The sequence below is a fragment of the Pelodiscus sinensis genome, chromosome Z (assembly GCF_052426305.1).
Source record: "Pelodiscus sinensis isolate ZL-2025 chromosome Z, ASM5242630v1, whole genome shotgun sequence".
Lineage (NCBI taxonomy): Eukaryota > Metazoa > Chordata > Testudines > Trionychidae > Pelodiscus > Pelodiscus sinensis.
Genome location: NC_143085.1, coordinates 11,578,685 through 11,639,632, shown reverse-complemented (window position 1 = coordinate 11,639,632; position 60,948 = coordinate 11,578,685). Strand labels below are relative to the sequence as shown.

Below are 60,948 nucleotides of genomic sequence, written 5' to 3'. Positions count from 1 at the left end.
ATGTCAACCAGATGTTAGGGGTCTAGACAGGAGTGGGTGAGTGAGGTTCTTGAGATCCCACAATGGCAGGTGAGACTAGATGAGCATGATGGACCCGTCTGACCTTACAGTCTACAAGCCTCTCTGTTTGTCTCCCTCTTCCTTTATCAGGATGAAGCCTCTTCCATTTGCATGCCCATGCCTGCAGCACCTCCCTAGAGGCTTAGAGACTGCCTCTCTCCTTATTCCTGTTCCACTCAACTGGCCAACAAAAACCTAATATTTTGTGTGGAATAAATGTTATGTACACCAAGGCATGTGTGAATGTGCACCACCATAGAAACAAATGCTGCCAGTTGTGGGCGCTCTGCTAATTAACTGAGTGACATTTGAATTTCTCCTGGGTGGCCTCCCAAGCACTCAGTTTACAAGGAACACTGAATAACACTCCAAGCAATACTTAAGCAAGATTTTAAAAAGTACATTGGCTATGGTATTGGTCCAAAGTCCTTTGCCACTAATGGTGACTTCTATTAGTCCCACTGGATGTCGGCTGAGCTCTTTATGCTTGTGTATGTGCAGGGGTGAATTTCAATCACTGATAAGAGACTAAGGCCCTCTGGATCTCAATTGGCTCTAAAAAGGGTGTCACAAGGAGGAGGGAGAAAAATTGTTCTCCTTGGCCTCTGATGATGGGACAAGAAGCAATTGGCTTATACTGCAGCAAGGGAGGTTTAGGTTGGACGTTAGGAAAAACTCCTTGTCAGGGTGGTTAAACACTGGAATAAATTGCCTAGGGAGGTTGCAGAATCTCCATCTCTGGAGATATTTAACAGCAGTTAGATAGACATTTCCAGGGATGGTCTAGAACAGGGTTTCCCAAGCTATGGGTCAGGACCCAAATATGGGTCTCCATTACATTTCAAAAGGGTCGCCAAGTATCTCCCCAGGTGGCTCTACCCGCCCTCCTCCCCCCTGTTTTTTAATTGCTTTGGGTCACCAAGTCTTCCTGAATTGTCAAAATGGGTCCCCATCTGGAAAGGGTTGGGAACCGCTGGTCTAGACGGTGCTAGGTCCTGCCGTGACAGCAGGGGACTGGACTCGATGACCTCTTAAGGTCCCTTCCAGTCCTAGTGCTCTGTGATTCTATAACCCCTCGTAGGGCCTGACCCTCGGTTTGGGTATTCATGGCCATGGGTCCAGGAGCAACCGCTTGGGCTGGAAAGTCACAAAAGCATCCCTGCTCAGGAGAACACTAAAGCACTGTGCTTCAGTCAAAGGCAATGGAGCTTTAGCACGTGCTTTAGGCTAAGTACGCCCATATGTGTTTTCATGAACTGGAATCCTTCTGACTCTCCAGCCCAGAGTGTGAGGTAGGGGAAGGAAAGGAGTGAGACTGGAGGTGAGGACTCTAGGGGTACGTCTACACAGCAGCACTATTTCAGGATAAAGTCCATTATCCCAAAATAGCCTTCTGCGCCTCTGAACAGCATACCTGTTATTTTGAAATACATTCGAAATAACGGGCTTCTTATTCTGGCTTCCTGTAAATCTTATTGCACGAGGATTGAGGAAGATGCCGGAATAGTGATTTATTTTGAAATTAGTGCTGTGTAGACAGCGCCAAATTTTGAAATAAGCTATTTTGAAATAAGCTACGCAAGCTGCGTAGCTCAAATTACATAGCTTATTTCGAGGTTTGTGCTACTGTGTAGACTAACCCTAGGGATATGTCTACACAGCAGGGCTAAAGCCAAAATAAGCTATGCAACTACAACTACGTCAATTGCATAGCTGAAGTCGAAATAGCTTGACTTGGCTTTAGGCACTGTATACACAACAGGAAGTCGAAGGAAGAACACTCTTCTTTAGACTTCCCCTACTCCTCATGAAATGAGGGTTACAGGAGTTGGAGTAAGAAGTTCTCCAGCTAGACACTATTTTGAAATAAAAGCTTGTAGTGTAGAGTCACTCTTTGTTATTTTGGAATAACATCAGTTATTCTGAAATAATGCTGCTGTGTTGACACACCCTAGGTGGAACCAGAAAGAGATATAGGGGCCTATATAGGGCATCTCCAGTCATTGCAGTTAAGCTGGTGTCAACTTCCCATTTTGCTTAAAAACCACTTGAAATTGGCTTACTCGTCTTGGTTCCTTTGAATAAAAACAAATACCATTTTAAAATGACAAAAAGCCTGAGGTTCTGCCACTAGCTAATAGCCATGGGAATGACCTTGCCTCCTCTGCTAAATTATAATCCTCACAAGTGTTCTAAAAAAAGTAACTTAACGATGTCTTACACTTGCCTTGGTTCCCTTGTAAAAACGACTGTTACCTGAGTAATACAAAGAATGTTCAAAAAAGGGATCCAAGATCAGCGCAGTGCAGTGCCCCAGAACCTCATCTGGGGTGTAAACAGATGTTGCTCCAAGGATGTCAACAGACTGATGTATAAGCACATAACAGCAGCCAGATCAAAAGCCCATGTAGTCCAGTATCCTGGCTTCTGAATAGCTCAAATTACATAGCTTATTTCGAGGTTTGTGCTACTGTGTAGACTAACCCTAGGGATGTGTCTACACAGCAGGGCTAAAGCCAAAATAAGCTATGCAACTACAACTACTTCTGAATAGAAGCCAGTACCAGATGCTCCAGAGAGAATGAACAGAACAAGCAGTGATCAAGTGATCCATCCCATGTTTCTATGGGCCACAGGTATGCAAGGCAGGGAAAGGCATTGCCTTCCCAAACTGCCATCCCCCGCCCCCGTACTCCACCCTCAGAACACCTACTGGGGGTGGAGAGGCTGGGGTCATGCACCGCACATTCTCCTCATGCTCCAGGGCTGGGCAGACTGAAGCCAAAGACGTGTGTTGCTCACCTTTCTCTGCTCTGGGGTTGGGGAGGCTCAGACCATGCCACCCTCCCTCCCTGTGCTCCACGGCCAAGGAAGCTACTTGCCCTCTCCTTGCTCTGGGACAAGTAGGCTGAGGCATCCTGCCCTCCTCTCTCTCTGTACTCTGGGGCTTGGGGAGGCTGCGGCCATGCAGCACCCCACCTCCCTTTAATTCTAGAGGTGGGGCCTGGGCAGAAGGGGTGGAAGTGGAGGTATGATTGGGGGCTTGCCTCCCCCAGCCCTACCTTCACCTACAACCCAGACCTGGCACCCATTCCCGGCTTCTGACTAACAGAGACTGGGACACTGTTCCTGCCCATGCAGGCTCATGCCAGCTGAGGTTCTGGTCCTTCTATGTGTATCCTGCTAGTAAGTGAGGATTGCCCTCCTGGCATGGGCTTCTAGTGATTGGGTACCCAGTCGCTATGCCACAATATAGGAGTCAGGAGAATCTGGTTCAGGTAGAAGGCTACAGTCACACCAGCATAAAACTGAGTAACACAACAGGAAATTTGGCTACTGAGTTCTACTCACAGTTCTCCTCCTGACCCACTCACCGTGCCCCTAGGCCTTGTGCCTCAGTATACTCTCTTGTAAAAAGGGGAAAATGTCATTCACCCACCTAAGGCTCTGGAAGAGACAGGTGCTATCTAAAAGCACAGCATTAGCCAAATTAGAAGTAAGAACACAATTCATTTCGCAGGAATCCTGTAGGTTTCAGTTCATCATTAGAATGGCTCATTTACAATGATAGGTAACTCAGTTGTTAAAATCTTTAATGGTATAGGAAGGATAAATTCCATCACTTGGCTGAACAGAGAAAATATGCAGAGAAGTGACTGGGTTTTCATAAATCACTAGTGCATGGTGGTACAATCGAGTTAGGACTTAAAATTCAGGTCAGGAGACAGGTACTCTCATAATCCACCAACGGAAGGTAATTTATTCTGTTTATATCTTTTTACTGCAAGCCCAAGGAGAAAAAACTCCACAATGATTTTGCATTTTAAATATTAGTTCAGAGCTGCAGCCTGCCTAGGACTTTATTTATTTATATCTCTGGGAGGGGGGGAAGAAAAGAGGCGAGAATCTTTAGCTGTTTGGCAGCCAAGCTTCATGAGTGATCAATATAGTTTAACTGCCACATCTTACTAAGAATTACAGCTTTGTGCAAGGAAGGATAAATAAAATGAGCAGATCCTGGGCTTTAAAGGATTGCACCTAGGCCAGCTGTCTTAGAAATGGCCTTGTTTTGGTAAAGAAGTGGCCACCTGCTTTGTAGGCCTCTCAAGTTAAGAGGGGAAAGAGTGAAGATGAATGTAAAGAGGTAAGTGGGGAGGTGTAAAGGTGGGATGGAGGGAGCAATAAATAGATAATAATGAAAAAGAATGAAAAAATAGAAGAAAAGAAGGCAATTAGGCTATGTCTACACTGCAGAGAAAAGTCGGAAAAAGATATGCAGATTGCAATTCGCAATTTGCATATCTTTTTCTGCTTTTTTTTTTTCCAAAAGAGGCTTTTCAAAAATGTACACGGGTTCAAATTTCAGAAAAAACTCCTCTTTTGGAACATCCCTTATTCCTCTCACTGAGAGAAATATAGGGATGCCGAAAGAACATGTCCGCTTTTTTGGAAACTGTTCTGGAAAAGCTCAGCAATCTAGACTTAGAGAAAGAAAGAAAGAAAGAAAGAAAGAAAGAAAGAAAGAAAGAAAGAAAGAAAGAAAGAAAGAAAGAAAGAAAGAAAGAAAGAAAGAAAGAAAGAAAGCAAGCATGGGTGAGGTAAGAATGGAGGGGCAGAGTGAGGGACAAAGACCATAGAACTAATTGCTATAAACCTTTTCTTTTCTCTTTTCTAACATTGGTTTCCCAGGCGTGGAACCCATTTCTAGTCCAATTTGTGTTTTCACCCAAAATAGATTAAACGGATTGAACACCAAAGCAAAACTCGGTGATGCCGGCTACAGTCAGAAGACTGGTCCGAGCCCCAACTCTCCAGCCCCAGAATAGAGTGGATGAGAAATGGTGATCCTGGCTCTGTGTTGCAGCAAGGAATGCTTCGGTTCCCTCTCCTTGATGGGAGAGCCTCTTTTTTGGTCAAGATAGAGGATCATGGAGAGTGGTTTGGGCCCCTCTAAGCCGGGGAGACTTTCCAGTGATTCCAATGGGCACAGGGGAAGTTGCTATTCTGGGGTTCCAGTGAGAAAGACAGCCCATCACATAGCAGGGGAAGGCCCCAGTGGAGGCACTGAAGGACCAGAGAGGCCTGATGTGAAAGGGCAGCATTGATGGCAAACCCAGCATGGCCTAGCTGGGGCAGGTCACATTGCTCCCTGACATCCTCTCACCATGAGCTGCAATATTGTAGACGTATTGTGCCACAGCTAGGAGAGCAACATGAGGGTGAGGCTGGATTAAACCAACTATGGTTGGTGAGAGATGCTGCTGGTCCAAGAAAAGATGTTACCCCCACCAGCCGGTCTCTGGATTCACAGGGGTTGGAGCTATAGAAGAACCCTTTAGCAGCATGACTGTAAGAACCATACACCCTCAAAGGGTGGGCATGGGCGGAGCAGGGACAGTTCCATCAACACAAGGCCTGCTGCCTCAACTGTCTCCTTATAACCTTTCCTGCCTGGCCCCTCTGCAAAGAGCACAGTGCAACGGCGGCACCATTCACTTGCTGAGGCTGCTTCCACTCATCCCGGCATGGAGCAGGAGCCACACTTCCTTTTGGCGCTTGCCAGATGCCCCACAGCAGGATGGTCCATCACCAGCCTTGGATGTATTTTCCTCCCAGCTGAAAGGAGGCTCTGAGTCTTTGCTCCTGTTCCTTCCCCTTCCTCTTCTCCTTGACGGAATGAGCCCAGCTTGCGGGGATTAACAAGTGCTTCTTAACAAGGGCTTCTATGATGTGGTAACTGGCTCTGTGGGCATGGGGAAGGCGGTGGATGTGATATACCTTGACTTTAGCAAAGTTTTTGATACGGTCTCCCACAGTGTTCTTGCCAGCAAGTTAAGGAAGCATGGATTGGTTAAATGGACTGTAAGATGGCTGGAAAGCTGGCTAGACTGTTGGGCCCAACAGGTAGTGATCAATGGCTCAATGTCTCATTGGCAATTGACTTCAAGCAGAATGCCCCAAGAATCGGTTCTAGGTCTGGTTTTGTTCAACATCTTTATTACTGACCTGAATGAGGGGATGGGTTGCACCCTCAGCAAGTTTGTAGATGACACTAAGCTAGGGGGAGAGGTAGATATGCTGCAGGATAGGAACAGGGTCCAGAGTGACCTAGACAAATTGGAGGATTGGGCCAAAAGAAATCTGATGAGGTTCAATAAAAATGGAAGAATCGCAAGCACTGCTATGGGCTGGGGATCAACTGGCTAAATAGAAGTTCAGTACAAAAGGATCTGGGGGTTACAGTGGATGAGAAGCTGGATATGAGTGCACAGTGCGCCCTTGTAGCTAAGAAGGCTAATGGCATATTAGGGTGCAGTAGGAGGAGCATTTCCAGCAGATATAGGGTATGTCTACACTACCCCGCTAGTTCGAACTAGCGGGGGTAATGTAGTCATCCGCAATTGCAAATGAAGCCCGGGATTTGAATTTCTTGGGCTTCATTTGCACGAAGCCGGCCGGCGCCATTTTTAAATGCCGGCTACTTCGAACCCCGTGCAGCGCGGCTACACGCGGCACGGAGTAGCTAGTTCAGATTAGGCTTCTAATCCGAACTAGCTGTACTCCTCGTGGAATGAGAAGTACAGCTAGTTCGGATTAGGAAGCCTAATCCGAACTAGCTAGTCCATGTCGTGTGTAGCTGCGCGGCACGGGGTTCGAACTAGCCGGCATTTAAAAATGGCGCCGGCCGGCTTCGTGCAAATGAAGCCCAAGAAATTCAAATCCCGGGCTTCATTTGCAAGTGCGGATGACTACATTGCCCCCGCTAGTTCGAACTAGCGGGGTAGTGTAGACATACCCATAGAGAAGTGATTATTCCCCTTTTTTTGGCACTGGTGAGGCCACATAAGGAGTATTGCATCCTGTTCTGGGCCCCCCACTACAGAAAAAATGTGGACGCATTAGAGAGGGTCCAGTGGAGGGCAACCAAAATGATTAGGGGGTGGGAGCACATGACCTCTGAGGAGAGGCTGAGTGATTTGTGCTTAGTTAGTCTTCAGAAGAGAAAAATGAGGGGTGATTTGATAGCAGTCTTCAACTTCCTGAAGGGAGGTTCCAAAGAGGATGGAGAGAGGCTGTTCCCAGTAGTGACAGATGGCAGAACAAGAAGAAATGGTCTAAAGTTACAGAGGGGGAGGTCTAGGTTGGATATCAGGAAAAATTATTTCCCTAAGGGTACGTCTAAACTGCAAGCTTCTTTCGAAAGAAGCTTTTTTGGAAGAGATCTTCTAAAAACACTTCTTCCAGAAGAGAGCATCCAAATTTCAAAAGCACATCAAAAAAGCCATCTGCTTTTTCGAAAAAGATAGTATCCACGCTCATTGGACACTGTCTCACATGTAAGCTGTGATTACTATGGATGGAGTGGCCACCAGGGCACCTGTGCTTTTTCCTGGAGGCCTCTTCTTTTGAAAAAACCCCTTCTTCTGCATCCACACACACCTTTTCCCGAAAGAGCTCTTCTGGAAAAGGCATTCTTCTTCACAGAATGAGGTTTATCAATGTTGGAAACCCCTCTGTGTTCTTTCAATTTTTTCCCTGAAAGACCGCAATAGCAGTATGGACGTAAGTGAAGTTTTTTTCAGAAAAATGGTAATTTTTCTGAAAAAACCCTGCAGTCTAGATGCACCCTAAGAGGATGTTGAATCACCGGAATGGGTTACCTATGGAGGTGATGGAATCTCTATCCCTAGAGGTTTTTAAGTCCCGGTTTGACAAAGCCCTGGCTGTGATGATTTAGTTGGGGTGATACAGCTTTGAGTTGGGGGTTTGGGGCTTTTACCTGTTGTTTCCAGATAATACCCCAACATCTTGGGTTTCAGAGGCTCACACTGCCAGCTTTTGGAAAGAGCACCAGCCTTTCTGATACCTCTGCACTGCTCTGTTGCACACACCTAGGACACACAGGGACCATTAGTTTGAAATCAACATGTGTCCAACAGTCCTCATTCTCCCCCTGTAAGCATTGCCCAGTGCCCATGAAAAGCACTTTCTTCTTAGCAGAGAGAGGCCTTGTTTGCATTAGGGTGATTAAAAAAAAAACCAGGGCAATTATTTCCATCATTGTAAAATACTGTTGAAAAATAAAACAGGAGTGTGTCTCTGGTTGTGTGTCTACTTGTGCATCTGGGTCAGGCTTGTTTGTACATGTGTGTGAAGAAATTATGTGTATAAAACAGAAATAAATTACATCCTTCAGCTATTCATGCTGAGAAACTGAGCTCTCTTTTGCACACACACAGACACACAGACACAAGGAAACCATTCACAGTAGACATTTTTATTTTAACAAAAATGATCTAGCTAGTTAGAGTGATAGAGCTAATCTGTTAGCTCCCGTGCTAAGCAGTTACAGAATCTCATAGCTATTATTCCACCAATTCTGCCATTGATGGGTATGTGGTAATGTGTAAAATTCAGCCCTCCCTGAACTGGATTTCTTCTCTGGGGCTGCTACTACATGAGCAGGGAGAAATGTGGCTGCCTAATTAAAATTGTGTCACTCCATCTCTTCTCTTGGGCTATTGTGACAAGTGCTGAGTTCACTTGGTAAACCATTCCTATAGAACTCCAATTTCTGGGTAGGGTTGGAGATTTGTTGGGGGGGGGGGGGGGGAAAGGAGTTCTTCAGAGAAGATGAAAAGCTAATCAAAACAGCTATTATCACTCTTTGCCTGTGTTGTGTCTGTATGAACCTCAGAAGGCAAAAACAAACTGAAAGCAGCTCCTCCCTTGTATCTCACAGAGCATGATCAAAAGTCCATGAATGTCTTTCTTTCCTTTGACTTGGATGAGCTTTGGATCAGGCCTACAACCATGGCAGTTTGAAGGACACATGGCAAATTCTCTGAGGGAAGTTGATTCGGCATTCCAGCCTGCAGCTGGCCATACTCACTGACTCCCAAAGCTTTTAATGGGCCTCCAGAAAGTGGGTGCTCCCATGAGTAAGGGCTACTCAGGAGTCAGGATTGCAGGGTGAACCCCTTGACATTATATACAGCTCTTCTAGAACGCTGGAGGTGGAATATAATAACACTAATTAATAATTAAAATCTCTGACCCTAGGCAGTGCATCTAAACTCTAAAATATATTATAAAGATTAATGATCTCAGCACTATATTATAGTTGCACTGTCTACTGCCAGAGTTTCTTCAACAATATAAAGAAGGTCTTATTAAAAGAAGATAAAGCCATCATGGTAGCATTTTTTAAAACACAGTTGCTCTTTTCCTTTTCTATAAAAAAAGGGACCAGGTAAATGAGGGTTAGTTAACTAACAATTTTTTATTCACATCCAACAACACCAGCTAGTCAGCTGCAAGAGGCAGTGGGGGAAAGGAAATCCACAATGCTTTTGAAAAACAATTTTTCTTCTTAAAAACTATTCTTCCTTTCTTTCCTATTCACTCCTCTCCCACCCCCACCTAAAAATATAAAAATGGTGGAGCATTAGTTGACTAAAGTACAATAAATAACTGATAAACACAAAAACATACTTTATTTGTTTCTTCTTTATACAAAATAAAGAAACTAGAAGCAAAAACTATAATACATCCTTCAAACTGTGTAGCCTCCCTCCAACAAACTTTTGGGTTTGACTTGATGTTTGCCAGAGACATTCAGACTTGAATCGCTTTTACATTGGTAGTTTTAGTTGTATTTCTGCCCGGTGAAAAAAACAAAACAAACCCCAATAAAGTCTCCCCAAACATTAAAGTCCTGGAGCCCTGAAAAGCTGAGCCAGACTTTACCACTGGGGGGCGCCCTATCATCAGTGGAAGTTTTCTTTCCCAAGACACACCAATTCCCTTTCCACGGCCACCATCACAAAACAAATCTATTTAAAAAAAAGTGGATTATGCGGACTTTTCCACTTTCTCCGATTAAGATTAAAAAGATGCAATTCTGGATGGAGCAAAGGAAAAAAGAAAGAAAACGCCCTCCCCCAGAGAAATATGAAGTTTAGTCATTCTAGGCAGATCTGTGATCCAGTCCAGTTCAGCTTTGGTCCAAGAGATGCTGCTTCAGATACTTGTAGAGGTTCTTCAGCACCCGCCCAGGGCAGTCATGCCTGCTTACACGTGGCTAGGGAGAAAGACACTGAGGCTGGGAGCCCCAGCGGTCTAGGGGCGGGGGCGCTGGTAGAAACTCCGGAGAATTTTGGCGTCAGTGTCAGAAAGCCGGTCGTGGTTCCTGGTGTCTTAGCCGGTGCTGGGAGGAAGCCGGATCTGCCCGGGGCAGAGGTAGCCAGGTATCCCCAGGGCTTGCACCTCCGCTGGCTGGGTCAGCCCTACCACACCGCTGCCTCGTTCAGCTCCTGGTTTGGATGCGAGAGGGGCCCGCTGTAGCCGCTGTTGCTGGACAAGGAGAAAGGCGGGCTGGGGCCGCCGCTAAAGACCTCGCCCGGGATGGGGTGTAGCGAGCCGGGCAGCCCCGGCTCAGGGCTCGGGGTGTCGGGGTGAGAGATCATATCCGTGTACCTTTGGTTTTCGGAGGCGTGGTGTCCCGGGAGCGGGGGCTCCAGGGGCCCCAAGGGCGTGGAGCCGGGCCCTGAGGTCGGAAGGTAGCTGGAGTCTGCGGGGGACTGGGCTTGCGAGGGTGGCCCGTGGGGGAAAAAATCGTAGTTCCCGCCTGGCCCATAGTAGTCTCCCTGGTAATCTGGAGTGTGGGAGAGAGAAGAAGGTGAGGCAGGGACCGGACGCCAGCAGCGCAGGGTGCACGGGGACTGCCCTGAACCGGAGAACTTGGGGCGAGCGGGACTCCGGCCAGGCCGGCCTCCTACGCCCAAGAACACACAACTCCCGAGGGACAGGGGGGCGCCTCTGTACCCGGTGTCGTGCGCCCCTGCTGTCCAACGCCCCCACTAACCCGTAACGCAGCCCCTCGGGAGGCAGTGTGCGCACAGCACTGCGCACCCAGCACTGCGCGCACAGCATTGCATCTGCTCAGGGACCTTGGCCTGTCGCTTTTGCTCCGCCACAGAAGCGGGTCCCGTAACAGCGACTCCCGCATAGAGCTGCGTGGCCCACATTTATTTTCCGGCTGCTTCTTTTACCGCCCCCTTCCTCCAGGTGTCAAAATGAAGCCGCCCGAATGACCCCGATAAAACCAGGAGAGGATCAGGCGCGTTACTCCACAATTAGACACATCTCTTGCCCAACGTTCCAGCAATCAGGGTAAGAACCCGGCTGGTTGTCAGCGTTAGCAGAGACTTTTCGCTGACACCTGCGCGTTGCTTCGGGAGCCCTCTAGCTGCAGAGAACCCCCTCCTGCCCCGTCCATCGGGTGCAAAATAACAGAATCAAGAGATTCATAACTGGGCACTCATGACTTTAACCGTGAATAACACCAGCTCGTGCACTAAACAGGTAACTACCCTCAGCGGGGATTCGTTCTAAGGAGAGAAAACTATAAAAACCCCTCTCACAAATAGCTTCCCAGGAGGAAGCAGACAGAGGCTAATGGTAAAAGGTTTTGTTTAGAATATGCAGGAGCGGATGGAAAATCGGGAGTTTAATTCGATGCCCCCCCTTCCCTATGAATAATCAATAACTACGCGGTAATCTTGACACGCAAACAACCCTCAACACCTCGCCACCCACCCAACTGCATTGCGGTGCGGAATCTCCAAAATAGTAGAAGTATCTGGAAAGCAGCGAAATAATTAGAAACCGCGGAGTGGGGAGGGGGAACGGGGGTGGGCGCTCTCGCTTTCCTTCCAAACTTAGGGAAAAAACCCACAACAGGCAACATAATTTTAATTGACCAAACATTTGAAAAAGAACTAGACAAGGTCCCTATAAAAATTCGCACGCGCAGCCCGAGGGAGCGCGCATTCTCTCCTTCCAGGATGATTTGGAGGGGGGGACAGATGTATGGAAAATGTCTTATGGAGCTGGCACGGAAGGAAAGAAAACGAGGATTTTCCCCCTTCAGCAATGGTAGGTTTGCAAGTGAGGGGTCATTTTGCTAAGCCCCAGGCTGGCCGGCTCACGCAGCAACCAAGCAGTCTGGCGACACCCAGCCAGGACTAGCGCCAACTTTCACGCCCGCCCCCCATCCCACACTGCCTTCAGTGGCAGGCCATGGCCGCCCCCAAGCCCCACCAAGCGCAGCTAGGGAATGATTGGCCCCTGCGTCCCTTACGCCTGTCGTGAAGGGGCCGAATTTCGAGGGGCCACATGCGGGAGGGGGAACGAGCCGACAAGGGGGAGAAAACAAATAGCAAACACACGGGGGCCCGGCCTCTGTGATAGTGACCTTCCATATGCTCCAGGAGCTTGGAGGTAATTGGAACAAATGCCGTCTGAAAGAGGTACAAAAGGGTGCAGCTGGAGCTTTGTTCCTGGGAACACAAGCGGGGGAGCGGCGGGATTGAATGGGCGCAGGGCTTCTGTTCAGGCAGACAGCTTCATCACAATGTCTCTTTCTTACTTGCGGCAGGGGTGCAAACTTGGCCAAGGACCGGACGGAATCTCTAACAGGGGGATTAGAGGGGATCTCGACAAGCTGAGCTCGCATTCAGGGCGAGGGAGGGAGGGTGTGTGCGGGGCTGGGGGGAAACCCTTCAAACAGATGCCACAGGAAGGATGGCAAAGTCATGGCAACCGCCCCTCACCTTCCCCTCCTACCCGCTGCCTTGCCTATCTCCCCTCCGTGTCTGCGAGAAGGACCAGTGACCGGGATCTCCGGGCCCGTGAGCAGGGGGGCGGGGGATACAGGGAAGGAGCTGGCGGGCTGCAAAGGGAAAGGAACCTAGCAGTGGAAAGGAAGAGGAAGGGGAAGAGGAAAAGAAAGAACTTTGGGATTAAGTCGCGTTCCAACGCCAGCCGTCCAACAAGATTCCATTACAACCTAGGGGCTGCGGCTGCCCTGACTCCTGCTCCCAGCACTAGTCGCAGGAGCCGTTGCAGTGAAATACCAACATCCCCGGCTTGGGTGCTGGGCAGAGCCAGGGCAGCCCCCGGCCTTTCACGTGCTTTGTGTAAAAACGATGCTTCTTCTTAAACAACATCCCTAGTCTCTGTCGGGGCAGCCGCGCGCTGCATTGCTAGGGGAAGGACGGCAGGACAAGGGAATCCCCTCCTGCCTCCAAAACCAAACCGGCACTAAAAGAGCCGCAACCAGCTCTCTGCTTCTAGCCGCTGGCCAGGAGGCAGCCCCGGTGGGTTTCTCCTTTTGTCTGTGCTGCGGGTTCACAGGCCCAACTATGGGCCTAAATCCGGAGCGTTGATTCCTGTGAATAAACTTTACTGAGGCGACGAGTCCTATTGAGCCAGAGTCTGGTGTCGGTTACACCGGCGTGAGTCTGGATTCACAGCGGGGCGTAACTGAGTTTAGAATCCTGCCCATGGCTTCGAACAGGAGTAAGGTAACCCAGGCAGGACCGCGCAATGGAGTAGCAAATTCACTCCCAGGAGCAAAGCTTGCGGGGCCGTGCCCTACAGTATGTCCCAGCGGAGATTCCCCACGGCGCCCCGCGTGCTGTGGACGGCTCCTCGCGCAATCCGGAGTCAGGTAAAATTGTAGCAGGAGTCAGAACCTTAGGGGTTCCGTTCTCTCGGATTGCATCGGCAGCTGGCGAGAAGCGCAAGGGCGCGATCTAACCCCGAAGCGAGGCACGGTAGGAGGTAAAGATTCGCCCTTCCGTCGCGCCAGCCCCCAGCAGGCATGGACACACCAGAGAAATACCAGCCCCTGACTTGCCTTGGCTGCGAGGCTGGGGAAGTGGGCCAAAACAAGTTATGCCGTACTACTTCGTCGAGGCTCGGAAACATGCAATTTTACTTGACCCCAAAATTCCTCCCTTCTCCCCGGCCCAGCTAGGAAAAACGGTAACAATGAACCGAATCCTTTGGAGGGAACAAATGGCGTGAACGATCGTCGAAACCCTTCAGTGCAGGCAGACGCCAGCGTCTCAGGGCCAGCTCACACAGAAGGCAAGCTTCTTTTGAAAAGACACAATTAAATGCTACAAAATGCAAGAGTTAAAACTTCCAAGCGTGGTCAAGGGGGAAAAAATAAATAAAAACAAGGAAATGAGCAAGAAAGAATAAAGGAACAAAAGGAAAGCAAAATAATTTTAAAAATCCAGAAAAAAGAAAGAACAAACGAAAAAGAAAAATGAAAGAAAATGAATGAAAGAACGAACAACGATCAAATAGAAAGGATTAACACGAGAGAAAAACGAAAGAATGAACAATGAACAAATGAATCAATGAACAAGAAAAAAAAGATGAAAGAATGAACAATGATAAAAATGAACAAATGAGTGAAAGAAAGAAAGAAAGAAAGAAAGAAAGAAAGAAAGAAAGAAAGAAAGAAAGAAAGAAAGAAAAAATGTTCCTCTAGTCTTAATTTGTTTGCTCTGGGATCTGTATTTGTTGTGTTTTTTACAATGTTTGAATACAAAGCGTGTTAGAGGGTCATCCAGGAAGTGATCCATAAAATGCTCATTACCTCCATAATAAGTGTAAGGGGTAGAACCCAACATTTCAGATTCATCCAGCCTGCCTCCCAGAGGGCGCATGCGCCGAGGACTCCTGAAGAAGGCATGCCTCCTGGCCCCCAGTGCGCTCAGCTGTTTCATTCTCCTCTCCTTGGACCTTCTATTCTGGAACCAAACCTGCGGGCAAATTAAACAACAAGAACGTGGTGACAACATTCACACCAACCCACAGCTCCCGCCAGCTGTCTCCCAAGGCCCCATCAAGCCACATGGGCACTTTGCAAGCCAACAGTAACCAAGTTGATTCATTTGTTTTGATTTGCCTGCCTTTGGTCTCCCTCTTGCAATACGTGTTTGCCACCGGTCTCGGTTTCTAGATTAATCTACTATTATATTGGTCGATCTCCGTAACAAAGGGGCACAGAGCTGCTGCTGTGAACAGGCAGATCAGGAAGCTCGTGGTATTAACAAGGTGCCAACTAAGAGACTGGTTCCCTTCACATGATCGCACCAAGATGTTCCACATTTTTCCGTCAGGATTTTCCAGATGAAGGCCGCAACATAGCACATCCTCCCCACGCCAACTCCCAGCTGGCAAGCTCCCCGAAGATCCACTTTTCCGTTCTTTGGACCAGCTCCTGACTGGGCCCTTTACAAGAGGCTGGCGAAGAGTCTCTGAAGAAAAATGAGGAGAAACTTTCAACCGGGGGATTAAACTCTGCAGTTTAGCCAATGAAGCAAATTGGTTGGCTTTGAATTAAAAAGAAGAGGAAAGTTGGGAATGAACTCCCAGAACCATCCAGGGGTGAAGGGTTTTTGCTCACCCTTGGAGAGCTTTATAATGAAGTATGTTTCCTACTCCCACTCCTTCTTTTAAATCCTAGAAGACATATTCATAAAAGCAACTAAAGAGACTTTTCAAACTACAAACTATTGTCGAAGTGCCTCTTTTCCTAATCTAGTCATCCATCCATCGACAGAAACCTAGAGCAATAAAGAATGCATAGAGACAGATAAATTATATATCAATAAATAACACAGATACGTGAATATGTATAGCTTCTGATGCTGGGGGGGAAAGGGAATGAAAAATAAAGGAAATCTTGGGTGTTCTCCCATCTTGCAGATTACATAGATGAACTACAGAACATTTCATTCCACCCTTTTGTTTGGTCTAGGACAATTTTTTCACACGCTTGCCTAGCACAGCAAAAACGTGTTTGAATGTATGACGTCAGTAGTAACAAGAGACCTGAACATACTTCTCTGTTTCATCCCAATCTATTTTTCTGGTTTGGGAATTGTTTCTATCCCCCTCCCCAATTTCCTCGTTAACATGCAAGTGCAGATTCTCTTAACCAACAGCGTGCATATGTCTCCTTGCAAAATGTCAAGATAGAAGCAACTCTCAGTTTCACCGGTTTAAAGAACTGAGGTTAATTTCTTCTCTTGATGCCCTTTGCTTTAAAAGTTTTTTTAAAACTTTTAATTTATGATTCATGGAAAAAAATGTTGAGGCAACGCTCTAAACTTTCTTCCGGTCACTGGCTCAGTCTGAAAGTCCCACCAGGCAAATACAGGATAAAGAGATTGCAGAAGAGCACTGACAAGGCTTAGAACAAGAAAGCAGGAAACTGAAGGAAAGACGAGGATATTGCATTAGGCTGACGCCGCGTTTTTAAGAACTTCTTGCTCATCAGGTGCGGCTTGGAGACGTAATAAGCCATTGTGGTGGGTTCGGCAGCCAGCATCATATACAGCACATAGGCCAGGCGTCTAGTGGGACTAGGGGAGGGGGGTAGACTCCTTGGTAATGTTTTTATTCTTGGTTAGCGAGGGCTCCGTTGCCATTGGAGTCAGCTCCTACTGAAGTCAACCGGAGCCTTTTCATTGACCTCAATAGGAGCTGAGACAAGTTCTTTAGGGAACTGGAATCTGATCCAAAGCTCGCTGAAATCAATGGGATCTTTCCACTTTGGGTAACTCACAGCGCCGCGCAAAGTGCGTGGGGGAGGGAGGGGAATCAAAGGGCCCTGAAGAAAGTTGAGGGTCACCGCTCCAGGGCTGGGCTGGTCAGCGCTTCTTCACATCAATTTCCCGCTTGTGTGAGGGCCAGAGCCAAAGGGCTGGAGCTTTTCCATCGAGTTCAGTGGGCTTTGGATGAGGCACTAGGCAGGCACATCAGTACTTGAGACTGAGTGCTAGCTATCGCCTGAGGACTCTCCAGGTGAAGAAAACAATTCTATCACTAGAGAGCTTTCAGCACAAACTCCCTGAGCCTCCTCCTCCTCTTTATTAGCAACGGAGGCCAATTAGGATCACTGCTAAAATAATTCTGACAATAGGAAATAGTCCTCTTGCTTAGGAGAGAGGAACCTTGCAGTCTCCACATCACAACATAAGGAGGGACAGAAGGGGCCAATGGACTGAGCAGTGGCGAGGACTGAGGAGTCCAGGTTGGAGACTCCGCTCTGCCACGAGCCATATGGGTGAACTTGAGCAATTCGCTTCACGGCTTTCTGCCTCAGTTTCCCCATCTGTAAAACGCGCATTTCCTTTGTAAAGACTTACAAAGGGGATAATTCTCATTCTTACAAAGGGGAAATCTTCCTAGCAACGACCTACTTGGTCTCTCCTTGGATTTTATGCCAATTTCCTCCGGCACTTTTAGCTGCTGCCAGATTTCTCTAAATGGCAGAATTTTCTCTCCTCTCCCTCCCTAGCTTCTCACAGCCCACGGTTCCCCTAACGTCATACTGCTGAGTTTGGGACGTCACAGTCATCTCCATAGCGACAGGCTGCCATGTAGCAGAATTAGGCGGCTGGGAGTTGCAACCCAATGGATCCAAAATGGAGAAGAGAGGGAAGCAGGGGTGACTAGTGCTCTCCCCGCCTGCTTAAGCAGATGGTGATATTGTGGGAGGTCACTAGTCCCTGATCCTTTCTTCTGTTCTCTGCTATGGCACCCATTGCCACTGAGCTTTCCTGTACCTGGATCACTCGCATGTTGAGCCCTGTCTCCTGTGCCAGCTGTTCCCGGATATGCCTGGTAGGTTTGGGGGTAGCAGCAAAAGCAGCCTTGAGAGTCTCCAGCTGCTTGGCTTTAATTGTAGTCCGAGGTCCTCTTCTCTTGGTGCCCGAGTTCTGTTCCTCGTTTTCGTTGTTGGTGGTCTCTTTGTCCGAGGAGGTGGAGTTGTCCGTTTCCTTTGTATCATCCTGCATGGGATCCTGGAGATCCGGGGACAAACTTCTGTCTGTACAGGAGGACACTGCAAGGGAGAGGCAGACAGGAGAGGGATGGCTCTGAGCTGAGCTGGGATCCCCACCCCACTGTCCCACGCGCTGCTTTCTGGAGGCCAGATCCGCCCCCGCCCCCAGCTTTCTGCGCTAGGGGAACACGAATCAATCACTCCCAAAGAACACAACGAAGAGTTAATGAGGGGGTCAGAATTAGCAGCAAAATGGGCTTATCGGTCTGTGTGGCAGCAGGGGCGCAAAACACCTCTGGCCTTTTGTGTCGCTGGAGCAGGAAGAGGGTGCGACTCCGGCGTAAAAACCTCTGGCTTCAGTGGAGTCGCATGGGATTTACACCAGGGTGACTGGCTCCGGATGGCAGTTTTGCACCGCACTGGCAGAGAGGGAGCTGTCCCAGGCTCCCACTCTGGGGAAGGAAGCGCTTTCATTTGGGTCAGCTTGAGAGTTTTCCTATCAGACACAAAGGTGGGAACCGGAACCATCGACCGTCACAAAGCTAGGGACCGCCTTGGCCCTGCCTCACCCCGCCCCCAGATCCAGCGAATCCCTGGCCTTGGGATCGGAAATCCGTCGGCTGCCTGACCCCTTTTCTCCCCGCAGCAGGCCCCTAATGTGAAACTCACGGGGTAACCTCTGCTCGCTTGGCCCAGAACAGCGACCCAGCGAAGCCTCCTGGCAAGATCTATTCGCGGGCGCTGAAAAAGCCCAACCTGCCGCTCTGATGCAGAGACAGCGGCCAAGGAAGTCCAATGGGAGTTTTACCTCTGCCTAAAGAGGCAGGGATCGGGCCCGCTGCTTGTACATGCCACGTGCAGACATAGCACAAACAGACAAATATTGGGGTTCTGGGTATTGTCTCCATTAGGGTTTATGATAGGCTCTGATGCCACAGGGGTGGGAAGGAAGGAAGAAAGGAAGGAAGAAAGACAGCCGGAGCGTTTGTGCGCGATGAAAGGCAGGAATATTATCTGCGGAGGAAGAAGGTAAAAGGTCTCAGAGGCTTCAGCCTTTACTCACGCTGTTAGCCCCAGGGGGTGAGAAGGGCTCCCCTGACTTGGAAGTTTGGGGCCTTGTCTGGATTCTCTTCACACATAAGGAAGCCGGGGAAAATATCCAGGCCTTGGAGGGCAGGGGAGGGGTTAGATCGCAGAAATCTCAGGGGAAAGTGCTGTTGTTAGCCCAAATCAACCCGGAACCAGAGAAACATCTGTCCCCCTCCCACCTCTGGTCCCATGTTGAGAGCTGTATGTAAATGGAAACGGTCGCTTCCCCCCAGCACCTGCTGACTGTGGGGCCTGGTTGATTTAAAAAATGGAAACATCCGTTCTTTCTCCACTTCCGGTGCTGTCTTCGGCCCTGCATTCTTTCCCCCAGCTCCTCTTCCCCCCTGCCCAGCACAGCTTGGAGTCGGTTTCTTCACTCTCCTTCCACCCTCTCCCAAGCGCAATAGTCTTGAGAAGTGGTGGGGGGGAAAGGGAGGGGGGACAGAGGTATGTATAAAGATGGAAAATAATAAACCGTGCAAGGGTTCCTCCTCCCCCAAACACAGCCAGCCCTTGGAGCGCAATTACTCCTGGGTGCGGAAATGAGCGAGACTGGATGAAAGCGCCTTGTGGGTATTGGAGAGCGATAGCTCAGATTCTATCCAGTGCTGGGAGGTGAGCCGTGTGTAGCTGTAAAACAGACAGCAAGGCCTCATTATTTCAAAGGCACAGGCTAAAAGCCAGGTCACATCCCAAAGCCGGCACAAAAAAATTACCAAGCCCCCCTCACCTCCCATCCCGTTTCCTAGACTGAGGTTGGACTAAGACAATCAAATCGCCGTCCCCGTGTGTTCGTACCAGCGCTTGGCCTCTGCAGGCCACAGAGGGCCAGAAGCTGCTGGCCCGGGGCCGACGCTCCATACCTGAGTTGAGGCTGCCTTCCTTTAAGCTGGGCGAGTTCAAATAGTCTTCTTTGCAAACAAATTTGTTTTCGTCTATAATATACAATTCCTCGCCTGTGGACAGCTGCTTGTTGCAAACCATGCAGGTGAAACAGTTCAGGTGAAAGACTTTGCTTCGGGCTTTGCGGACGAGGTCGCTCGGAGAGATGCCTTGGGAACAGCCTGCGCATTTGGTACCGAACCTCCTGAACAGGAGCGAGAGAAAGAGAAAGAAGGGAGGGTGATAACACCGAAGGGGCTACCCGGGCGCACAGGGGCCTGGCCTGAGAGTCGCCCCCGGCCGCCTATAACTGCATCGCACCCAACCGCAGGCGTCTTGGCTGAGAGAGGGTAGATGGTGGAGATGAGGCGATTAAAGCAATCGCCCTGGGTTCCGACATCCCAAGGAAAGCGGATTTGGATGCCAGCAAAATGCGTGCGCAAAACTATTCCTCTTGTGGCGGATTTGATCGCCAGCAACACGCGCCTCGAGCAGGCGAAGAGAGGGCTCGATTTACATGAGAATTATTTCCCAGCCCTGAGTGCCCTTGTTTGACTCCCTAGACATGGACACCCCACCCCCACTTTAACAGTTCGTCTCCATGGGAAATATTCTGGGGTGTCTGTTTTGTTTGGTCGGCGAGTGAAATCCCTCCTACAGCTCCGGCAGGTAGCTGGCTTTCCCGACCCACCGCTTTCGTTCAACCCTTGACAGCTCGGAGGCAGGGAGCAATTCTTCTTTCTGGGGCACACAGGGGCACACCCGATGGGAAAGGGGCAATTTGCTGAGCTGCGTTTTGAGGGCAGATTGTTTGCAGCTCAGACTAAGGTGTGGGAAGTGAGTCGCGTTTCTCTGCATGCGTGGGAATGCGTGGGTTTCAGATGGTTCGCTTTAAGGAGCAGCCATTATTCGGCGTCAGTATAAACATCCGCTTTGGTTTTGTGGTGTTTCTGGAACAATTTTTGCACCACACTGTGTCCACCAGAAACCTTCAGCGCATTTGCGTCCTTTTTTCAGGCTACATTTAGGGAGGACACGGGAGGTAACCAATGGATTTTCCTATACAGTCATAATTCTGATGAATATTCGTGTTCTCTTAAACGATGTCACATTTCCGTTAGTAAATATCCACTGGGGACACTTCTGTTGTTAGAGGGGTGGTTAGTTACAAAAGAGAAACACAGATGGCTGCTTATTGAATTCAGAACGAAAGCGGGGACAAGGGATCTAGTTAAACATTTGTGGCTCCTAAAAATTGTGTCCTCTTTCCCTATTAAAACAAGCCATGCACCAATGCTGAGAATGGGTCTAGTTTTGATCTCCCTTTGTTCTGTATTCCAGTCCCTCCCAGCCTCTCAGCCCCCCCCCCCTTTTTTTTTGCTTTGCAAAAAGAGATTTTTTCCCCTAGGGAATGATCGCTACCAAGCAGCAGAATCGTACCTGTTTTTTAAAACAGGTAATTTAGTTTCCACTTTAAGGTGTTTCCGTATTCTGGTTCCCGAGAGAGTTGAGGGCGCTTGTGGAAGCGGAATGTGCGGAGCGGGGATAAGGGAGAAATAAAACTGGAGTTTTTCTTCCTTGTTTCAACACAACTTCTAAGAGCTTCACTTTCCATGACGTTGATTTAGTGAAAGCATTAGAAGTCATAAGTCATTTTTTGGTCTTATCCTGGAGCATAATTGGCTCATCTGCACCTTATCAAAAATCATTAAAGGCATTTAAGGAGTTGCAGCATGAGGGGTGCTGAATGCATAGGGGCTATTAAAAGTAGTTTACATGTGTAAAGGCGAGTGTGACACTTAACCTATTCAAATTCACCTTCATTAGGGCCTATACGACTAGGAAAGCTGCCTTCTCCCCCCACTCTATATTAATCATCCCCCGAGCTTTTCACCCTTTAGCTAAACAAATGACCACATTTACCTCAATTGCAGCCAGAAACAAAAGGCCAAGCGATATTTAGGGCGATTTTACATTTTCAATGAGTTCATTTGTTGGTTTAAAAGAAGAAGGGGAGGAGGGAGAACAAGTCTGTTCTGTGCTCGCACAGCCAATTAGATCACAAAGCTTTGCTCCTAAGCCCGGCAAGGAACTTTACTGGTGCTTTTTAGAATTCCCAGCCCAGGCTGGAACATTGGGGCAAAGGAGTTTGGGAGCATCCCCCCGATATTCCGCTCTCTGCCGACCTCTTCCCGCCGCACGTTAGTTCGAATTGATTCTAACTGAGGCTCTGCCTCTCCTCAAGACAAGTCTTGTTACTTTTAAAGCCAGGGGCCTTAGAACATCAGGGGTGTTTTTTTCTGAGATGTCGTGTTCCTCTCCACCCCAGAATGCATTTTAAAAAGTAACCCACAAACCGTTGCCTTCTCTCTTGGCATAGAATCGGCTCGGATCTGGCTCAACTTTGTGCATAAATTCACATTAAAAACATAGGAATCGGGTTACACAGCGAGCAAAGCACCTGAAGTTCTCCTAGTTCTAGGATCTCCCCTCCCGCTCAGAAAACGCCGAGGAATCTCGCAAAAAAGGGGGACATTGACAATAGGTACAACCGACGCCTGCGGATTGTAAAAGTCACTTTAAATCGAACTGGCGTGCGATTAATAAAGAGATTCCCGCCTCTTCCCCCCTCCCCCAGGAAGATATAGGGCTCCTTTTGGGAGTGTGAATGGAATATCTGACAGCGAGCGATGGAGAGGACTACAGAAATGCGCCAATTACGGAAAGCTACTAGGACGCTAGGACAGGCACAGAAGTAGGGTATCGCTGTGCTAGCCAAGCAGCTGGGGAAGGGGTTCGCCTCCTTCTTAGGGAACTTACCTGAAAAAGTCGTTTTTGCAGTAAAGCTTGCCTTCCCTTGAGAAGCATTTCTCCGTCAGGTTGCACTTGCATTCGCAGCACTGGACACACTTAATGTGCCAGGCCCTGTCCAACACGTTCAGGAGAAACCTGTCCAAAATGGGCCTCTCGCAGCCTGCACAATGCACCATCATGACCTCGGCCGAGGAAGGCGAGACAACCCGAATGAGGCAGGATGCAGCCCTCCACCCGGCGGCCGAAAGCGATCGCAAGGGTGGAAAAACGGAGAACACTTTCAGCTTCCTTCCTTCTTCTCCTGGGAGTCCTGGGGGCAGGCAAAAAGTGTTGTGTGGACTTTCCAGACTGCCGCCACCGAGGCAGATGCTTCTCTTTCTCCTGCTCCCCACCTCTTCCAGCAGGTTCAGTCGGGGGAAGCGAAGCAAAGATATCCTGGAGGGATGACTTTCTCGGCGCCTTTTAGTGTAGGCGCATCTCGGCCTGCAGAAGCCCCAGCCAGCGCCTGTGTGGAAGCAGCCAGTCCACGAAAAGGCTTAATAATCAAACACAAGAATAACCACCTCAACAAAGCCGGGAGCCCCCAGTTCCTCCGTGCAGATGGCTGGTTGGGACTTTTCTCCACTTTCACGCTGTTCCCATCTTCAGCTTTGTCTCCCAGTTTAGTAATTCGCGCATCCTTATTCAGATTTGGTGACGTCCCGCAGAACGTAGGGAGGCCGAGGGCCAATGAGAATGCGGTGGCCATGGCAACCTCTTAATTTATAGCATATCTAAATTGGCTCCAGCCTTGCGCTTGGCACAGAGGGAAAAAAACAAGGCACCACTATTGTTGAGTAGTAGGTTTTACCTGGTGCGGGGGCTAAGTAAGTATTTACCTTTATTTTGTTTGCAGGGGCGGGTGGGTGCAGATTTAAATTATTTTTGCAGTTTGGGGGTAATATTTTATCTTTTTCTTCTTGGGGCACTGGGGGGGGGCGGGAGGGAATGAGACCTCGGGGAGGTCACTGCACCTGCAAAACAAGCTCTGGTTTGCCTCACTGTCAACAGAAAGCAGCGAATGGCCTCTTTGCATAAGTAGAAAAGGTGGAAATTCTTGCTCTTTTGTCAAGTGGTCTCCATGCATCCAAAAAAAAAAAAAAAAAAGCTGAAGGACCCCCGATCTGGGGGTAGTTAGGCCAGTAGCATGCTGAGAGGAGTGCCCCCAGGAGAAGGCAAGTTCGGACAATGTCTTGGGATAAAAAGTTATCTGTTTTGTACTTCTCAGATATGAAGGTAATTGACCCCCTAGCGAGCTAGCTGGCCTTTGTTATACAGACTGGGGGGATTTTTTTTTAAGATTGCATCTTTAAGACAAGAGTCAACATGAGAATGAAGGGAAGAAAATCAGGAAAGCAAACCCCCTTTGGAAAGAGAGAAAGAGACTTGTTGTTCTTGTGCTATTGTACATGATTTTTTTCTTTAATTTCAGGTCCTGCGGACTTTTAAATTACCCAGTCACTTTGTGCGCAAGGTGATGACTCGAATGAATTAACCTTTGTAAACAAATGTTCTAGAGCTGAAAATATGTTTGAGTTAAAATAAAAGTTGTGGTCTAAACCTGCTTCTCTGGGAGATTACATTAGATTAGATACATAGACAGATAGATGAGAAAGTACAGCGCTAGATGATAACATGTTGATAGATCTATCTAGCAATTAGACAAATGAGAACGTATAGCAATAGATAACATAGATTGGATGATACAATGTTATTTATAGATGATCTAGCTAGCAACAGTTAGATTAGAAGGTGTAGATATAGATGAACTCGGTAGGCAGATAGATAATTAAATAGATAAGACTGTATAACAATAGTGAGGAATGCATGTAGATGGTTAGGTAGAGAGGAATATATGGGGAAGTCATATGAGAAGGTACATCAATCGATATCTAGTAGATAAGAATAAACAGTAATAGACAGATTAGTGGGCGTGGCAATAGATGGATAGATTAGATGGATAGACAAAAATACAGTTAAATAGATACAAATGCATAACAATAGTGAAGAACATCAAGCTAGATTTTTTTCTAAAAGATCCCCCTAGGAATTATTTTTCGGAAAGTTCTCTAGTCTGTTATGCAGGAGATCAGACTACATGAACACAATTATCTCTTCCGGCCTTGGAATCTATGAATCTATAACTCTAGGGGTGGGTGGGTAGATAGAAAGATAGATATATTCGCAAGCAGGTAAATATGTATAGCTGTAGATACATTTCACTTAGCATTTTTGCAGTCATGTACTTGTTGAACCTAATAAGTCTAATCTTTGCAAATGTTTCAGTCAGAGCGCATTTAAAGCATGTGAATCCGAGATTTGGAGACAGCTATTTCAATGAATCCATCCACAATGCCTTAGTGGGAGAGGCCGGCTGCAGCTGGCCGTACTAAACACTGGGGATGGTTTATTTGCAGGATTTGCTTGTTGTTGTTGATTAGGTGGCTTTTTTTGCTGGGGGAGCTGGCGGGAGGGGGGGGGGCAGAATCTCCCTGGCTTCCTCCTCCTTTTGTCATATGAGGGACAATGTCAATGCTGACACAATAGATAAAGTTATAAGGTTATTTTGCTCCGTCCTCCATCCCTGTTCTCAGCACCCGAGAAGGGGAGGAGGGCCGGGTAAGTGTTTCGGGAAGCGATTGTTAATGGAAAGTACACAAACGTTTAGTCAGTCGTTTCATTACCTCCGGCAATGAAGAAAACACTTAGACCCCAATGTGTAGAGCAGCATTTTCCCGGGAGCCGTGGTGGGCCAAGCCGAGGGTGAGGGGCAGCTCTTAAAAGCGGCTTTGAGCAAGCCTGCTATAAATAAAACACGATCTTGCCAAGCGCCTAGCACTGCCAGCAAGCGATTCCCATCGGGAGCCCAAGTAGCAGTGCGGAGAGAAGCTATTCGGCCAGTTGCACCACTGGTCTGAGCGACACAAATTCCCTTTCACACTTACTACACAGCTCTCTTCGAGGGGAAAGTAACTGCCTTGGAGTCTGGCCAGAGCCTCCCGCTGTCACAAAAAGAAAAAATAAACTAAACCCCGCTAGAATCTTTCCAACCTTCCCTCAAGTCAGCAGCCTGAGAGCGAGCGGTGCGCACAGGGGTTCCTTGTAGGTTCTTTTTAATGCATTTTTTAAAAGTCGGAAGATCAAAAATGTTTTTGACACCTCCTTGGGACCTCATGAATCTTTTGCACTAGTTATTATCTCAATAGGAAAATTCTCCATTGTAGCAGAGAAGCACCCCTGGTAAGGTAAATAAAAGTCAATCTCCATTAATGATCTCTGTTCAATAGCTAAATAAACTGACCATTGCACTAAAGCGAACAGCAGAGGCTGAAATTCATGACAGGGGTGATATTGTCTTGAGGGAGGAGGGGAGAAAAATCGGAAAAAATAATTTTACAATGGTTAGATCATACTATATCTTGGAACAGCAGGACATTACTGGAGGAGAAAAGGAAGGCTGGCTCTGCAATAGAATAGTTCCTTCTACAGACACAAGATAAATGTGTGGCACAAATATTGTAACACACACACACACACACATATATGCATATACACAGAGTGGACTATATATATTACATATAATATATATGCCTGGGCCTGTTTGCTTTATTTTCTACGTACACATAAGTCATTTATTAATTTACAGACATATATAGTCTATAAACAATGCTGTTGCCTATTTATACACACGCGCATACACACTGATCGCGAACATCACAGTTAATATTTAGGTTCACAGGTCGAATATTCGAATGCGTATCTCTGAGCATCCCTCAGTCCCACATCAGTTGTGATCAAACAACACTGCCGCTGCCTTTTCCACATCAGCCAGCTCCTGGAAAGCTTCTCAGCTCTCTAGCCAGATATGTATGGCAATCATTTATTTTGCCATCGTGTGCACACAACTGCCAGCAGCACTGGCAGCTAAAGCTAAGCGGTGGACACTGCGCGAGGTACACGATACGCTCAGGTCTACGAATGCGTTCCTTTAGCAAGAAATAATTCACGCGGATTTTGATCCGATCGGGCCCCTTCCCGTACCAGCCCCTCACGGGAACAGAATCAGGAAAGAACCATAATGGTGGTTTTTGGTACGCGCCAGGTGACCCTCTCCGCCCACCTGATACAGTGAATTTTAACTTCCAGGGACAAATCCAGGGACAGTAAAACACAAATTGGTGGTGGCTGTTTGATTTCTGTTTCTCATTCACAAACGGGCAAGGCTGAAAATGTCCCCTGGAGCAGAGCGGACATGGTGTGCGGCGGGCACGTTCCTTACCCGGCTTTGCTGCGAAAGGGGAACCGCTGGTACCAAGACTGCTACAGGGCTGGCCCAGGGGGGCGGTGTGTGGAAGAATAATCGACACGTGTCTAAATTGCTAATGTATAAAAGGAGAAGCTCGCTAGGTCTATAAATACCACGGGGTCTTAAGGTGCATAGGGATCGGATAGAGCCGTATAAAGCGCATGGATAGCCACCTCCCTGCGCATCTGAGGTGCATGTCAGGGTCTGTTTGTCAGGATGCTCATCTCAGAGTTCTCTCTCTCTGGTGAAAGTCGCCGAGGTGTTTGGCACAGACCTCTGTGGAGGTACACTTGTATTTCATATGCTACACCAGTGTTTCTCAACCTTTTTAAAAATAAAGTATCCTTTAAAAAAATTATAAGTACCCCCCATTCCTACAGTTTTCAGACACGCACATTTTTTTCTACCGTTACAACACATTTGTTTAAACAACTTAATCGTAGCTGGGCGAGCGATGAGATGTTTGGGTGTAAAAAGGACAAACATAATAAAACGTTGTAAAACTTAAAACGAAAATTCGGTTTTCACCAAATTTCAGTTGCGTTGATATACCCTCCCAGACTTCTCTCGAGTACCCCTAAGGGTACGTATACCACTGGTTGAAAAACACTGTGCTACACGTTCTGTGTTATTGCACCTTCCGTGCACAAACGCGCACATATCCTTAGCTGAGCAGCATTTTAACTCTAAATTGATTCCCTTTGGATCTTTGCCTGTGTAAGTGACTATTCACGAATACAGAGAAAGAATCAAACAGAAATACGTGACACCCTCACATAGCTCTCTCTCTCTCTCTTCTCCTCCATCCCTCCTCTCCCCAGCAAACATGTCCTCGGCAGGTCCCGGGCCCATTGCCTGCATGTCACCTGGTATTTAGTTTGACTGGTAATGGTCTAATGCTCTAGACTGGGCAATCAGCGTCTGCAACTAGCAGATAACAACGTCATTTGGTTCTGTGGCTTTCCATCAGCCCCCCTACCGCAACTGCTTCCCTCAGCAAACCCTTTCCCCCCATTAGCTCGGGGAGAAGGGGGTTGCTTACTCTTAAATCCCCGAAGTTATACTATATTAAAACCAAACCAAAAAACCAGCAAGAACTATTAGGCACATTACCCTGTGCTAACAGTAGTGACAGATGGTTATTCAGGCACCATAATATCCTCCTATATGTAACTAATAAACCTATTGTGTCTTAACAGGGTAATGCATGGAGAAGCAGTGTCACTTATACGAGATGTTGATGGAATTTACTATATAAAAATCCCCCTTCAAGAGTAAAGTGTATCAACATTACACCACAACAGACGGCAGAGGGATAAGTAAAACAGACAAAAGACAAACAAGATAATAATCTGTTTCCAATCAGTTAAGCCCTGTAGAATTTATAATATGCAGTTTGCATATTCCCCCTTGTGTTTTGTAATTAATTATCTATCTGTTAGGATGCTCCACAGACGAGTTTGTTGATATTTCATAGCATTTTGGTTGTATTTCATCATCATCAATAGCCTATCTTAACCGTGTTACTTTAAACAAATATGGGTTGATTGTGTACAGGGAAGTGTTATACTGAAGACAGCTCCCCTGGCACAACTGGAAGATATAAAATGTTCTTTTGAAAGGATGAAGGATGGATTCCCCCGTTTTTGTGTTGAAATTTAAGTTGTCCCTTCTTGCAAAAGTGGCGTTGGCTCAGGCATTGGAATAATAGCGTGGAAGAAGGTGATGTGAGGTCCATTTGAGTTCGCTGGTGATGTTTTGCACTCCCCCTCCCTACTTTCGTCACTAGAGATGCAACACATTTTTGCATGATTTTCATCATTAAAACCTCCTCCTTTCCCCTGGTAAAGGGACGGTGCAGTTTTTAACATTAAACAAACCCAGCAAGAATCTCCTGGCTGAGCTATAGGCGCTTTCTGAGTGGCTGCGTTACAAATTGTAAATTTAAATTGCTCACAGGATTCATTACCTCCTGCGTTTGATTTCAGCCAGCCGTGAAAAATTGTACTGGTGTACCACTGAGAAAGGGTTTTGCAGCAAAGAGCCAGAGTCTAATCACCAGTTCTCTCTCTCCAACAAAAGTGTAATTATTTTGTTTTGGGTGTAAATATAACCCACGGTACAAAAAAGATAAACCTCCAGCAGCGTCTGAATGCATTAAAGGAGCATTTAAAGAGATCTGTCCTAAATTAATACCAAGGTTAAAGGAAAGGCAGCTGGGGAATTTGGAACTTCATTGCATCCCTCCCCTATCTACACACGCGCGCGCACACACACACACCACTGCACAATACCAAAATAACAGAACGAGCTCTTCTCCATACACCCCAAAGTAATAGCACTGCATACTTTTCTCCCCACAACATACATACAAAATATCAGCATTGCACGCACAATCTCTCACACATGCATGCACAAAACATACAAATATGTACATACACAAAATAATTCCACATACACACGAACAAGTAAGCATAACTTACACAAAACAAATATACAGCCACATGAATGCACCCAGAAAAAATGAATTTCGCCATAGTCACAAACAAAACAAGATAACACGTTTCCACATACACAAGGAAAAACTGTACATACATACCATTCATACACAAATACAGCAAAATGACACGGCACAGATACAGGAAAATTACCCACCCTTACATGCATACATACACAAAACAAAAGAATTGCACTATCCACCCCAATAATTGTGACGTACACATGTGCAAACACAAAACAATATCATTTATCATTATAGTGCATGCGACACACACGTTTTTGCACAAGGTGATGCTTATGACTTTAGAAATGTGTAGTTCTAAAGCTAGCGTTAAGGTTAGTAATTTACAGCAAAATATTGTAACAGAGATTTACAATTAAACATCTGTGTGTGTGTGTGTGTGTGCGCGCGCACACACACTTCCGTAAGATCTCTGTCAAGCCTCTGGCATGTGTTTCTGTGCGAGTTTCCAATGGCCTCTCTCTATAGGGTAAATGCAAATACATCCAGGGCTAATATTTGATAAGAATCTCGAAGCCTATTAGCCATTTGGAGCTGGGCATCTCTGCTGTGTTAGGGAGACTTTATTCTCCTACCTATGAATTCCAATCCGCTTTTCTTTCTTGGCATTGTTCAGTATTTTTAAAAATTTCGCTAGTGCCAAGAAAAGGAATGGGGGGGGGGGAGGGAGGGAGAATCAAGTACGTAAAATCCTGATAATTAATTGTCTCATTAAGTGGGCACTTCTTTCACCTACGGAATGAATGTGCTACCGAGACAAAAAGGATGGGAGTTCATTTTTCCTTCCCTTTAGCTTCCTCTCTCTCCGAGTGGCAGCGGTCTCCCCCGAGGAGTTTGTTTCGGGGGACGATTTGGAAAATTAAGGTAACCAGCTAAGCCCCAAGCCGGAGTCTGAAAGGCGCGGGGTGGAATTACTAGCGAGGGGGAGAGAAAGACTTAAACAAAACCAATTAAATCAAGGCGGCTAGAGAAGAAAGGGAGAAGGGCGAGGCCCGGAGCCTCAGCGCTCCGTTGCGTTCTGGTGTTTTATCGCTGGTGTAAAAATCGGGCGCATGTTAATGCGAGGTTCCATTTAGAATAAATAGGAGAATCTCACAGAGACACCTCTGCTCCCCGGCTTGCTTTGTGTAGCTGGCTCCGGATTTAAGCGGGCGGCTGGGGAGAAGCCGGGTGGGCAGGAAAACATAAGACGCTGCAAGGTGATTTTCAGCTACTCACTTGCGCGCCCAGGAGCAATGCCTGTACTCCGAGAGCCAGACCTTTCCCGCCTAGTTCTCTCGCTGTCCACCCCCAAAGGCAAGCCACACTGTCTGACTGACAGAAACGCACGGCCGTTGCCCAGGGGCCTTTCCCCGAGAGGACAAATGTCTATTACACGCAATGCTGAGACTCGGGTCATTATGCAGCTATGTGCCCACGCGTGTTCCCCGTGCTTGTGCAAGGTAGCAGGGGGGAAGGGGTGCGCGCGTACACGGAGCTGGAGTTCTTTATACCCGGAGTCGGTCTCTGATTGCTGCAGTCAGACAGCAAGAGGGCCGGAACGCGCCCGCTTCTCCTAACAGGACACCCCTGGGATGTGTACAAACGCGGAGGGAGGCTGCCTGGGTTGGCATTCCTGGATAGGAATAGGCAGGGCTCGTGGAACAATGGCTTCGTTTCACCCCGCGCTTCCTTGCCCCTCCAGCCCCAAGGAGAGAGAGAGAGCTCCCTTGTATAATTCTCTCCCATCGCCGTGCGTTGGAAACGGCACATTTACTTAGCGCGCCCTGCCGCCTTGCTCCCCCAGGTTGCGGGTTGCAGGCTTGGGGACAGAGCCTTTCCCAAGCCTAGCAGTGAAAATGGCCTGATCCGAAGCCTAGTCAAAGGGGAATCTTTCCATTAACTTCAGTGCTTCTGAGGTTGGAGCGGAGAGGAGAGGCAAGAAGAAAATCCAAAGGAGGCCGTGGACTGAGAAACTGTCTGGGATCCCCATTCTCCAGCCAGTGCATGGCTCGCTTTCTTGAAGGGACAGCATGCTGAACAGTTTCTTTTCAATCTTAGGTTTTTTACGTGGCACTAAACTGCACTTTCCCCTCATCCAGCACTTCCTGGGAGGAGTTTTCAGGTTCATTTCCAAAGCAGCTCGATTAAATATTCGCTTCCAAAACTCGCCTGCTAGTTCAGCTCCCGATGTCCAAATTCTTTTACTTCCCCTCCTCTTGTCAAGTGCGCCTAGCCCAGAGGAGAGCAATACTGCTCCCTGTTACATGGTGGCCAAGCATGGGTTTCTTTTTATTTGAAATATAGCCGACCACTGATTTGATCTTGTTTCGATTATTGGATCTGATCTTGAACAAAGATTTGGGCTTGAGGTTTTCTGTTTTTCCTTTCGTATGCGTGTGCACGTGCGTTCGCGTGTGAGCGTTCTTGAAAGAAACCCAATAAAGGCGGATGAACACTTACCATTCCGGATTTTTTAAAGCATTTGTATTAGAGTGAAATAAAAGATGGTAATCTTAGTATAAAAAGTCTGGCTGGGAAGAAAGACAGAAGTGTTATCCCTTGAAAACTTCAGCAGCAGGAGCAAAATAGCCCAAGGCATAATTATTCTGTCTTTGTTAACACGGGGGAGGGTTTGTGTAGTGTTGTTGATTCAAATTTTGGTTGCAACCCTTTTCTATTATACCCCCTTGTTAGTTTAATTACCCTTTTGAATGACTCGTACTTTGCTAGAGAAATTCTCTCTCTCCCCCCCTCTGCCGCTAATGATTGCGTGTTGATATAGCTATGCAATGCCCTCATTTGCCTTTGTTTGGAAGGTGTTAACAGGGAAATCTGCATGAGAAAGCTCGCAGCATCTACAGCTCAAAACAAGGAGGGGATGCCCCATACCTGGCAGCTAGCAAAGGGCGCTGGACCCGCAGGGGGAAGAAAAGGAAAGGCAGAGGCCCGGGTAGCCGGCTTTTACAAAGTAATTTCCAATGTCTTTGGAAGTGAACTGAGTCTATGGGCGGTCTCTTGTGAAACTTTACTTAATTCCCTACCTCCCGCCTCTACCCCCGGGGCCGGAGAGGGCAACATTCCGATCCAGTTATTTAAAGTGTGAGGCTTTTTCCTCGTTGGAAAGATGCGTGCAATCGGGTTGTTTGGTCCCGATTCCTTCAGCGGACCTTACGGCGCCCCCGTTTCCAACGCGGCCCTGTACAAATGTCCACTGAAGGAAAAGAGACTTTGCTCTCCGCTACGGCCCGCTGCTGGGGTTGCGGGCTGGAATCTGCGGTGGGGGACAAAGACTGGGGTGCGTGCGAGTTGTGACAGTCACACGCACACACCCGAGGCCGCGTCTGCTGTTAATTTCTACACGGGCGAAATTATATGGCTCGAAGGGTTTTCTCCAGCACGGCAATTAGATGGGTGTCCATGAAAAAAAATGCGAACACCTCTCTAGTCCCCAAACTTTATTTCTTGGATCGCTGTTGTTTTAAAATAATCTTTTTACTCATATGCGAAATGTCCCACTTTTCTCCTTTGGATCGGATTCAGGAGCAGACAGTAGTGCTGGGTTTTAATTTAAATAGATAAGAGGTACATTTTTCTTGCCTTATTGATCTCCACACCTCACTTGTCAATCCGATTTGCATGGGTGAGAGCGCGGGGGAGAGGGGAGGAAAATGAACTGCTACTTTTTCCTAAAAATGAAATTTACTTTACAACGAAAAAACATTTGAACCTCCTTCGTGGGCTGTTAAATAGAGGTTACTCTCCACCAGTGAATGGCTTTAGTTTGGAAATGCTGTTAACAGTATTTAATTTAGGAGCTTATAATATATTTTAGATTTTTAAAGGAAAATAAAATTTAAAATGATATATAATAATGTTGTCTGGATTTTTGTTAGTTTATTTAGATGTTCCGGCCGGTGAAGGAACAGACAAGAAGAAAATAAAAAAGACCTATAGAAAGGTCCTTCTGGTCCATAATTTAAATCTCTTGTTTGTCTTGAAATCCCAATATGAAACAGATTTAATTATTTCTTCCATGGAGGCTAACCAGGGGAAGGAGCATATTGTAGAATGCCTGTGCGTCTTATGCCCAGCGGCCCACAGAGTGTGCGCCTTAAAGAAAAAGATAATCCTATTTCTATAGGTCTCTTCTCTCCCCCCTCACCAAGAAGAGGCTCGCGAAGAGGTGGAGAGTCCTACATCGTCCCCAGCGAGCAGCGCGCTTTGGAGTCTCCCCACACCGCTTTGTACTCCCTGCAATCCGGGAGCTAGAAGACAATGGCGAATTCGCGGCGCGCCAAAGCGCCTGAGAGCCAGAGAGCTGGCCAAGGTGCTGAAAGATGGCTCCGCGCAACACTTCCTGGTGTCTGGAAATGGCTATTCGTCCTTGCAAACTTCTCTCTTCCTTGTGAATAATCAAACAGGAGCCCGCACAGATCTTCCCCGCTGTCTCTCACTCCCCTCGCAAAGAGCTATATTTGCAATAACAGTGAAAAGCAATCCCAAATAGGATCATATAATTGTAAGGCTGAGCTCTTAGATGGGGCTTTATATCTTCGACGTGCTGTACACACATTAACTAATTAATTACAATGAGTGAACTCGCTGCTTTTCTACTGTAAATTTTCAGTTGTAGGCACCTGTTCTATTTCTTGGTGGGAAGGTAGAAATGGGTTTATCGTTATGCTATTATTCTCACGAGCTGTGATTAATCATCATAAACAAGCTCTCCGGGAAGTGGCTAGATGCACTACCCGCATCAGTATCAATTTCCAAGAAACCTCTGCCCCCTTTCAAATCAGGGCTCCTTTCTAAGATCTAAGGAGGAGATGCACCGCCATCATTTTTGGGCGACACAGTTAAAAATAATCCACATGTTTCTAGTCGGATTGTCGCACCCAAAGAAGTTGGAAACCTGGTTTATTTAACTCTGACTGGCGATATTTGGGGTGCCAGCTTAACGAAGAAGAAAGGAAACATTTCATTCTTTCCTAAAAATTCAGCTAACTCTCAGTCAAACTGATTAAATGACTTTTCCCTCTGTCTTCTGTGTCTCCCATACCGCACCCACCTAACTACTCAACTAACTTTTCCACACGCAAGCACAGGTTCTTCAATTCACTCTGATTTGAAAGCCAACACAATTATGCAAATAACCCTCGTCGGGCGGCTGGATTCGTTTGCATCAAGGGGGGCGGAATTAACGGGAAAAAAATAGCGCGTAGATTAATTTTGAAGTTCACATTCATATTTGGTCGCCAATCGAAGCCCTAGCCTCAGGGAAAGATCGGGAGATTAGAAGTCCCAACAGATGTTAGCGAATTGCAGTACGGCTTGTCTATAAAGCAAGCAAGGATCATCCTGATCCAGGCACACCCCTCCTCCGAGGTAGATCTGGCTATTTCAAGCCGTGCAGTGCGGGGGCAACACAATCAGTATCATACACAAACAGGCTTAAATGATATTAATCGGAGCTATTTGCATAGCCTGCTGCCCTTTGCTGGAATTGTGCCATTTACACCTCTCCCTACAGCTTCCGCGCGACAGTCAGAGAGGAGGGAGAAACCAGGCGGTCGTATCCCACTGGGAAAAACATCACATTTCTGGTAAAAAAAAAAAGAGCGAGCGAGCGAGTTCGCACCCGGGGAAGTAACTATCAAACAATGCTTTGAACAGAAGTTAATTTCAATGACAGTCTTAGCAAAGCAGAAGACTTCAAAGTTCCCAGACTTTCCACTAGATTAAAGAACCCTGATAATTTCTCTGCAGAAGAGTGCCAGATTTGCCTCATTCACACCCCCCTCTCTCACACTCACTTAGTTTTCTCTCTTACCCTTCTGCCTCCTTCTCTCCCCCCCAGTGCAGGCGACCTGCCTTCTGAAATGTGCCCAGCGAGTCACCGCAGAGCCCCCCCTCCCCGGCCCGGCGCCTGGTCTGCCCCTCTTGGAGTTTTCCCTTGGAGAATCACCCCACACCTCTCCAACTGTGGGCGCTCCCGGAGCTGGAGCGGTCGCAGAGACCCTATTCTCTTAATTCAGACGGAACTGTCGGTCATTACGTTAACCAGTGTCGGATCAGAACAAAATACCAGCAGCCCCTTTTTCTATGCATGCCAAGCCCCTTCCCCGCCGACTTTTCTCCCAGGGGAACACCTGTCCGAGAGCAGATTCCTTTGATTCCCTGCATGGGTCCCTGCCTCCAGTCAGTGAAGAGCTACGGAGTTCTCTCCCTCGGAACAGGCTTGGCAGACCTGCCCCGCTGGTGCATGCACTTATGTAGGCATCCACCCTAGAACGATTTTAAAGCCTGCCATTGCATAAAGGGGTCATTTGGTGACGGAGGCATCCTTCTAGTCTCTCTCTCTCTCTCTCTCTTTCTCTCTGCTTTGCCATATGTACCTTGCCTTCCTCTTGCCATTTTCATTCCTATGATCACTTCTGCGGTGACCTGCAGGGTAGAAGTCCCCCTTAGAAACATGCAACATTGCCGAAGGTAATCAAATCCAGACACGTAGGCAAACCCGCTCCTCTCTGCTCATAGAATCCAGTCCCTGTGCATCTATATTTAAGGGCAAACCTCTCTAGCTGCTCCTTTTGAGCACTGGAGTGTGGCCCAAACGATTCCTGATGGGCGTTTGTGCTCCTCTAGTGCACTAATTCACCCAGCAGCTGGTGAATAAATGTTTGCTAAGATAGCTTTGCCTTTCCCATTTCCAAGGGAGGTTTTAGCAACATTTGCTCCCTGTTAAAGACTCAAAGCTAAAAACTAAAGGGTAAAATGCTGTAAAAAAACAATTTCTCTGCCTCCCAAATGCTCTATGTTCCCATGCTGTGAGCCTTTTAATCCCACTCCAACCTCAGCTAAGTATTCCCTCTCCCCCTACATCTTCATTAGGGTTCAGAGATATAGTGGGGTTCTGGGTTCATGAACTAAGCTATTTATAAGTCAAGCAAGAGGTAACATTTCACCAGGTTCCGATCTCAGTTATAGCAATAAAGATACCAAGGTAAATGATCTCAGCAGAATTGACAAGTTATTTTACTATGCTGATGGTACATGAATTTCCATATTTTGGAAGGAAGTGGACTAGATTCCCCCCTCCTCTGGCCCCCCAGGTAAGAATATGCAGCATCAATAGATTTCAACACAGATGAACTTATTAAGACCAGATGTGAATTTGGCCAAACCCAAGACACTTATGGCCTTGACCCAAAGCCCATTGAAACCAATGGAAAGACTCACATTGATTTTACAGCTTTGGAACCATTCTTTCATGAAGTATATGCCCAGTCTTGCCAATCCCTACTCACACAAGTTGTCTTTCCCTGTCCCAATGTGAGTACTGTGACAAAGCTCCTATGAAAACTTGGTGGATCCTGCACTTTCTCGCAAATTTTACTTACCTCAGAGGCTCACAGCAGTCCACAGTTTTATGTATCACACCCAGGGCTTTAGTTTACCGTTGGCTGAACTCTTTTCATCATTGGCCAGTGTGTAGTAAAATGGAGAATAAACTCCACAATCTTTCTCCCGGAGTGGAAACGGGAAGGTGGATGTTGGGGGAAACATGGGCCCATCCTCTACTCGGGGTTCTAGCCCAGAGCCCTGTGATAGTAGCTGTTTCTGTGAATCCCTGTCACCTGCTATAAGACAGCTCCAAGACCCCTGGGCTACACATTCTCCAGCACCTGCCTTCTCTCTGGTTCCTCCTCTTAATAGTATTCATTTGTTGTCTCCTTTCCTCCTACTCCCAACAGCACCCTCCTCTATCCTCTCAGCTACATAGGCACGCCAACTGTAAAGCTTCATTTATAGCCAGTCTGAACTGGTGTTCTTAATTACCCACAGGTGTCCTAATTAGCCTAGGCTGGTCTGATTCTGCAGGCCTGGTTAATTAGCCCCAGGTGTTTCACTGCCCCCCTCTGGTACTCTGGGAACAGAGATTTTCTCACTCTGGCTATGTCTACACTCGTGGCTTCTTGCGTGAGTAATATGCAAATAAGGCTAAGCGTGGAATATTGCTGAGCCTCATTTGCATACCTAATGACCCACCATTTTTTTCAGAAGAGGCTCTTGCGCAAGAAGGAGCATCTACACTGCCCCTTCTTGCACTAGAAAAACCCTCCTGAGCAATGCCGTTCTTCCTGTCAAGTAATAGGTGGAACAGCATTGTGCAAGAGGGTTTTTCTTGCACAAGGAGGGGCAGTGTAGATGCTCCTTCTTGTGCAAGAGCCTCTTTGGAAAAAAATGGTGGGTCATTAGGTATGCAAATGAGGCTCGGCGATATTCCACGCTTAGCCTCATTTGCATATTACTCGTGCAAGAAGCCGCGAGTGTAGATATAGCCTCTGAGTCTCATAGATCTCCCCTCCACTACTTTTTTATAGCCTTCTGTTCTGACCCTGTCACAGTACACGCATCCACCCATATGGGCCCTTACCGGTTGCATGGACTTCCTCAGTTATGAAATATTGTTGTGGGCTTGATCCTTCAAACCCAGTCTTATGTGGATGGCTCCAATTCTCACAATAAAATAATGATTTAATGGTAAAACTGTCATCATCATGCCTTCAATATATACTAGCAGGACAGTATTCAGTGGCATGAGCAAAAGGAATAAAAACTATTCAAATGATTAAGGGCTTATAGGCCCAGTTCCTGTGTTATTAGATTACTGTGCTCAGGTTTCTAAAAGGGGTCATGTAAACTTCAGGAGTAGATTTACACAGAAAATCTAAGCAGGGTGCCTGAACCCTCTCTTAGTATTAGATGTTACAGATGCACAGGAGTCTTTATCCAAAAACAGAATGGGAGACAAACTTTTGCACAAATAAACTGACATGAGAAACCAAAAAAGAACCATCAGTATCCTGGGTCTGAACTTGCCCCTTTATAGTCAATTGGATCTTGCCATTACATTTGATGGGAGCAAAATCAAGCCCTTTGTTGGCATGCTACTTCTGTTGACTTAAACAGAGGCTGCTGGGACACAGCTGAGAGCAGACAGTGGCCCTTGCTGCCAGTTTCTCTGTAACATTGAATAATAGCATGTTAAATAATTAACTTTGAAAGTGAGATTCTGCAGTCCAAATCTTTTCAGTCTCTCTTATTGTGGAGTTTTTCCATGCCTTTAATTATTCTGGTTGACTGTCTCTGAAACCAGGATCTGTCTAATTGTTTCTATCTGTCTACAGACTCAGGAAAGCAGCACCCCATTTGGTTGTATTAAGAATTTTTTTCAGACCCATATGGGATAAAAAACAATTGTCTAAGAGAAATGAAAGTTCAGCTGCTGCGGAAACCAATGGGGGAGTGGTGAAATCCTCATATAGTGTGTGGGATAGGAGTATCATTGGGTCTGATTCAATCTGATGCCTGGCTTTCTCCAAAACATTACTCTCTGTGCTGCAAATATGTATGAACATTAGTATGCATTAGCACAATATGGATATAGTCTATGAAATGCTTATGAGAAGTAGGACCTGCACAGGATCAGCTGCTGCTTTTTAAACTGGAGAATGTCAATAGATTAATAGATTCCACTGCCAGAAGGGACTGTTATGATCAGCTAGTTTGTTGTCCTGAATAAGACCATGCACAAAGCCTCACTCAATAATTTCTGCATCAAGCCTGTAACTTCTATGTGAGCCATAGCTATCTTTCAGAAAGATACTCAGTGCTGATTTAAAGATTGTAAATGATGAAAAATCCCCAGTCCTAGGTAAATTTTTCCAGTGGTTAACCTCACTGTTTTAAAATGCTGTATCTCACTTTTAGGCTAAATTTGGCTAGCTTTTACTTCCAACAATTTGGGGTTTTTTTCCTGCTGGATTTAAGATTTGTCCATACTGAGACAAATGTTTAAACCATCCTCTTATATAAGAGCTTATGAAAAAGGAAGGAATAATGGAGTCCACATTTTTTATTGTATAAAAAAGTTAGTTTAAAAACCCTATTTGTAAATTACAATGGTGGGCACAAATATGTAGAACACAAATGTTTTGAGCATCCTTTGACAATAGCTTTACAATATAACTAAGGTATTTATTTCAGAAAATTTGTAACTTCTTGTAGCAAGGGCTGAATAATCACAAAGTATTTGGTTTATAAAGCTTTCTTTCTTTCTTTCTTTCTTTCTTTCTTTCTTTCTTTCTTTCTTTCTTTCTTTCTTTCTTTCTTTCTTTCTTTCTTTCTTTCTTTCTTTCTTATAGTGAAAAGAGCAGGAAAAATGAGGCAAGCAGGAATCAGCCAAATTAGGATGCAGATTCCTCCCCTTCCTCCTCTCCTCCCCTGAAATGTAGAGTCTGGTCTTGCTCCCTTTGAAATCAGTAGCAAAACTTCAGAGGAATGGAGAGAAGGAATGAACCAGGGAGTGACTGATGCAAATGCAGCCATGAAGACTTCTGATGACCTAGACTACACTACAGTGAGGATGAACACTCTGTGATTGATACACCGGCAGTTGATTTAGCAAGTCTAGTGAAGACCCACCAACTCGACAACAGATTATTCTCCAGTCAACCACTTTACTCTACTCTAGACAAGTGTGATAGGAGCATTTCTCTCATCACCCCCTGGGGTATTGACCCCATGGTAATATGACCTAAGGTATGTTGACTCCAGCTAAGTAGCTGAAGTTCTGTAATTTAGGTTGATAGTGTAGATATAGGCCTAGCTACCATTACTCAGAGAGGTAGTGTTCCTAAAACAATGGAAAAACCCGTGTGCATCTAACACTACCCAATTAGTGCGGCATAGCTACAGCAATGTGGCTTTGCCAGGAGAGTTCCTTTAGTGCACACATATTCTTTTTAGCTCTCTTGCACAAGTCCCAATTGTTTGGGCTTTGTGTACAGGGCGAAGGAATGGCGTTTAGTCCTAGGATACTATCTACAGTCATGGATCTAACCACAGAATATTTCAGATGGGTGATAACAACTGGAAAACTTTGTAAGGACTTTGGGAAGATGAGCAGACAGGAAAAGTATTTCTGCTGCCATTTTGCAAATGGGAACTGAGCTCTAGGGAGGTGAAGCAATGTGCATGAGGTTACACAGGACTGTAGTGGAGCTGGGTACTGAACCTAGCTTTCCAGATCACTCAGCTAGTGTTCCAGTCATAAGCCTATCCTTCCTCCCTTCTGGAGTGGAGCAGCATAGAATGAGTAATATTCCTACAACTGTCTGCTGCGGGTGAACCTCAGCCATGACCTGCCATGGTTACCTACTTGTGACTTTTCATGCCTGGTCTATCCCTTTGGTATCTAAGTACCTTCTCCTGGACAGAGATGAGATTGCAGTAGTGGGCTCTCTGAGAGTGTATCACCAGTGTGAATAGTTTCTTCTTTTTCTTATGTTCCACAGGATCCCTGGCTGCCTCCCTATTCCATTACTCTGTCCTTGCAGAAATATCCTGACCTCTCATCATCTCTGACAATGAAGAGAGGAAATGAAAAACGATTATTTAGCATCATTCCTTGCCTGTGCTAGACATGGCATGTATGAAATGCTTTCAAATAAAGGTGATGAATTACAGAACCACAGAAATTAGAGAAACCACCTATCAGGTCAGCGAGTCCATTTCTCTGTACTTCCAACTACAGTATTTTCTATATGACTCTGTCCAGTCAAACAGCTTTAGCAAAAGGGCTTCAATTAAGTCCTTTGTGGGACAATTCTATTCTGCAAGGGCAGTTTATGTCATCATTATTCACCATGTGAGGATTTACTTATTGCAGTAGTCTTTCTGACTTAATGCCCATGATGTCAGTTGACAGAAGCCAGTGGAGTTGCAGCTTGCTTGCACTGGAACTGTTGTGCTTTAATTTCATATAATCTGCTTTAGTTACAAACACCCTTTCTGGACCACTTTAATCAGTTCCTCTCCTACTGTTGTGTTTATGGGCCTGATCCAAAGTCCATGGAAGACAATAGCACCCATGCATTGACTCAGGCTCTGTATCCTTTGGAACACGGGCTCCTTCCACTGTAAAAAAACATCCCTCAAACTGCCTTTTAAAACACAGCTGGCTGTGGAGGGGGGTAAGAAGAGACGGAACAAAAACATATTTCAAAGCTTGGTTCCTAAAGTTAAACATCTCACTAGAGACTCAGGGTGTATCTACACTGCACCGTTATTTCGAGATAATTAGTGTTATTTCAAAATAACAATGTGAGCATCTACTCAGCCATTCTGGTAGAATAGTGATAGAAATGTAGCCGTGTTAATCTGGTGTAGCTGAAACACAATACAGGACTATGTATCACTTTAAAGACTAACAAGATGGTTTTTGATCTGAGGAAGTGGGTCTGGCCACGAAAGCTCATCATCTAATAAACCATCTTATTAGTCTTTAAAGTGCTACATAGTCCTGTATTTTGTTTCAGCCATTCTGTTATTTCAAAATAATTTCGAAATAACAGATGACTTATTTTACTTCATTTTATGAGGAATAGCACCTATTCCAAAATAGCTCTTTCGAAATAAGGCATGTGTAGACGCTCCACTGCTGCTATTTCAAAATAGCCCCTCACCAGGGCCCTTCTAAGTTATTCCTTCCCAGTTCCTCCTGGGGCTCTAAATCAAGACAGCATATCTACGTTAGGGAAGCCTGCCTTGGACTAATTTTGAGGCTTCCCTGCAAATAAGAATAACTATTCCAGAAAAGATTATTTCAAAATAGCAGTGCAGTGTAGATGTACCCTTAGTCGATTCAACAATCAGCCTGTTTTTCAGAGGGGTGGAGCAGTTACAGTTCCTGTTGAAAGCCAGGTGTGACAGAATATACCTCTGTGGTCTCTAATGTTTGTATAACATGTGCCTTGTGAGGTATCATTTAATACTCATGATTTGCTGATCAGTAACATTGTGGTATGATGCATGAACAATGCAAGCTGAAATCTTGAGGGAAAGAAGGTTTTCCTGGGAAGTCTGGGGAGTGGGCCAATGAGTTCCTTAGGGACAAAGGGCAAGCTGACACCTCAGCCATATGTAAAAAAGGCTAAGAGATTATTACTTACTAAGTGACTATTCATGGGCAGATAAAGAGGCAGGGGCAGTGTCTCCTGTGCTATCCAGTTGTCTAGAAGAGCACCCACCACTATGTTTTTGTTTCTGTTGGTGATGCATATTTGTACATACTTAGTGCACATAAAAATTATTCCACACATACACGGAAAAAAACCCCCAACCTTGAATTTTAAAAAATTAGAGGGAACATTGGGCAGGGGTAAAAATCTGACATTTTAGCAAAGTTACAGCATGGAGTTTTCTTACACAAAGACTGCCTGTTGCTATGTTCCCAGTTGGAAATGCTTTTCAAAAGGGAGGGACTAGGACTTAAAAAAAAGTTGAGACACTTAAAATACTTCATTACATTCTCTGCACCTGAAGAGACAAAGGAAGCAGACACTGGACTCTGGTGAAGAGGTCCTGACCAAAAGAGAATGGTCAGTAAGACTGCTGAAAGCATGTGGTGAGAAAAATTTGTTTTGAATGTAATGGAGTTTGGTAAGTTGGGCCCCAATTGCATTTTATCTTTATTTTTCTTGTACCCATTTTTGACTTTTCTTCCTCGTTTCTTGTACTCACTTGAAATATCTTTGTAGTTAATAAACTTGTTTTATGGTTTTATCTAATCCAGTGTGTTCAATTGAAATGTCTGGGTCACTCCATTTGGGGTAAAACAAATTGTGTGCATAGTATTCTCTTAAAGGAATAACGTGAGTTGACATAGTTACTCAGTGGTCTGGACTATACCCTGCTATGTCACACTGGAACATGGGTTCAGGTGTTGAGTACTTGGATCCCAAAGCAGCAAAGCAGGTGTTTCAGGCACATGACTAATTTCATTACATTTATTCACACACTTACAGGAAAATATGTGCTTAAGTTCTTAGTTGGCGTACAGCTAGAAAGCTCAGCACCTGACAGGATTGGGCTCTTCATACAAAACAAAACAAAAGCAACTTTGAAAATGTTGGTTTCAGTGTTCCTGTGTTCTATGGTCTGCCAGTGGGTCAGGAACTGGAAGGGAACCCAGGAGCCTGGATTCCGTTCTCTGCTTGGCTGCCAACTTCTTGGGTGACCTTCGGCCAGTCATTTCTTCTCTGTGTGCCTGTGTCTCTTTTTGTCCATTCATGGCCTTTGTTTATTCAGACTGTATGTTTTCTAGAGCAAGGACCATGAAGTGTTTGCCCAGCTTCTAGCATGGTCTTTTGGGGGCTTCTAGAATCTAGGCAAATGCCAAGCAATTAAGTATAATTAAATTATCAATTAAATATTCAAAGCCAGCCCTTCAGCAGGTATTCAGGTATGTCTCTTTGCAGGTATGTCTCTTTCCCTCAGCTGAAAACCTGGCCCCTGCCAACCTGGAAAAAAAAATCACTCAACTATTTCACCCACTGCCTCTATGGCCTTTTATTCTTTATGGAAAATGTAATTGCATATTCCAGAGTAAGGTAAATTCAAAGGATCTGAGGAGGGCCACATGAACCAGGGCAAACCAACAATTCTTGAGCCATTGAAAAATTTTCCTGTCACTTCTGCTCAACCATCGGAGAGTGAGAGTGTGTGTGTGATGGTGGTGGAGAGGGAGGAGGGCACAGAAAAGAATATATACTACAGAGAAGACACATATAATTCAGTCCATGTCGAAAGAAACTTCCAGTTTGAAAGTTCACAGAGAATACAAAGTCATGACCATATTTATCCCTGCAAATTTCCATGAATCTTTTTTTTTATCATACATCAAGAACTAGAGAAAGTTGCTTAATGTGGGAGGCATTTCTAATTATCAGACAGTCAGGGAGAATGCCTCTCTCTCTTCTCCTCTCTTCTAGACACAGAACTGCTGGCGATTTAATATCACTGTTGAAGCTGAGCTAGAAATGGTGGGTTTAAAAACACAGAATGCCTAATCTCACACCAGTCCATAAAAAACAACCATTTTGGAGGAGGCCACTTTATAGAGACGGCATCATAAAGTCCAACTTCTACCTGAACACCTCTCCTCTTCCCGCTTAAGTCAGAGGGTGTACTTATAACATCCTAGGCCCAAGCCAGCTCATTCTTCATGAAGTCATGTTTGATGGAAACAGAATCGAGCCCCTCTGAATTTAGCCCTTTTGTACAATGGATTTTCTGTGGAGTGGTGTCAGAGAAGGGAGGAGGTATATTCCGCAGAAGAGCTTAGAGAAGCAGAGAGAGAGAGAGAGAGAAAGGAGCAAACAGAGGTCCATTAATCTGCAGTTAGTCTGCCTTTTCTGTTAGGAAGATGAACTTGATGAGTTAATTAAGCCACAGCCTGTAAAACCAGTTTATTTGCATAGCAAACTCCTGGGCCAGTGTGCTGTGAGCAAGCATGTACGGGCAGACAATTCTAGGGAAATTACAGCCTCATTAATATGCTAATCTGGTTGCAGGCCTGGAACGAGTTTTGGGTTTGTGGTGCTTGGGGGTGGTGGGTGTTTGGTTGCCTAGCAACCCTTTTCTCCAGGTAACCCTTCTCTGGCTTGCCCTTGATATCCCCAAAGGATTGCAACGTGGAAAAGAGGTACGCTGGAAAAGAAGCATTCTGTTGTCACAGTAGAGTGAGCAAAGTAAAAGGCAAACACACAGAGGCCAGGGTGCATGAATGTGTGAGCACGCACGTGGGCGCACGCGCGCGCACACACACACACACACACACACACACAGAGCATTCTGTAAGCACGGGTATGCAATGGACACATGCATTTTGTATATATCAGTATACACAGTAGCTGCCTTTCTCTCTCTATATAACATTTGTATACATACACAATGCCACCCCATCTCCCACTGACAACTATTCACCATGCCTATACCCAAAACATGCCCCAGGCACACCCCAGTTTGCATATGCTGGTTACATCCACAAGCCTTAAGGAGGCAAATTCCCAGAATCTTATACCCCACTACACCTCAGCTAGTGCATCTGTGGAGGGACCCCTGTGTTATACTGTGCTTGCCTGTAACTGCAAACACACACCTCTTTCTTTTCCAGTCACTCATCCTGAACGGCAAAGATCTCCATCCTCCCTCCCTCTTTACCCAGTTGCATCATATTTTACTTATTTTACTGCATTCATGTGCAGTTGCTCGGTTTCGCCATCCTCTCTCCTTCCCTGGGGGATGTAATTGTCCTTTCTTCCAACCTCTGTTATCTCCCCACATTTCCTGCACACACGCTTCCCTGCCCAGCTCTGCCATCCTTCTTGGATCATACGGAAGGCTGCACGCTCTTCTGTCCCTCCCACAGTCCTCCTGTAACATACACATCCTGATCCAGAGAGCACATGAATGTGTTCTGGCTCCAGCTATGGAGTCTTGACTCTTTTCCTACTTAGGAGATGGACATCCTATAGAGACTTCAACCAGAGGACCTCCTCGGAGAAGAGTACGAGCAGCTATAGCTTTAATTGAGCATCCAGACTTATGAATGGACTAGAACTGAGTCCTATCTTGTGTAGATCAGGCCCAAAGTGGTACCTGTAATGCTCACTCAGCTGTGGGTTACACCAGCACTTATACCATATCAGTCCAGCTACCAGTTTGTGCCCTATCTTTTGTTAATAGTTCCCATGTGGGTGCCCCCATGATCAAGCACTAAGGGGAATCATGACAAGTTACTCAAGTACAGGCAGTCCCCGGGTTACGTACAAGATAGGGACTGTAGGTTTGTTCTTAAGTTGAATGTGTATGTAAGTCGGAACTGGTACATATTGTAGGGGAAACTCTAGGTAAACATTTCTCCAGAGCTCAGTTTTATTCTCCCACACCTCACTTCCCTCAGTCCTTTATTCTCAAGCTGAGGTGTCTGCTGAGAAAAACCGCTCCGCGTCTCCCTGGTCTGCGGGCAGGGGGGGCACTAGCTTCGCGTCTCCCTGGTCTGCTGGGGGGAAGCAGCTAGTGTGCGGTTGCCTCACCCCGTTTGTAAGTAGGGATCCGATGTAAGTCGGATCCATATAACCCGGGGACTGCCTGTACTTCCTTTCTCAACAGTTCTTTGCTTTCCTGAACTTTAGATCCTCCATTTCCACTTTTACCCAGGCACCCACTTCATTTGGCGTCCAGCTTCCCATCTCCTACAGCTCCATGTCTCAAAGCCATTCAAACCTTTCTTGGGACAGCTGACTAAACAGCAATGCTGTGTGTGAACAGAACTTTCACTCTGGAGCGATTGTCAGTGCCTCTATAATGAGGCCAGGTACACGCTGGTATGTTCAGATCAAGCACACAGAGCAATCAGATAAACACATACATTCCTGTGGAAAGACTGCAATGTAATGCCACCTTACTTTTGAGAATTCAGAATGATAACACATAGGAAAACAAAAACAGAGAAACCCGGCTGCTACCTAAGGCTGTGTCCAGACTCAGGGTTTTTTTCGGGAAAAGTAGCCTTTTTCCGAAAAAACTTCACCTGCGTCTAGACTGCAGCCGCGTTCTTTCGAAATTAAATCAAAAGAACGCGGCTTTTCTTTCGACGGCGGTAAACCTCATTTCACGAGGAAGAACGCCTTCTTTCGAAAGTGCTTCTTTCGAACGAAGGCGTTCTTCAATGTAAATAGGGCTTCCTCGAAAGAGAGCATCCAGACTCACTGGGTGCTTTCTTTCGAAAAAGCGGCTTGCTCTTTCGAAAGTTCCGCGTGCAGTCTAGACGCTCTCTTTCGAAAGAGGCTTGCAGTCTAGACATAGCCTAAGGTAGAGAGCACATCACATTACACTTTGATTTAAGCTTTCTTTCCAGATTGACTTAGCTATACAGTGATAGGTTTAAATTCCAATACTGCCTTCCGTATACCACAGATGTCCTGAAACTATTTGTGAGAGGATCTAAATGAATGCAATCTGGTAGTTATTATATGCTAACCTTGCCCCAGCTGCATTGATGGAAAACACGGTCAGACTGAACTGGAGGCTTTTTGAGCAAAGATTGAGTAGACTTCAGGATTGGGTGTCTCTCTCTTTTCCCCATAGCTCATTGCTAAACGCTTTCTAATTCTTATTGTGGTCCTTTAAAAAGGAGGATGATCTTGTGATTAAAATGTTCAGCATTGGACAGAGGAGATCTGAGTTTAAGTCCTAGCTTTGCCACAGCCATGCTGTACAACCTTAGGCAAGTCCCTTAATCTCTCTGCCTCAGTTCCCCATCTGCAAAATGGAGAGAATTACCCTTCTGCTATTTCAATTGTAAGCTCCTTGGGATGGGGACTACAAGACTGTCCAGTGCCTAGGACAGAAGGGTTTATAAATGTTTTTATAGTGCAAATAAATAATAACCTCTTCCCTCTTTGTTCCAATGCAATAAAGATGGCTTGCTAGTCTCATGTTTTAAACAAGTGGTAAGTTCTTATGTCTAATATGGAGTCATAGAAATGTCAGGCTGGAAGGGGCCATGAGATGCCATCATGCCCAGCCCCCTGAACTGAGGCAGGGCCAAGTACACCCAGACATCCCTGGCAGGTGTTTGTCTGACCCCTTCTTAAAAACCTCCAGTGATGGGGAATCCACAGCCTTTCCTTGGAAGCCTGTTTCAGAGTTTATCTCCCTGCTGACAAGAATCTCAAGATTTTTTCGAAGTCAACCCAGTGCGGGCTACCTAACAGAAGGCAGTATGTCTGAGTCAAAGCCAAGCACTCTGCCATATCAACAGTAGATGGGCATAGCTTTTGTGATAGCTACTTACACTGGCTTGCTCATAAATAGAGGATGTCCATCTCCAGCATAATCAATCCATTAACCGTCATGAGCTCAAATATTTATTATTCGTATTACCACAAAATGTGTAAAAGGAATGAAAAAGAGGAGTTAATGTGCCAGTCCTTGCATCCACCTTTTAGCTATTACAGTGCTAAAGCAGTATTAACATTTACCATATATGAGCTCCGTGTCTCTCGTGCCTGAGGTCATGGGGTTTAAGCCAGTGCTGAAGTTAAAAGTGAATGCTAGTTAGGAAAAGCCTATTATCTCAAAGTTGGAATTTCAATTGGGCGGTAGTCATTGGCTCCCTGTGATCCAGATGCAACTCCATTCTCTCAACTCATTTACCTTTTCATCTCTCTCCTTCTCTTTCTTTAAGATTCACTCATTCTCTCTCACATCCACATATACTCAAATGGGAAACAACAACAGAGGGAAAAGGCATGTTTTCCTTTTAAATATTGATGACTTGAGAACATCATTTTCACGTGAAGATAATTGGCTTAGACTGTGGCCAAAAAACTTTATACCAGTGACGTATCGGTCTGATTCTAGGAGTGTTGCTCTAAATATTTCATAAGCTGGGACCTGTTGCATCAGCCATCAACCCACTGAAGTCTTGGAGGTGCTACAGTTCTGTATGTGTCATCACTACTAGGCTGGACATATTGAATAAACAGACATCCATGTGTTGATTAAGGTTGTATTCTCCATAACCTGAATATATTCTGTCTTCTGAGGGAAATGATATGAGTGTAACGTGCTGTTAAGGGGATTGTTGTATTCTTCTTTAACTTCCTTTGGATCAACTCAGGAGGCTTTATATTCATGGAGGTTCTGCCCTTCATATATATATAAGTTTCACTTATCCATACTCCCTCAATTAACCATTATAGACAACAAGAAGTCCTGTGGCACCTTATAGACTAGCAGATTTATTGGCACATAAGCTTTCATGGGCAAAGACCCACTTTGTTAGATGCATGTCAACTAACCATTGTTATCTATCTATCTATCTATCTATCTATCTATCTATCTATCTATCTATCTATCTATCTATCTATCTATCTATCTATCTATCTATCTATCTATCTATTCCAAATCATTTGATATCTAGGCACTTTTCAGCTTTGCTATATGATACTGGGCATTCAGAGACTACAGGGAGCTGTCTGGGATACTCTTCACAGTCTATACAGGCAGTCCCCGAGTTACGCGGATCCGACTTACAAACGGGGCCGTTCCTCCCCCTGGACTCCAGCAGACCAGGGAGAGGAAGCAAAGCGGCGGAACACGTGGCCAGCGGACAGGGCTGTCCGCTGCCCACGCGCTCCGAGGCTTGGCTCTGCTTTGCCCCCCCCGCCCCCCTGGTCTGTAGACCAGGGGGTTGGGGGGGCCGCTGCCCACGCGCTCCGAGGCTTGGCTCTGCTTTGCGTCCCCCCATCCCCCTGGTCTGCAGACCAGGGGGACGGGGGAGGGGGGGCAAAGCAGAGCCAAGCCGCGGAGCGCGCGATCAGCTGACAGCCCAGACGCGTCTGGGCTGTCAGCTGGCCGGGCGCTCCGCGGCTTGGCTCTGCTTTGCCCCCCCCCCCCGGTCTGCAGACCAGGGGGACGGGGGGCAAAGCAGAGCAAAGCCGCGGAGCACGCGGGCAGCGGACAGCCCAGACACATCTGGGCTGTCCGCTGCCCGCGTGTTCCACCCCTTTGCTCCCCGTCCCCCTGGTCTGCAGACCAGGGGGACGGGGAGCAAAGCAGAGCAAAGCCACGGAGCCCAAGGGCAGCAGGACAGCCACGGAGCGTCTGGGCTGTCCCGCTTCCCCCGTGCTCCATGGCTTTGCTCTGGACACCTGTGGTACAGCAGCTGGGGCGCTGCCAGTTGGTCCTGTAGCGCCGCTCTGGGCGCTACTGGACCAACCGGGCAGCACCCCAGCTGTTCTGCCCCAGGCGTCCTGATTCAGCCACTGCTGGTCAGATTCAGCAGCGGCTGAATCAGGACGCCTGGGGCAGAGCAGCTTGGGTGCTGCTGGGTTGGTCCAGTAGCGCCGAGGAGCGGCGGCGCTACTGAACCAACCCAGCAGCACCCCAGCTGCTCTGCCCCAGGCGTCCCCAAGTCAGCCGCTGCTGAAACTGACCAGTGGCTGACTACAGGAAGCCCCTGCCCCGGGCTTCCTGGAATCAGCCTCTGATCAGTTTCAGCAGTAGCTGACTTGGGGATGCCTGGGGTTCTTAAGTTGAATCTGTATGTAAGTCAGAACTGGCGTCCAGATTCAGCCGCTGTTGAAACTGATCAGTTTCAGCAGCGGCTGAATCTGGACGCCAGTTCCGACTTACATACAGATTCAACTTAAGAACAAACCTACAGTCCCTATCTTGTACGTAACCCGGGGACTGCCTGTACATGCAGCATGGCTGTCCATGGTATTTCCTAGTCTCTAAATCTAATATATTAATCCCTTACAAAATCAAATGAGGCTTTTTGTTTCTTTTTCAGGAAGATGGCTATGTTATCTGTGGGGTTTAGTGGCAAAGTCCTCTTCATATCAGAAGAAATGCTGCCGTTCAGTCCTCTTTGTATTGACAATTGTCTTGGTTCTACACTGTGTGAAAACTGTTACCCATAAGTATTGCCTGCACTCTGGTTTAACCACGCTGGTTGGACACAGCCCACCTAATTAATTAAATGTGAAGTAATAAGTCTATACAGTGCTCTTTATGTGCACTCATCAAAAATGGTGGGTAGATGTTAGACATTAGAAATGATTTGCTTTCCAATGCCAATGCATTTCCCATTTTGGAGAGATTATGCCCACTAATTCTGGGACTAAACTGGGAAGAAGATCAAAGAAGAGCCACACAAAAAATTGAGAGGTTTGAGGGACTGATACAAGAAGGCAAATTATAAGCTCAAAAACGACTAGACCAGGCCTTCAACTGGTATAAATTAGTGTGGCTTACTCAAAGCCTATCGAGCTACACCAGTGGAGGATCTGCCCCCAATGCATTATTTAAGAGTTGATTAAAGGGAGCATGATACCCGTATAACAAACGTTTCTGGAGGGTGTAAACCCAAAGGAGGGAGAGTAATTGTTTGAGGGCAGTTCAAAGAATAATGAGCTAAACTGAATAAAGGGCAATTTTCGATGAATTTTTTTTAGAGGGGACATTGGGAAGCTTTCTTTGTGGGTGGTCCTTGACTGTGGAATTTGCACCTACCAGAGAATGGAATCCCAGTTGACTATTAGCCTTGCAGAGGCTGCAAGACTCACTTCTGTGCAGGCATTTCCTTAAGCTAGTTATGGAGTCACCAGGACAATGTTCCCTTATTTCCCACCTGGATCTGAAAACTTCTTACTGTAACACTAATCCCAGTAAGGCCTTGTTTACGCTATGAGATAAGGTTGAATTTGCTAAGGCTGATTTTTTAGCACCCAGTTTTTTAAAGCTGCAGGCACATGTTTCCACTGTATGCAGGAGTTTGACACAGTGCATCCCCAGTAGGGTGCTACCATCACTTTTGACTGCGATGCCATGTGTAGCTATCTGACAGGTCTTGCCACCAATTTACATTCTGTGTTTTGTTTCTAGTGCTCAATGGGTCCAAGACAGTGTGGGAGGTGATTCTGGGTACATGTTTTCAGGGTCCTATAATGCATTCATTTCCTCCCTCTCTCCCTGATGGAAAGCAATGGGAAGCAATCCCTTCGTGCTCTTTTTTTCCTGGTTATCTGTGCAGATGCCTAGCAAAGTAAGCATGTACCTTGTTTCAGCAGCAAAGTATTATGGTGATCATAGCAAACATCTTGCACCTTCTACTGAAGTATGTCCAGAGCCTATCCGGGCCCACTGGAGCAATGAATCTGAGGAGGCTGTGAACAGACTATTGTGAAAAGCACTTGAGATGAGTGATTGGCAGATGTTGGCAGCATTTGATCCTCTTGACACAGTGGAATGCTGGTTCTGGTGAGGTGAGACAAGCACAGACTGGTGAGACCACATAGGGTGCGTCTACACAGCCCAGTTATTTCAAAATAACTGATGTTATTTCAAAATAACAATGTGAGCATCTACACAGCAATTCCGTTATTTCAAAATAATTTCAAACTAATGGATGGCTTATTTTTAAATTGGTAAACCTCATTACACGAGGAATAATGCCTATTCCGAAATAGCTATTTTGGAATAGATGTAGTGTGGAAGCTCCACTGCTGCTATTTTGAAATAGCTCCTCCCCAGGACCATTCAAAGTACTTACTTCCTAGTGCCTCCTGGGGCTCTAAATCGAGGTAGCACATTCACATTAGGGGAGTCTCCTCCTCCTCATCATCATCAACAGCCATGGGCTCAACACCTGTTGGTGTCTGATGCCTCCTTCACTATTTCCTTCCTTCTTTCCCTGTTTAGTGCGGAGTGGCTTAGTTTCTGTAGACTAGCTCCGCACCAATCTACTGTATCATCTACCCATTCTCTGTGGGGTCTGCCTCTCCTATTCAGACCATCCATTATGCTGAATACCAGGGTCTTAACTTTTCACTCGTTGTTCATTCTGCAGATATGCCTGAATCGTTGTAACTTCTGTTGTATAGCCTTCTGCGGTAGGTTCTCTTTCGGCTGCATATTCCTATGTAATTCCTCATTGGTGATCTTCTGCATCCATCCTATTCTCAGCCTGCCTCAAACTAATTTTGAGGCTTCTCTGTAGCTTAGCTGTGCTATTTCGAAATAAGCTATTTCAGAGTATTTCTTCCAGAAAAGTTTATTTCAAAATAAGCGTGCAGTGTTGATGTACTCATATTTATGCAGCTATGGAATGATCAGCAGTTGCTGCAAAACTTTCGCATGCTCAAGGCCACTTTCATGGAAGTTTGCGAATTGTTTTCCTCTGCCCTGAAGCACAGCAATTCCAGAATGAGCCCCACTCTGACAGTTGAGCAGAGAGGCAATAGCCCTGTGGAAGTTTCCAATACCGGACAGCTTCCAATGAGTTGGAAATCAATTCAGAGTGGAGAAATCTACAATGGAGGAAGCTCTGATCCAAGTAGCCAAGACAACCAATACCCTTCTTCTATGAAGGGTAGTGACTCTGGGAAACAGGGAGCACATGGTGCATGGCTTTGCCATGAGAGGATTCCCTATATGTGGTGGGGTGATAGATGGAATGCACATTGGTAGGTTGGCACCTGATCACCTTGCCAAAGAGTACTGCAAGGGGTACTTCTTGACAGTGGTGCAGGCGCTGGTTGTTAACACAGACCATTTCAATTACATCAACACGGGATGGTCAGGAAAGGTGCATGACATGCACATCTTAAGGAACTCCAGTCTCTTCAGGAAGCTGCAAGATGGAACTCTCTTCCCAGACTGGAAAATTAATATTAGGGGCATTGAAATGCCAGTAGTGATCCTTGGAGATCCAGCCTACCCCTTGCTCACATGGCTCATGAAGTTGTACAGAGGAAGCCTGGACCGCAGGAAGAAACAGTTCAGCTATAGGCTGAGCAACTGCAAAATGGTAGTAAAATGTGCTTTTGAACATTTAAAGGGAAGGTTTCTCAGTTTATTGACTAGATTAGACCTCAGAACAAGTAGGTTGTGGACTGCCTGCTATATGCTCTATAATATCCATGAAAGTTAAGGAGGAAAATTTTATGTCAGGGTATGTGTGTGTGTGTGTGTGTGTGGGTGGGGGGAGCAGAGGCACAGTGCCTAGCCACTAACTATGAGCAGCCAGACACCAGGACAATACAGAGAGCACATCAAGGAGCACTGCAAATCAGGGAGACTTCGAAGATGAACTTTGTGAATATCCAGACAGTGATATGACAGTTATGCATGTTGCTTTTAATGAGGTGCCCTCTGCATTAAGTGTGCTCACCTGTAAACCTTGCACATCCCTCCCCATGCAACACAAGCAATAAAGATATTGTTGAGAAATCATGCATTTTTATTTAGGGAACATAAAGAAGCAGGGACAAAAAAGGAGCTCAGGATGGGAACTTTGCGGGGATGGTGGGGAGAAGGGAAAGCAGCATATTACACCTGTTCAGCAATTGCACAGGTATGAGAATGGCAGCCTTTTGTTCTGGGATACGTCCTGGGGGGTTGAGTGTGTGGCTGTTTTACTTCCCTCCCCCATGTTCTAGGGTGCCTGGGAGAGGAGGTTATGGAACTTGGTGAGGAGGGAATGTGGGTCAGCATTAGCCAGAGGGGATTTCAATGCATCTGACTCTCCTGAGAGCCTACCATGCACATCACCAACTTTGCCATGACCCTCAAGACATTCTCCAATGTCTTCCCATCACATTCCCTGCTAGCTTTTTTGTTCTCACGCTCTGCTTGCATCTGCTGCTGCAGCATTTTCCTCCACTCAATCACTCCCTGTCCAAGCAGGCGGATTGCATTTGCTCATTGAATATATCATCCCTACTAAGGTTTTGAATTCGGATCTGTGATATTCAAACAGCTGGAGGAGCTGGACCCCATGGAGTGTGCAGTGTTGCACCTGCTGTGATAAAAAGCGAAGGGCAGACTTTTCAGAAAATGCATTGTGCAGCATAGAACCTAATCTCTTTGCATAAAGAAGTGTTTGTCCAAGACAACTGGCCTGTGTTATGCATAAGGCCAAAGTTATGCTTCCAAGCACCCACTATGCAGCAGGTACACCACAGAGATCTTAAGGGAACAACTGATCTTGATTTGATGGCAGGCACAGTAAGGAACAGGATGGGGCTTTCTCTTTTGTTGGAGATTGGATGCTCCATTCACCTGCTGACAATGCTCCTCTTCCTCCACACTGTCCTCCGCACTGCTGCCTGACGAGTGTTTTCACAGGAATCCATGGACTGGGTAGGGAAACTGGTTGTATCCCCCCTGGGATCCCATGCAGCTGCTCATAGAAGTGACATGTTTGCAGCGCTGACTCTGACCATCTTTTCTGCCTCCTTTTCTTCTGGCATGCCTGCCTCAGCTCCTTTATGTTCACCAGCACTGCTGGGCACCTTTTCTCCACCATGCCCTGTGGAATCTTGACCTAGAACTCAGAACTCAACTTTTGCTGCTTGTAGTGTACACGTAGCCTGTGTGAGACCAATTTTAGGGAACAGACCTATTCTAGCAAGGAAATAGACTAGAATAGATCTTCCCCATATTCCAGTGATTCTGTAACCTGTTCTGAGATGTCTAAAGAAAAAACTAAAATCTTTGTTGCTTTTATATTTCTCCCTTTATATTTCTCAGACACCCAAACAAATTTAGAAACTCATGAGTGGCATTGGGGAACTGGCTGCATAGGGAAAGACACATTATCTCTTGAGAAATCAGAAATATTTAATCTTTTTCTTGTCGTCTGACTTGGCAGCAGCGAGATGGAGCTATTGATGGTATAGCAGGGTGATTGACAGAATTAGGTATTGATGAATGGATTGCTGTCAGTTTGTTTTGTTTTGTTTTGTTGTTTTTAGTTTGACAGCAGTTTCATAGCATGACCAGAGGCAGGGCAGTGGTGAGGGAGAAATGGTTATTCAGCTGCTCAGACAGTGGCGAGATCTGCATCTCTAATAGGATAGGAGCAAGGGGCAGTGTTGTATAATTATACCGGGTAGTGTGCTAGGCTCATCACAAGCCCGCCTGGGTTCTTTTTCTGGCTCTGTTCCACTGTGTAACTGGAGGCAAATCATCTCCCCACCCACTCTTTGTCTGTTTAGATTGTAAACTCTTTGGGGCTATGTGTTTGCACAATGCCTAGCACTGTCTCTGATCTCAGATGGAACCTGAAGGTGCTGCCATCATAGAAGCAACTGCCTAGGGGAGTACTGGTTCATAGACCTATCCTTGTTTAGGGAGAGTCATATTCATGTTGCAACTGCATCACATAAAGAATCATTTCCATTGTGATGGTCTCAGGAGTGCTGAATTTATAGACTATCTCCTTCCATGGGAATCAGTCTAAGGCAAAACGGCTTCTGCTGTAAGGGTGTTGCTCCTTCCACAACCAAGTGGACAGGATGAGGCCCATGCATCACTTAAATCCTACTTAGCCCTATTTTGAGGGTCTTGTGCTGGCCCTCTATGCAGAAGTGAATTTCACTTTCAGGCCATGTCTCCACTCACCAGGGGATCGACACTCCGGTGAATGATCTTCCAGGGACTGATTTAGCAGGTCTAGTAAGACCCTGTTAAATCTAATGTTGAGAGTGCCCTGTTGATGCTGGTACTCCTTGATGTCGTGAGGACTAGGGAAAGTTGACAGGGGTATTTCTCCCATTGATTTGCTGCTGTGGAGACAGCCCCAAGTTATGTTATTTAGGTTGATTGCATCTTTGTTATTTACATAGCTGAAGTTGCATACCTTAACCTGACCTTCTGGGTGTAGTGTAGACCTGGCCTCAGTGAGGACATGCACAAGAGAATGCCAGGAGGAATAAAGAACAGGCTGAAACCCCCATCCTGCATCATCTCAAAGATTTATATGTTTATTTTCTCATGCATTTTGATTTACTAACTGTGGATCTCCATAGGCTAAATGCTCAGAAGGAGTAATTGCGGGTTCTACCCAGTTACTGTCTTTCCCAATCAGTTAACCCATCAGTATCAACCAGTATCAATAGCCAACACATACCCCTGTGAACCAGTCTCCTGCAAAGGCTGGGAGAACATGTAAGTATTGCAGGTGCCCTGAAAATCAACAGATTCTATCTGTTGTTGTTGAAGGGAAGGGGAAGCAAATGCTAGATTAAAGGGCCCTGAACTAAAAGGATTCTTCTACCAGGCCCTTCCTAGTTCAAATCAGGGGGCTGACAGCCTGAGTGGTTTAGCTGTTCTCCATTCCATTGCAAACACAGGGTCTCTCCACAGGTACCATAACATGATCTATCATTGCATGTGACAGGAAGATCCAGTCACATACTCATCTCTTTCCCTTTACTCTGTCTGCAGGAGCCCAAGCTGGGGTATTTTTCAGATAGAAACAGTTTGAGGAGACTTCTATGGGTATATGCCATCTATGGAGCCAACAGAGTCATGCCCGTTAGTAATTTCTGTGAGGGATAGAAGGCCTCAGATTGGGCCCTGATTTCAAGTGAGAATATAGATCAGATACAGCAGGACAAGCTCCCACCCTCACCCCCGTGCTATCACTAGCAATATGCCTAAACTTGTTCCACTTCCATGGTCAGAGCCTAGTCAATTCTACCAAGCAGGAGACTAGTCAGTGGCACTGGCTTTGTGATGTGGATGGTTCTCACTTAGGAACCGGGCTGAGAGTACTAGCTTCCTTTCATCTTGGATGGCAACAACTTCTAGTCACTATCATGCAGGCCTTGATTTGGCCTGGTGAACCGGAGGTAAAGGTTGCCATATCCCATTCATCAATCTCTTGCAGACCAACTGTAAGTATATTTTGAAGATTTTCATGCCATTTGGTCTTATATTTAGTGGTTTGTATGGTTCACCCTTGTGAAACTGGTCAACATTAAGGCATCACTTAAGCCCCCCAAAGAGGGCTTAAAGCAGCATATAGGCCATGTTCTGTCTTCTTTGCACAAGATGAATTTCACCTTTGGTGAAAAGAAATTTTCTCTCAATGCCTTCTGTCTCCAGCCTTTCCTCTGGGTCATTTGGTGCCTCTTTGGATGTCATGTTTGAACTGATAGGTAAATACCTGGGAAAGGGGATAGGACAAAAATCTTATTTAAATAGGTATAAGCCACCTTCACTCCGTTTTCTGCAGCTTAGATTGGGGGTGGGGGTGGTAAATTCCTTCAGAAATCTTCCCCCAGTGCAACAGTGGGAAGGTTTGCCCAAGAGAAAGCTAGGCTTCTGACACAGAAAGCAACCGAACCCCATCTTCTAATACTCAGACCCGTTTCTTAAGCACAACACCAGCCTTCCTCTAACACAGGAGCCTTGTGGCTGCTTCCTTTCAAGGAGGTCTGACTCCCCACTGACACAGGTATGGAGACTGCAGCAGTGGTCTAGAGCTGGAGTCTGGGACATGTAACATCACAGGAGCTGGAGCTGAGGGCCACAAAGGGCCACCAGATGATCCGATCTGATTTCCTGCCTATAATAGGCCACTAAGTCCCACCCAGTTACCTCGGCTTTGAGCCCAATATCCTGGCTTAAAGAACAGTATCACACCCCTCTTGACCCTCTTGAATTTGGTTTTTCAAAAAGCACACCAAGTGAAGTTTGGGTTCAGTAAGAAGAACATCTTTAAAGTAATGCAAATAGATGGAATCAGGTAGTATAGATACTGCTGAGCCAATGTCCAACATTAGCTGAATAGGATGTGATTTTCCTGAAGATGAGGCAGAAACATTTACAGTGTACCTTATCTGTTCTGGAATATGTAGTAGCGATTTTGTCCACACTCAGCACAGTAACATCAGGTATTGTAACTGCATGCACCTCTTGATTGGACTGGCTACTGCGGCATGCCTTAGCAAAATGCCCAATCTTTTTGCAGGGATTGCACTGAGCTACTTTTGCAGGACATCTTGTGTAGCTTGCAAGGTGCTATGAGGTTTCCCTCATAGCAATCAGGACTGGAGTACCCAATAGGCATACTAAGCACATTCTTAGGGCACCAGCAAAACAGGGGCACAAAAAAAAAAGAGATTTAAAAAAAAAAGATATTTGATATTTCAAAAAAAGCATTGAAGTAGTCATCATGGAAAAAATCAGACCTCCGCAGAACACTCTTTTTCTCAGCTGAAAAGAATTAAAAATCCTCAGAGAACAACAATGTGCCGGGACAGACTTGATTCACTTTCCCCATTGTGTATGGAGGCAGACATGCTTTGTCGAGTCAGCGTCTATGAACTGATCTAGAATTTTGCAATCAGAAAATCTAGAAAGAAGCTATTTTAATTTCAGCATACATGTAAGTTTCTGTCTTTTCAAAAAATAAAATTTTATTTTACAGTATAGTATTGTTTTTATTTTGAATTACATATGGGGGGAGGGCCCACCATAATCTTTTCAGTGCTTAGGGCCTCTAAAGGTCTTAATCCGGCCCTGATAGCAATGCATGCTGGAGCTAGAGAAAAATCCTGTGGCCAGATTTAGATTTTTCTGAGGATTAAAGGCCTTTGCATAGGAGGCAGGATCCCCTCTGGAGGAAGAGCGATATTGTCTGTAGAACTCAAGAGCATTTTGTGGATGATGTTCATATATCCCAACCTGTTGTCTGTAAAACCACCCTCCAGTTCCTTATACCATTCACGTTGTGGTGGGAACGTTGTGAATCACTCTGTCTGAGGCTGTTGCTGTGGCCCTTTCAGTCTGTGCAAATATTTCAAGACTGAGCCAATCACCCCTCCCTCTCCTCTTTACTTAATATACGGGAAGACGACCAACTAGAGAAAGCCATCCGAGCTTTGGAAAGCTCCGTTCCTGCCATTGCCAAGCCTCGAACCCCGAGTCCAAGGCTGCTTGGCTCTGAGGCTCAGTGGCGCTTCTCACCCTTTGACGAATCCTGGCATTTGCAAAGTTATTATACCTCATTATGAATTGGATTTTAATCTACTGTAAATAGTCCTACCATTATAGTGTCATAAGAAGCAATTAGCCCCCTCCTTGCTTATATGCATGAGGGGCAGGCTTTAATATCACTCAACAGCAAGGCCTTGCTGTGGCTCCAGCATACATATGTGAAATAAGAGGTTTCACTACTGAGATTAACCCTCTCAGTGCTGTTAAAATTTGCCCCTACTCTGAAACTTCCCATGTCAAAGTTACTAGGAGGACATCAAAGCAATACGACTATCTTTGGTCTGCTGGTTTCCTTGCGACTCAGGGATCTGTTTGGCTGTGTGCTGCAGCAATGCAGGCAGTCTTCCTCTCTCGGGTGGATGCAGTACAAGCAATTGATAAATGGTGGCTTTTCCTGTATTGCCTTTAACCTGGCCACAAAGGGGATTATCAGATGGAGGGGTGAGAGGCATCTGGAGGTCAGTCTCTTAGTTGCTGCTCCAGGCCTCGGGGCAATTATTTCCAATCTCAATGAAGCTTTCCTTCTTTGTGGCTGGAAGGAAATTCCTGGCTGATGCTGGTGTGCTTCATATGGTTATAAATGAACCCTTCCCTGTCTCCGTGACTGAGTCAGTTGAAGCTTGAGAGAGGGAGCTGGTAGGGGTATGTCAAGTATTACTGTGAAATGCTACATTATTAATAGCAACCCACGCTGATAGGGTTTGCATGTCCCTCAAGCAGCTGAGAAATGGAACTCTGCCCTCCCCCTAAACCATTGTGCCAGAAAGCCAAACAATTCCCTCTTGTACTTGTACTAGGGTAGAGACTAAATACCCAGGGTGTGTCTAAACTACACGGCTCCATCGACAGAGGCATGTAGATTAGACAGATCGGCAGAGGGAAATGAAGCCGCGATTTAAATAATCGCAGCTTCATTTAAATTTAAATGGCTGCCACACTCTGACGATCAGCTGATGATCAGCTGTTTGTCGGCAGAGTGGGTCAGTCTAGACGTTCCCCTGTCGACAGAAACCCTTTTGTCGACCGCCCCGATAAACCGCATCCCACGAGGCATAACGGGGCAGTCGACAAAAGGGTTTTCTGTCGACAGGGGAACATCTAGACTGACCTGCTCTGCCGACAAACAGCTGATCGGCAGAGCACGGCAGCCATTTAAATTTAAATTTATTTAAATCGCGGCTTCATTTCCCTCTGCCAATCTGTCTAATCTACATGCCTCCATTGATGGAGGCATGTAGTCTAGACACACCCCCATTGTGCTAGGAGCGGCACGCACATTGGCAAATAGTCCCTGCCACAAGAGCCTTCAATTCAAATGGACTCGGGGCATCTCTATGAACTGGAGGCATGAATCCTGGCTGGAGGAGAAGTGTCCATGCTCGCTCTGAA

At 46.2% G+C, this 60,948-nt stretch overlaps 1 protein-coding gene across 1 annotated transcript; it reads right to left on the bottom strand.

Annotated features, from left to right (window-relative positions):
* Positions 1–9,249: 9,249 nt before the first annotated feature.
* On the bottom strand, positions 9,250–23,309 carry LHX5 (LIM homeobox 5). Its single transcript, XM_075898198.2, has 5 exons — positions 22,508–23,309; positions 19,669–19,892; positions 17,499–17,776; positions 14,519–14,684; positions 9,250–10,717 (listed from the first exon to the last, which is right to left on the bottom strand). Exons 1-5 carry the CDS (start codon positions 22,678–22,680, stop codon positions 10,350–10,352), a joined length of 1,209 nt encoding a protein of 402 aa, XP_075754313.1. The 5' UTR covers positions 22,681–23,309; the 3' UTR covers positions 9,250–10,349.
* Between the last annotated feature and the right edge of the window lie 37,639 nt (positions 23,310–60,948).

What these genes read in the sequence shown, in the direction of transcription:
- LHX5 (XM_075898198.2), bottom strand. Translation starts at nt 22,680, where the DNA reads ATGATGGTGCATTGTGCAGGCTGCGAGAGGCCCATTTTGGACAGGTTT. An exon ending in TGCAAAAACGACTTTTTCAG is followed by an intron (nt 19,893 to 22,507) that starts GTAAGTTCCCTA and finishes GCTCCTGTTCAG; the next exon opens with GAGGTTCGGTACCAAATGCG. An exon ending in TCAACATGCGAGTGATCCAG is followed by an intron (nt 14,685 to 17,498) that starts GTACAGGAAAGC and finishes ATTTGCCCGCAG; the next exon opens with GTTTGGTTCCAGAATAGAAG.